A 71062-nucleotide genomic window follows, 5' to 3' on the forward strand; every position below is an offset into this window, starting at 1 on the left:
GATCAAGCCTGTCCAGGCTCTGCAGAGCCTCCCTACCCTCCAGCAGATGGACACTCCCACCCAACTTAAATGTTATCACAGAATCACAGAATCTTAGGGGTTGGAAGGGACCTTGAAAGATCATCTAGTCCAACTCCCCTGCCAGAGCAGGATCACCTAGAACACATCACACAGGAACATGTCCAGGCAGGTTTTGAATTTCTCCAGCAAAGGAGACTCCACAACCTCTCTGGGCAGCCTGTTTCAGGGCTCTGTCACTCTCACAGTAAAGAAGTTTTTTCTGATGTTTACATGGAACCTCCTATGTTCCAGTTTGCACCCATTGACTCTTGTCTTGTCACTGGACATCACTGAAAAAAGCCTGGCTCTGTCCTCCTGACACTCACCTTTAATGTATTTGTAAACATTGATGAGGTCGCCCCTCAGTCTCCTCTTCTCCAAGCTAAAGAGACCCAGCTCCCTCAGCCTTTCCTCATAAGGGAGATGTTCCACTCCCTGCATCATTTCTGTGGCTCTGCACTGGACTCTTTCAAGCAGTTTCCTGTCCTTCTTGAACTGAGGGGCCCAGAACTGGACACAACATTCCAGATGTGGCCTCACCAAGGCAGAATAGAGGGGGAGGAGGAGAACCTCCCTTGACCTACTAACCACACCCTTTCTAATGCACCCCAGGATGCCATTGGCCTTCTTGGCTACAAGGGCACATTGCTGGCTCATGGTCTTCCTCCTGTCAGAGTTATCTGAGGGTCAGACTTTTCTTATCTGTCAGACTTACCTTATCTGCAGACCTACTGAGGGTGCACTCTATCTCCTTCAAATCAGCAGATGCTTCTCTCAGACATGCTGCAGGTGGTCCCTGGTGCTAACATGGCTGCTCTGGGTCAGCTCTGCATGGGCTGTGGCACTGCCCCACCTTCTCTTTGCCTTGTGCCTCGATTTCCCTCCCAGTCTGGAGCAGAGCCACCTCCCCTGCAGGGGATTGCAGGTGCCCTCCCTCTGTTGCTGCAGCTCAGCTCCAGACAGTCCCACCTCACAGCCAAGCTGGGAGGCAGAGCAGCAGACTGCTTACATAAGCCAGGCATTTCAGTGCTTCACACGTGAGGGTGGATTTTCTTCCCCCTCCCAGGAGCCTAATAAGAAGCGTGTGCACTGTGAGGCTTTCAAAGGCAGCAGGCAGGACTGTGATGAGAGCTGACTTCAACACTGGCCTGAGTTCAAGCCAGTAACTGCACTCAGCGTTGCTTGACCCCAGCAACAAGGATATCTAGGACTGAAAACAACGCGGGCAGATGGAAGAAAAGCTTTGGAAGGATCACTGTGTGCTCCTCAATGAAGGTGAAGAAAATGAGCTGGTAAGGAGTAGGGGACTGTACTGGGTTTTGGTTTCTTTGTTCATCTCTTTTGCCACGTCCCCATTTTGGATATGCCTCTGGTTCTTCTTCACCCTCACTCCCCATTCAGGCACTGTCTCTTCAACATAACTTTGGTGAAAGAAAAACCCTGGGTCAGTCCTTGCTGACTGATTTTTGCAAAGTAAGGGCTAAGTGAAGAACATACTACTTCAGTCCACAGGCACAAAATACGGAAGAGACCACTTTGCCCACCAGAAGTCACTGGCGAGGGAGCAGTGTCCCTTTCCCCATTCTCTGTTTCGTTGTCTTTTCCATCTTCATTGTGAGGATCTCTACTAATGGGTACAATTTCTCTTGCTGGGTAATCATGTATCTGAAAGCAAGTCATAGGGAAAGTGCTTCAAATGAATTTTATCCTGGACAATTGTCTGAAGTAGTGACTAAATCATGTCTCCTGAAATGTCTTTGCTGCTTTCCAGGTCTAGGAAGACTGGGCAGATGACCAGTTTACTGGAGCTCTCATGGCAGGAATCTTGTTTCTCAGTCTTTTGCAGCAGCTTTTATGGAGCTACTCTGTCCTTACAGGGTTTTTTATTAATGTTAATTGAATCTACTTTCTGTCTTTGCCTGTGATTGATTATTGATTATGTGCAGCAGCCTGGAAGGTCTGCACTAAGTGAGCGTTTTGCAAACACAATGAACTGGAAACTCTTCCTCTACCTGCTATCATGGAGTGATTACACAGAGTCTGGTGAGGGTGGGAGCAAAGCTTTCTCCTCTGGCTTTCTGTGCCAAGTATACCTGGAATCCAGAAATTTCCAGTGCATGGAGTGGGAACAGAAGTAGATGCTTCTGCACAGGTGTAAAAAATAGTCCTGACACTCCTGCATTTGCTAGAGATCTGCATGTACTGTGTGCACTGGAAGCACAGCAGCATGTTCCCCCAAGACAGGAGTTTCTATCCTCTGTAAGCAGAGGCTGCCGGGCAGAGCTTCCCAACATCTCTGGTGCCACTGTTTGCCAAGCCTTGGGGACAGAGAAAGTACCTCCATCATGGGCATGCCAGTGCTCAGGGCACACACAGCTGGAAGAGACTCTGTGCTGTGGAGCATACTTGCACCTCTGGATCAGGATTTCTCGCAGGGTTACTACTAGAGGTGGGGCTTCAGCTTCCTTGGGTTGCCTTCAGTAAATTCCTGCTGGGATTTGTCTGCTGCTTATGTGAGCTCGTTTTAGACTAGGGAACTCAGGCCAGTTGCAGGAGCCTGGATCCAGCACAAAATGAAAAAAATCTGCTGTGGAAGACAGGTAAGGAGTCAGCTAGGGGTCATCTATGTCATGCTGATTGCGACAGGCAGTGTTCTCCAGGGGGTTACTACCTGGTGTGTGGATGTGGCTCCCAATGCCTGCCTCTGCTTGCATGAGAATCAATAGGGATGCCAACTCCCTCATAAGATGGAGGTCTGGGATAGATAGATGGAGGGACAGGCGGAGTGAGGCTGTTGCCACAAGCAGACTTTTATCTGGGAGCCTGTGCACCCCAGAGGAGCTGTACCCACTTCTAGGAGACACCTCTTACCCCATCCAGCCTGTGGAGAACGGCCATGTCTGTGCCCCAGCTGCTGCTGACACAGCCTGCCTTGTGCAAGTAGACCGTGTCAGGATGACCTGTGTTTTCCATCACACACTTTCCTGTGGCCCTGTCTGCTGGAGCAGCGTCGCTTCCAGGTGCTGCACTTCTTGGGAAACCTCTTGCTGCCGCGGGCCAGAGGGGCGAGGCGGGTTCCCTCAGCTCCGGCCTTCAGCGCCTCCACGTCTGTCCTCTGGAACAGGCTGTCTGTCTGTGTTCCAGATGAACACCCACGTGTTGTGTCCATGCAGGGACTGACTGCAGCACCTTCCTGGCCCGGGAGACCCAGGCTCCTGCCGGTGGCAGCCGGGCTGAGCTGCTGCAGCCCCTGGCCGCCAGCAGCCTGTCCTCGCCTCACGCCAGGAACCCCTCAGTGCTCCCGCTGGGTGACTCCCAGCCCTGCCCTTGCCCAGCCCTGGCACCACGGCTCTTCCCCAGCCTTCCCCACACCTTCGGCTGCACGTTCTTTCCTCTCCAGTCCCCGTGGGGTGATGGATGAGTTGTGGTCCCACAAATCTGTCATTCCAGCCACTCATGTAACAAGCTCCTTTTCTTGGCCTGCATTTCGCGCCTATCTGTGACCATCCTGCTATGAAAAGAGGCGAATGAAGTTCTCCTTGAATGTCCTTAGTTGTGGACACTGTGGTTTGTTCTCCCACCCTGAAAACACCATTTGTAGTTACATTTGTAGTATTATTCCTCCAAAGGAATAATATTTTGCATACAGCAGGACTGCACATCTAAAAACCACATAGATGGTTTGGAATGGATTTTGCTAACCTGGTGGAAGGGCTGAGTGATTGTCTTTATTTCATTTGAGCTGCATTGATTTCAGTTTAGTTTATGTTGATTATGATCAGAGTTCAGATAAATCAAGTTAATTGCTCTCTTAAACCTGAATAGGTGCTTTCTCCACTGCCTTTAAATGACTTGAAAATTATATTTGAAGTTGAACCAGTAACTTGTTTGTACAAGCCCTCTCCAAGGAGGTCTGCTTTGTTGCAGACTGTTCTGTAAAGCACCAGTAGTCCTGGAATTTCTCTGACATGCATTTCAGATGTGGGACTTTCTCATTTTTATTCATTTTTTGTAATTTAAAATACTGTTTCCTTCCCCTCCTCTCAAATGCATAAGCTGTGTCAATAAGTTACACTATCCCACCACATTGTGTACTTTAGTTGGCAAGCTATCCTGGAAAAACATTCCATGTAGTTACAAGCAGATGCACAAGACCATTCTATTTTACTTCCTCTGCCTACATCTGCAGGGTCACTTACTTCCTCTTCTGGGGCAGGTACATCACACGCTCACTGCCTGGTGGGTGGTTAGTTGTTTTTTGTGGTCTAAGTTAGTTACCTCACCTGGGTGATGGCACAGGGTTGGTTCTGCAGCTCCTTGCTCGGGCCTGTCGTGCAGCCCCCATGGCAGGGGGGCTGGCAGCAACTTGCTGCTGAGAGCAGGTGCTCCCCTGCCCTCATCATTGGCCCAGGGGTGAAGTCACAGGGATTGCCTGGAGCTGGGCTTTTTGGAGTGGGGAAGAGAGCTGAGAGGTGCCCTGTGTGGGGAAACTCCTGCAGCAGGAGTGGAGAAACCTGATGGAAAACAGTTCTTAGGGTGTTTTGGGTTGGTTTGCTTGTTTGTTTGTTTTGTTTGTTTGTTTTCAGCAATAGGTGCAACATAAATAAATTAAACTCTTTTTCTAGGTTTTCATTTCAGCCTTGGAACAGAATTCATTTCCCAAATAAATTTTTATACAACCTAGCCTAGCATGGGTGGTACAAAGTGAGTCCCATCGTGGGGGTTCCTGCCTGGGTGCCTGTGGGAAGCAGAAAGAGACCCTCACAGGGCTACTGAGGGGTGGGTGTAGGGCTGCAGGGCATCAGTGGCACCTACCGTGGCTGTTGTCTCAGTGCCTTGAGAGCTGCAGCTGTGCTGGAGGTGCATGATATGTCCAAAGGGTTGGCATCCCTGGCTGCTGTGAGCTGCCAGCTGTCAATGGAGTGTCTCCACCTTCCCTTATGCCCCACAGGGTGCTGAGAGGGCTGGGAAAGCACCAAGCACGTAGAGCAGGATCCAGTTACGTTGCAGCCATTAAAGTTATTGTTAGCACTATGGGCAGTATTAAAGTAAAACAAACGGTGAAAAAAATCCAAAGTTCTTCTCAAGCGGAAAAAATAAAGTTATGGACTTAATCTCCTTCAGGGACAATGGATCATCACTGAATAGATGAGTATTGGGCTACCAAGATGAAATGGTGAGCAGGGGAGATGAAAGATAACCTGGGAAATAAGTTGGAGGAAGACAGTGTACAGAGCAAAAAGATCCCTTCTGTATTTGTTTTCAAGATAAGGTGTAGGTGGTGGAATATAACACACTGGTATGTACAGGGTCTGGTACCTGAGAGGAGCTGGCAGGACTTGACATCTTGTTTTCTTTCCCTGAAGCAGATTCCCATGACTCTGCTGCAAGGTAGATTTCAGCAGCCAGCACTGTTTACACAGAGACGTCCCCCTTGGTGGGCAGGAAGGGTGTTCAGTGCTAGCACTGAGAAGAGACATCTGTTACCATGAAGGGTCAGCTGCAGCCTTGATGGTAAAAGCTCCACATTGGAGTTAATTGTTCATTAATCCTGGCAGAGTTGATGTGAGAACGCTCCTCTGCCAGGGGCAGCCCTCTTTTCAGCAGCTCTGCTGTATTCTTTACTAGGTTGTATCAATCAGCAAACTCTCATTTTCAAAACCACCTTTGAGTTGGTATGAGGAAACGCTTCAGTCACCAGCCTATCTTTTCAATAGGCTTAGGCGCCCCGATGAACAAACACCAAGGTCAAACTTGTTATCAAAGAAAGCTTTCTCTTTGTGGTACAGGAGATATTTGGCTACAAAACCCAAGGCTGGCGGAGGGTCCTGTGCATTGCTGGATACATCTTGTCCTGCGGAGCTTTGCTGCTGCTATTTTACTGGAAGCCAGAGTGGGACGTGTGGGCAAACTGCATCCGCTGCAGCTTGGAGGAAGCGGACATTGTCCTGCTCCGAACAACAGTAGGTGACCCTCCCAGCTCACTGGCATTTGCAGAATGTGTCTTTTTCACAGATGAGGCAGCCTGTCTGTTTTTGCAAGATGCAGTAGGTTATTAACACTTTCCACTTCTGGAAGTGGAGTGGCAGGGTCAAGTCAAGCTTCAGAGGATCAACCATTTTCAGAGTTTGAAATACTGCATAAAAGCCCATGTTGACACTAAAATCTGAAGGCTGTGCACCAAGCAGTCTTCAGGCATTGCTGCTGCCCATCCACAGGCTCCAGCAGCTGCCCTCTGCCCAGAACATGCTCCATGAAACAACTCTGTCTCTTCCCTTCTGTTATGGGCATTGGGTGCAGCCAATTAGCTTCAGGGGAGGGATCATCTCCAGAAGTTGTGGCTGTTAGTAGCCTTTCTGTTTTAAAGTGACTGTGGAATGTTGAGACAATGAGTTTTAGAGAGTTAGATTTTAGGTATCAGTTATATTCTAAGAATCCATTACTATTCTAGCAGAGCAAATGTGTAAGATACTAAATGCCCAACATGGCAATGATATTGTTAAAATAAATGCACTCAAACCACTATGTGAGTAATCTATTGCTTTTTGTAATTAGTTATATTGAACTAAACCAATTAAAAAACAATTGAGTGTGCATCTGCAGCAGTACAGCTGAGTTGCTTTTGGCTATGGATGTGTAACAAGTAACAGAGACTTGGAGATGTTTTGTAGAAAAAAATACCTAGTGCTGAGAACTCAGTGTCCCCGCCAGAAGTATATCAGAAGGCTTTTACTTCCAACTAGCTCTAATCTGATCCCATAGACTAAAAATCCATCCAGTAGCTGTTGAAGCACTTCTTCTGGTTTAGTTTCATCTTTGAAATTGCTTTGTGGCATGAACCAAAGCAAAAGTAGGTAACTGTGAGATTGCCTTCCAAGTGCTTTCTGATTAGTACTAAAACACTGATACCAAAATCCCTGTTACTGTGGGCTTACATTTGCTTTGACTGCAAGGATGCCACAATACTGTAGTTCTCTGGGAATCTCATATAGACTTCCCAGAGTCAGGAAACATTATCACAGAACTGTGCTCAATTTCTCTAGGATGAGTTTCAGAGATATACCTGGAAGAAAGTGACCTGGATTGATTTGTCCACACTGGCACTACCTGTTGATAGTAATTCAGATGGTCTTCTTGTAGCTGATAAAGACTCTGTCATAAACAGAGCTGTAATGAAACCACAATTAAAGGTAAGTAATCTATCAAGTGGAGAAGAAAGATGGCAAGGAAATGGTGAGTGAAAAGAGGAGTCAAGGCCCTTGGAAGCTCCCAAGGGTGCTCTGTCAGCATCATCCTGTAAATCTTGTTTACATGAGCTGAGCTCAAGTTTTCTCCTAAAAGATGGGGAAACATTTATGTAACAGTGAGGTGGTTTTCCCTTGAATGGCAAAATGAATTTTGGCTATTTGGTCTTGCAGATGAGATGTATCCAGGTGCAGAAAATCCGTTATATTTGGGACTGTTCTGTAAAAGCATTCAAGAAAGTTGGGTGAGTGTCAACAGCCTGTTACAAAACCCTTTGTGGTAGGAGACTCCCTTGTCTCAACGCTCTCCTGTTACCCTAGATCATTAGAAGACAGCAACACATGTCACACCATACACCAAAAGTTTGGAGCTGGCCTGACAAGGGAAGAACAGAAGATCAGGTACAAGCTACATATGACTAGATGTATGAGTTAATTATGACTGTGTGACCTGTTAATTCTTCCTTTCAGATTCGTGAGAGCTTTTTGCTACTCTCTTTAGTAGCAAGGCAGTGCAAACAGCGTGGGTGACATTTGGAAAGGTGCAAAATCATTATCCCTCATGCTTTGTTGATTTTTTTCTGTTCTAAGTGGTGACAGGGTAAGTCTGGGGAAACCAGAACTGGTTCCAGCTGGAGTTAAGGGCACAGGAAGACTGGCTTTCTTTGCCATAATCTCCTTGAAAGAGCTCCAGAAAGCTCACCACAGGCTTTACCAACAAACTGATATTCTCTTCAGCAAGGAAATAGTAAAATTCTGTTTCTGTGTAAAGATCTCTCAGATACAGCAGCTCCCTGCTCAGCCCACAGGACTAGATAAGTGTTAAGGTCATTTGGGTGCACAGTTTTCCACATGAAGTGTTATTTTACGTGACTAAGCTATAACATGGGGAACTCTACCTTCCTACAGGCAGTTGGTGTGTGGACCTAATGCCATTGAAGTTGAAATTCGTCCTGTTTGGAAGTTACTTTTTAAAGAGGTCAGTAAGTCAGACCAGCATTTGGTGGGAAAGGTGTAATATTTTTGAAGAATTCTCCTGGGCAGTCTGGAATGGGATGACTGGTGCTTCATAACTGTAATCTGTGGGGGAAGCTTGGTGAATCTACTTTTTCGCTATTAGCACTCATTCCAGGCAGAAGGTTGCAGGGAAGAATATTGAAGCTAAGAGGATGCTTGGTGCTGCATACCTATAACAGCTCTGTGATTCCCTCATGATGATTGCTTCCCTTCTGGGAGAGCAGTAGTGTGGAAGACTGATGTTCTCCTTCTCTGCTGTGGGTCCTTTTTCCTGACTGAACATCTCCTGTGAGCTGGGACATCTTACTTGTGGCTGAACAGTGATGTGCACCTGGAGAGCTCGTGCTTTTTGCAACTTACCACAGACACATCAGTAACTCTGTCCCTTCACATAGGCTCTTGATAATGATCTTCCATAGAATCTTATCGGTACAACTGAGGCACACTTGTTCCTCTTTAATAGCCTTGTTTTAGTACTCCAAAAGCAGTACAAAGCATTAGAGAAATTCTGCTACTGGGCTTGCTTGTGGCCTCAACAGCAGCATAAATGGTGAGCGTGCTCTAGAATGGATAGCAATATTTGCAAAATTCCTGTTTTATAGTTGTTTTGTTCATCTGGTAACTTAATTTTCTTCTGTGACATAGACACAAGACAATTTTTTTTCCCTGCATAAATAAGGACACACTGCAAGACTGTTCTGCCTCTACAGAGGACAAAACAAACTCATGTTGTGGATAAGAGAAGAGGCATTTATGGATGGTCACTTGCTAAGTTTACATACAGAAATGCTGGTCATACATTTTTGCCAATCTTTGAGCAGGGGTTTGCATACAAGATACTGTCATGCTATCTGTGTTCACTTCAGTGGACTAAGGATGCTACATGAATGTCTTTAAAATGCAAAAGAGCTATGAATGCTGGGACAAACCATGTCTGAACTTTAAGTGGAGTTTGTTTGAAACCCTACAAAATATGTTAAAAGCTCCAGGGCTCCTGAAATAGGTTGGATTTGATGTTACCAACCTTTCAGTGCCCTCTGGAGATAGTTTTGAAGAGAACTCCAGTGTAGCACTCTAAAAAAGTTTATATAATTTGAGTTTTGCACTTCCATCCAAGGCTGAAGCTTCATGCTTGAAATATTAATGGGGGTGCCTGGAGGCAGACTGGTCCTCATGAGCTTGTGGTATTTCAGTCCAGAAACATCTTCAGTGTCCGAAGGCTGGCACCCTGATCTGTCTCTTTGTCCTAGTGAATGTCAAAGAAAGTATTAAATTTTCATTGAGGGACCATATTCATCAGATGAATAATTCATTTCAGTTTCCATCTTTATGCAGAAAGCTCTTTTGGTGGCTATTTTAGTTATACCAGTTCTACAGAAAAGACTGTCACTCCTGCAGACAACCAAGTGGTGGGCAAATCACTGTAAACATTCATGTAATTCTTTTGTTGTTAGATACATACCACAGCAACCAAAATTATATTCTCAGACTTCTGTGGAGCTTGTGGCCTGTTTTAGCATAACACGTTGAAGCGAGTGATCACTGGTATTGTAAGGCTGCCATAGTGTAGAGTAGCTGAAAGTATGGAAGTATGAGGAAATCAAGATTTTATTTTAGTTGTAGTCTAAGACTGGTTACTGAAGGCCCCACAGCTCATTAATTCTTCTTTATAGTTTTTATTTTTCCAAATAAATATCATATTCACAGGCAGTTTCTTAAATCACAATGTATTAAAGATTGTTATGGTAATTCATTTTCTTCCTCCCTCCTGACATTTGGTTAGTGTCTCCTGTGCAGCAATTACTTAGAAGTAGCAATGTGAAGGTCACCTTTGTTAGCTGGCTACAGTGCAAAACCAACTGACTTGAAGCCCCTTAAGTCTGAGTTCAAGTTGCCAGCATAGTTGCTGGTGCATAGTAATTGGATAGCAACAGCTTTTAATAACAAACACCACAAACTAGATGTAAGCTGGTAAGTCAGAGCTGGAGGCTACTGACACTCTAAAATAGCCACGAAAGAATGCTGCCTTGGGATGGCAACACAGCTTGTTCAATCGTTTTTTGAGACTCCTGGAAGAAGTAATGAAATGTTCTCACCTCTTCCCACCTCCCACCTATCCTGATACGTGTCATGTTCATCCCCTGCTGTGTGTTACACTTGTGTTTGCAGATTTTAAACCCCTTCTATGTGTTCCAAGCCTTCACCCTCACTCTGTGGCTGAGCCAAGGCTATATTGAATACTCAATGGCCATCGTAATCCTGTCAATAATTTCTGTTGTATTAACCATCTACGACCTTAGACAGGTGAGTTTGCAGCACAAGCTGCCAGCTCCCCATCCTCCACTTTGCTGGCAATTTCTTCTATCATAGGCAAGAGGAGCTATTTATATGCTTTTTCTGATTATTTTGTGTATTCTGACGCATTACCACAGATTAATTGCTGTAAAACAGTTAAGAGGGTCATACCTGGGGATCTTGGACTTCCCAAGAGTTAAAGAAGACTGGAGTCTGATACCTGGGGTTTGTAAGACTTTCTGAAGGTGGACAATATCAATGAATCTGGTTCCTACAGTAGTTTCAGGAGGATTAACTCCTCTCAAGGTTTGCTAAATAACAGGTCATAACAGCAAAAAGAAAAGTGTTTTTTTTTCTTTATTATTTCTCAAATTTGTTCAACATTTCTGTCATGGATTGAGCTGCTTGGAAGAGTTTTAGAATTAATTCACTTGTTGACCGAAAGCACCTGTCTGTGATAAACCTGAAACTTTCAGTCACTCTAGCAAAGGTAAATAGATGGAATTGAGCTTTATGCAGTATCTGCCTGCCTCCTGCAACCAGGTGAAGTTCCTGGTGTCTCCCACCGGAATAAGAGAATACTCTTTCTGGAAGTTTGAAAACATTTCCTTAATTTCTGAACCCACTTCAATTCACAGGAACAGCAAAAATTGCATGAAGAAAGGACATAATAGGGAAAAAAGAGAAACGTTTTGGATGAAAGTACAGATGGGAAAGAGCAGGAGGAACAAGAGCCTGACAGGCAACATTTTGGTCTGGGATTAGCTGGGAACAGCTGGGGCTTTTGCCAGCAGAGGTGTGTTGGCTGCCCATCATGTTTTTGTATCTTATAACTAACATCTGCAGGATGACCAGCACTCCCCTGTTGAACAAGCGCTCACAGCTCTTTGAGCACGTTTGTACTGAAAGTGTTGGTGTCCATCCTGGTACTGCAGAACATGAAGAGCAGATACAGTCCATCAGCTTGCTTTGGCAAGGAAGGTTCTCCTGTGTGGCTGATGATGTTCTTTAAACTGGCTTGACGTCTTCACATGATCAATGTTAATGAAGAAATCTACACTTGGGGATTAGCTTTTTGCAATTGCAATTTCTAAGTCAAGATAAGAGATACTCTCTAATGTCCTTGCAATGACGGTTGACTTCATCATTGTCTCAGGATATGTAATTGTCTGAATTAGATTGCAAAAACTGGCAAGGCACAAACACGCAGCTAAACTAGAATTTCTGTTTTTCTTCTTGCAATGACAGCTTTGTAACACAGCTTGGGTACCCCGTTGATAGCCTCCTAGTAAGGATAAAACTGTTAAGCACAAAGAAACCCTCTTCTGAGGGACTGCAGATAACAGTGTTGCAGCAAAGGAGACTTTCTCTGGCATGAAGCAGGAATAGCCCCTTAACGGTCAAGGGAGATACAGTGGCATGAATCAGAAACAAACAGAAAATTAGGGCCATGTTCCCACAGCAGCTTGTTCTAGGTTAGCTGGACGAACTCTCACCCTGACTTCTAACAAGCGATGTGAAACCTGCCCTGGATAACTCAGCAGAGTTCAGTTTCTGTGCTGTTAGCTTGATCACTGAATTGTAACCTACTGCTGCACTTGAGTATTGAGTTTCAACACTGTAATTGCTTTCCCATCAACAGCAGTCTACCAAGCTGCACAACCTTGTTGAGGAGCATAACAAAGTCCAGGTTACAGTCTGCACAAAGAATGAAGGTGAGTCATCTGAATCTCATTTTCCTCACCAACCTGTATAATTAACTTCTGTGTTGAAATGTATCTGGAATTGCACAGCTCCTGTTGATTTCTACTGCTGAAATGTGAAGGGTGAGCTGCAGGGAGAGTAGGGCAGAGGGAGGTGAGGCAGGCAGGGCAGGGAGAAGTGTGGGCACAGCCTATGAGGTGCAGTAATGATGCATCTGTATCATTATCATCTGTACTTCCAGCATCTGTAATGATACAGGTGAACCTTGTAATTTGTGTTAAGAGTTGAGAACAGCTTGGAAAATTTAATTTCACAAACAAGCAACCAGATAACAACTCTGGCCTTCCACGACCTGCTTCCTTGCTCTGCTATAGGCTACTTTCAAAATCCTGTCAATATCTTATAAGCAATTTTCAAGGAGTCTAGATACATGGCTCCAACAAAGGTATGCACTTTCTTTCCTGTGACTCAGACCCTTGCCCATTAAATAGGGGTTATAGCTATTTTTGCCTCCTAAAGATGTTGAGATGGGCAATTGCTAGGGCGATTTTCTTGAGGTAGGTTTTCTTAGAGTGCTTTATGAACAGCAAGCTGAAGACACCCACTTGGAGAGAGATGTTTAGACAAGGGCTGATCTTCATGCTGTTGTTTTTCAGCCAGTATTATTTCTAAGAAGCACTGGCCTTAAATCATGTAGTGTAGCAGTTTAGTGATGTTGTGTTTGCCTTGGGACTTTTTTAAATTGCCCAGAACTCATGCAAAAATAAAGTTCGGGGTTGTTTTTTTTTTGTTTGTTTGTTTGTTTGTTTGTTTGTTTGTTTTTTACTGTTCTACAGGTTGCAAAGAGCTGGAGTCTTGTTACTTAGTCCCTGGAGACATGTTTCTTTTAGATGGAAAAAAATTCTCTCTCCCATGTGATGCTGTCCTGATTGATGGAAGCTGCATTGTGAATGAAGGGATGCTCACAGGTGCAGCCTTGGAGTTTGAAATGTGAAGCCTCTGTGTGGGTTCTCTGTCAGGGAGATGTCTTCATCTGTTCTGACAGCAAATTGTTTACTATTTATTAGCATAGTTTGCAGCAGGAGGTGAAAAAAAAGTGGCTTGAATAATTCACTGTTGTCTCGGGCTTTTGAACACTGCTATTGTGTAATATGCTTTTCTTATCCATATTCAAACCAAGTAGGATTAATATACTTTCAGGAATAGAAAGTGAAAGTACTCAGATACACTGAATAGATATTATTTGAGTTCTGGATTCTGACCTTGAAGTAGTTCTGTTTGAGCAGGTGAAGTACAAGCATGAGGTCAGTGTTACACCTGAGTATCGAGCCACTACAGGGGCAAAATCTCACCCCAGCCCTTGACACAAAATGTAGGAGAAACCACCTGATGTACTCTGAAACTAAAACTATAATGGCTGTCACCATGAATCCACCTGCTTAAGCATGAAAGTGAGCTAATTAGTCAGGCAAACTTGAGCACCTAAAGGCTGCTGTCACTTTCTAATATGATGAATTGGATAGACTGTTAAATCCCCTTTAAGTGAAGCTGCACACTGTTGTTCTTAGGTGAAAGCATTCCAGTTACTAAAACCCCTTTGCCCCACGTGGAGAGTCCAATGCCCTGGAAAACGCACAGCATGGAGGACTATCGGAGACACGTCCTCTTCTGTGGGACAGAAGTCATACAGATGAAGCCGACAGGCAGGGGCCCAGCGAGAGCCGTCGTGCTGCAAACTGGTATTTCTTTTGTCATTTGCTAATGAGCAGGGGGAAAGAAGCAGCAGCCCTGGAAGCTGGCAGGAGAGCTGGTTTCTTTTTGTAGCTCAAGTCCAGCACAGCTCTGGTGTCCCTGAGAAGTGCTTGTACAATGTTACCTGATTTTGAACAGCAGCTTGAACAGCAGCAGTGTGGTGTGAAGTCACTATGCCACAAATGTATGGCATATGTCTTCACACAGGGTTCAATACAGCTAAAGGTGACCTGGTGAGATCCATCCTGTACCCCAAGCCAGTGAACTTCAAACTCTACAGGGATGCCTTGAAGTTCATCTTAGGCCTCTCTGCCATTGGTGTGTTTGGACTCATCTACACTGTGTGTGTGTTCGTGTCCCACAAGGTACGCACCAGGGAACCCTCCACGTTGCAAGTGCCAGCTCTGAGCCCTTGGTCACTGAAGATCCTTGGAATATTGTTTGCCTCTGTGATTCAGTTTTCAGATGCCAGAGATGGGGGTGGGAGAGATGGACAGAACAAAGTAGAATGAATCTGTCATTCCCAGGGGCAGAGCTTGGGACACACTGCTGCTGGGCAGGAGGGTCGATCCCCCAGAGTAGTGGCAGAAGGGTGGGGAGGCTCGTCCTCCCGCCCCATTGCCCTTGTTGCTCTCACTGTTTGCAGAAGCCAGTGGCAGATGTGATGACTATGGCCCTCCTCCTCCTCACTGCGGCTGTGCCTCCTGCTATCCCTGCTGCCTTGACAACAGGCACTGTTTATGCCCAAAGGAGGCTGAAGAAAAAGAAGATTTTCTGCATCAGCCCACAGAGGATTAATATTTGCGGGCAGATCAACCTTGTTTGCTTTGACAAAGTAAGATGTTTCCTGGGGCACTGAGAGGTGCTGGGGGCTCCTAGGAATGTGGGGTTTTGTTTTCCCACTCCATCTACCCTGCTCTATCCCTAGGGAAGGATCCTCTACAGATGCCCATGCAGCAAGGTCACACTGCAGGCAGGAGGCTTTCCTTACTCTGCCTGGGAGGCAGGGCAGGACCTTTGGGGGAATGTGGGGGAATGGATGGGCAACAGCAGGATAATTAGATCTTTATTTTACTTTAGACAGGCACACTGACAGAAGATGGACTGGACCTGTGGGGCATCATCCCTTCTGAGGGAAGTCGGTAAGAAAGGATTTTGTTTCATGAGGACTAATCTCCAGTGTGAATGAACTGCCCAAATGGCTAGTTAGGAGGAGGCAGTTGCATAGGATATGGAGAGGCAGCATTTGCTGTGCTGTTTAGAGCACGGCCAGAGATGTCCGGGTGTGTCTGGGGAGGCAGAGTGCCATGGGTGGCCATGCTCAGCTCCTGCCCTCCGAAGAGAGCATCTGAGCACTGCAGGCATAGCCATAAAGGTCATTGCTAATTCAAGACAAAGAGTAGCAGCATGAGAGCTTTTAATTACCCTAAAGGGATTTGAAGAATGTGCACAAAGCTTTTCAATTATGTCATTCACAGCACCATTCAATAAATATTCTTAATCTAGTCAATAAACCTTTCATCATTAAATGTTAGGATAATGCTCCTCCTGTTGAAATTAAGTGTTGCCAACTGTGGTGCCTGTTGAATCTCACCTACCTTTTGTAAATACTGTGAAAAATCTGTGAGATCTCAGATCAGACCTGAAAAGCTCAGGTGTCCTTAGGGACTTCCTCAAACCCATGGCAGGCTCAGTTTTAATTCCAAGCACAAAGACCACAGAAATCTTCAACAAATAACCACAATATGAACATTAAACTTGACTATATCCACAATTATACTATTTAATTCCTATTACTATAATACAGTAACAGACTTCAGCTCTGCAGTTCCTGTTATACTAAACTCAAATTATTAATCTTTTGCAGTGGTCAGGACAAATCACACTCCCCATATCTACTCCCAGGTTTTCATTAGTAGTTGTTAATATATCAGATACTTCAGCACCACAGAGATAACCATGCTGTAATGAATGAAAGGATGAATTCATTAGGAGTGGAGAAAAATCATATTCCAAATACTTCCTCAAAGGACAGAGAGAAAATTACTATCTGATGCAAATTAATGAGAAGAAGTTAATAAGTGTCAACCAATACAATACTCTTCCAGTGGGACCAAATTACAGGCACACAGTATAATCTCTTCTTGGCCCTTCTCCAGTGCACCAGGGAGTCCACACTGATTAGGTGGATGTTGAGCAGGCTGGGAGTCCACCCAAAGGCAGACAGCTCGTGGTAGTGCCAGGGTGATTTCCACCCAAGTAGCCTTCCAGGTAGTGTCTGCTCACATAACCAGCAGAGCAAAACTTGATCCATATATCAGAATAAATTAATGTAATAAAAAGAGAAGTCTTCTGCAAGGTCTCAAAGTGTAAAGCTCTCTTTGCAGACATGTCCAATCTGCACCCAGCTGGGAGCCAGTGCTAGTGGCTGGCCAAAACGCAAGGAGGAGCTATTGCTGCCTGCACTGATCTCATTACCCTATTTGCATAATTACTTTCTTAAATATTCACATTTTAAAATACAAGCTTTGGTGTCAGCTAAGCTGAGTACTGCAAGGAAATGACTGTAAAGGAATTTAATTCAACTTACAAAATATCCTATTGTATGTTTAATAAGATATAAATGTTTGTTGATTTTATGTGATGTTTAGCAGTTTCACGGTGTCTCTTAAGTATTCATTAATAAGCCAATTATGACCAGGCTGAAAAAAAGGTAAAATATGCTAGAAACAGAACAGACTTTGATGGCCCAGAGGGACAAGAGGTCCTTGTTCCTTTATGTATTATTCCTTTTAACAGAGCTGGGAGCTGTCACGTTGCTCGCTTCCAGATTAATTTCACTGTGACTGTGTTAGTAACAGGGGATACTAGTGGTGATCAAAGGTAAATAAAACCTGTTTAAATTTCTCCTTAACATACTAGCCTAAATGACTGTGGGCTGTGTTGTGATCTGGCAGACACAGCTTGTCAGCCAGCCAGTTTCTTAGATTGGAATATGTGTGTGTGTGAGAAGAGAGGACTGAGAAATAACTTCCATGTTGAAATAACAGAGCTTTCACCAAGCCCAGCCTTGCATGTGTTGAGTCTGTGCTGCAGTGCCAAGCAGGGAACAAACCTCAATGCCGTCCACAGAAAGAAATTGGGGCATGAACCTTTGACATTGTGCACAATGTAACTCAACAGGAGTCAACCAACTTACCCATCTGGTAAACCAATGTGTGAGGGATAACAGACAAGCTGTCTGTGGCTATGCAGAGGTAAAATCTACAGCTGGAAGTGAAGGTCAAGCTCCTGGTGACTCTCCCACATTGCTCCCAAGGGTGCTGAGAGTGGGGTGATGACACTTATACAAGCCAGTGGATACACACAACCAGCTGAAGTAGATGTACCCTCTTCCACACTGCAGCTTCACAAATATTCTCCTAGGGTACATTGCCAAACCACTTTGAGATTCCTGCTGCAAGCTGTTTCCTCTCCAATAGTGTTTTCTCTGTTTTGTTTTATACCAAACAGCAATTGCCAAGCAGAACTCCTGTGCCAGTGCCCCCTTTATCATCTCGGTTACTTCACATCAAGTTGAACCTGTGCCAATCAATTATTTAGTACTTTTTGGCCTCCTGAACGCATCTGACTTGTTAATCAGAAGGATGGGTAGGACAGCATGTTGCTTGCATTACTGGGCTCAGCTCCACTGAACACAGCAGAGCAGCACCTGTATGCACCAGCTGAGCACTCGTTTCTCTGCATCACTCTTATAAACGGTCCCACTAACCTTCTGCTTTTAATCAGTTTCCAGAAAATCCATAAGTTCCCATCCAGCACTCCTTTGCCCTGGGGGCCTATGTGTGGAGCCATGGCCAGCTGTCATTCGTTGGTTGCTTTGGATAAGAAGATCCAGGGAGATCCGCTGGACTTCAAAATGTTTGAGGGCACACACTGGGTAATGTAACTCCCAGCCTCTGCACACATCCATAGCATAGACACCCCTAGCCCAGCCTGTGAGGTTTTACTCACGAGTCAAGCTCAATTACATGCCTGTAGAGGAAACTCCTTTGCAGTTCTGGTCGTAACAGCTGGAATTTGCTCCATTATTTCTACTAACCTCAGGACAGATTTGCAGCAGTGCAGCTGTTTTTTGATAGTCCTGCAATCCTTTTCCTTCGGGCTGCCTGCATTTGCTCTCTTAATTTGATTTGGAAACACTGGAGTGTAAGGAAGCGGGGAGGAGCCTGGCTGGTGTGGTGCCATTGGTCATGTGGTGCAGAGAGCACAAGGCAGGCAGGGAACATCCTGGCACGTTTTTGTGGCCTTGTTCTGAAGCCTGTTATGTCTGATTAGCAAAAGGACACCCCTGTGGAGAAACCAAGGCTGGAGCTTCAGCCTGAGTGAACAGCAAGTCTCAGAGAGAAGTGGGAGCATATAAGAGATTGAGTCCTGGGGCTCATCTGAAGGGTTTGAGAGTTTTTCGGGTGGAAGCTGAAGGGGAGGAGGCACAAAAAGGAAAGGGGCTACTCTTCTCCCTCATCTTCATCCTAGCCTAGAGGGGTTCTGGGTCTTTGCAGTTAGCTGCTTTGTCGTCTTTCTCCTTCAACCTTTTGTTTAAGAGAGATTAATCAGTAAATAAAACTGGTGAGAGCTCCTCCAGCAGCACTGTGGGAAAACACCGGGCTAGTGTCACTCCTGTGGAAGAGTTGGCAGCAGCAGAGCCACATGATGGCGGAAGGGGACTATGAGGGTGAATGGGCCTTGGCAGCGTGTAACAGAGCTGGAGAACTAAAAGCATTCTACACTGAAAATTGCCACCTGTTTCTGCACAGAACATCAATGAGAGGTTTTTAAAAGCAGGAGACTAGAAGAAAAAAACAGGTAGAAAAGGATAATTATTTATTTTTCCCTTCATCATTGATATGACATTAAATGTATATGAAACTGGAGTTTAGAGAAACCATGAACTTTGACACAGGTTTTTACTCTCATGAAGTCAAAAGATGCAGGGCCATATAGGTTTCTGCTATGGACAAGGCTCCAGAGAGGCTGTCAGTGACCATGGACAGGGAGATGTTAGATCGCAGCAAAACACTTCTGCAGCTGAGTTCCTGCAGTAAGGGGGAAACCATGTGCTGCTGCCCCTGCTTTAACAGGCTGGTGGGAAGCAAAGAGGAAAAAAAAAAAAAAGGTTTCAGAAAGAATGTTTTTACTTGTACAGGAGCTAGATGACTCTAGAACAGCTCAGCACGTGGCTGGTGCTCTCAACACCTGCATCGTTAGACCGGGTCCAAAGGCCAGCAGTGTAAGTCCATTTTTTTTCTAAGAATTAATATTCTGTGTTTTCAATCCGCAGCACGTGCAAACTCCTAACACATGCACTGTTCATTTACCTGGGCTGGAGGTTGCAAAATGTCTTTCAACTACACTTGGTACTCTGTTGCATCTTCCCTCAAAACACCCCAGAAACACAGGACCAGAAATCAAGTTTTGATTAATATGGAGATGCTGCTCTGAAGGGGCATCTAAAGCACTTCATGGGCCTTAAAAGCCTCTCATTTCCAACTCCACTCTTTGTGTTAATAAAAGGTACAGACTTCTCTGAGTCTGTAAAGCTGCTGGCAAACTGAAGCTACACAACCAGTTCAAGTGGAAGCTAATTCAGATAAATCACGTAAACAGAATAAAGCATGAGTTCAGCTGCAGGAGGAAGAAATGTGAGTAAGAACAAGGCATTACAGCTAGAAGCACAGGCATGGGTCCATGAGTCATGCTGGTAGTTATCATGCAACCCCACTAGCAGATTTATCAGCATCACCCCAAAGCATGGTGTTGTTTGCTTCACTCTTCCTCTTAAAAGCACACTTGTAAAGCACCAGGTTTCTACAGATGAAAAATTGTTACCTTTCCAGTCCAATGTTGAATCAGCCAGCATCCTCCCGGTGTCTGGAGTGTGATTTCTGCTAGCAATACTGGGAATACAGTGCTGTGGCAACGAGGAAATCAACCTTGTTTCTAGGTTTGCTCTGTTCCCATGGTTATGTCACTGTAAGACGTCAAATTTCAGTTCCTAGGACAGTAAATTTACAAAGATTATATTAATATATGGTTATTAAGAGAAAGGGTGGGACAAAGCTCAGAAAACCAGTTAAATATAAAGAAAAACATGGAGATTCCTGAAAAGTACACTGGGAAGACAGAGTTGTTGAGGCTGTGATTCCTAAACTTGTAATCAGCGATCTGATCCCATAGCCAGAAGGCAGCAGAAGTGAAATCATCTCCTACTAATAATAATTCACCTTGCCAAGAAAGGCTCAAATGAGCTAAAGTTCAGACTGGATTTGCTTTGTATAGTCAATGACTCTAACATTTCACTTTCCTGCCCTCTCCAGGCTCCTGTGGAAGGAATAGCAATCCTACATCAATTCCCATTTTCTTCTGGGCTGCAGAGGATGTCTGTTGTTTCACAAAAGATTGGAGAGGAACAGTATGACCTGTACATGAAAGGAGCACCAGAAATAGTGTCCAGCTTTTGTAGACAAGAAACAGGTATAGAATTGGGAAAGAGCAGCTTTATATGGTATAGAATTGGGAAAGAGCAACTTTATATGGTTCTTTATATGGCTCTAATCCCGAAGAGGTTTTCAGTGCTCACTCTTCCCACTGGCCACATTGCAACTGCATGTGTGTGACTTTGCCACAAGCAAGCCTTGGGCTTGTTAAATGTCACTAGTTAATAGAACAAAAAAACTTTCATTGCTTTTTTGTAGGTTAGAGATGCACAGCCTGAGGTTCAGCCCCTGTACAACCCTTAGCTGACTTGCATCAGCTGAACACACAGTGCACAAAAAATGTTGATGTATCAAATACCCAGAGCTGATGTAGGATCATGGTAATTGCATGTGCCAGAGCAAGTGTGTTGTGTAGCACAGTTTCTTAAATTTCCTGCTTATTGCCCTATAAATTCAGCATTGAGTTACTAACCCAGCTTGCAAAAGTTTTAAATATCAGTGATGGAAAACTTGCTGTGGACATGCAAATTACTGTTATTAAGGATAATTGATATTAACACTCAAGCCAAGACTTCTGTCCTCTCTCTGCAATTAAACTTAGAGCTTTTTAATTTTTGTATGTGAACATTATTATAGGATTATACTCAAATTTGTCTGCAAACTTGAAACTCAGGTCACATTCACTGGATACTTCAAAAGGATGCCAGGCAAACACAGTAGCAGTGGTCAGTGGCTCTATGTTTTGTTATTTCAGATGGAACTGACCTGAAAACAGTTTTTGAGGGACAACAGGAACATTTTGTTTAGAACTCCCTAAGAGCTAATGAAACAAACCTTCAAACAAGTTAATGTCAGTAGGAAAAATGTCTGTAAAAATATATTCCACTTCCTCAGGTTTCTAAATAGCTCCTCTTAACCAGTCTTGATTGTTTCTGTATTGATTACAGCTTAATGAATAATTAGGAACCACACCATAAAGCTGTGTTTGCAGTACGTAGTGAGTACAAAACACTACAAAGTTAAAAGGAACTCTTTGCTTTTAGAGTCATGAGAATGATCAGATAATTGAAAATTTAGGATTTGGGAGAATTCTCACATTAAGACATAAGCATAAAAACTATTTCCTCAAGCACTCAGCATTTACGCAGTAAAGTTTAAGTCAGAATTATCAAATTAGACAGTAGTTCTCTGCCTTGTAATTAATCTTATCTACCTGCACTTGTATAAACAGACGTGGATCACCTGAGTGAGCAGTCAGTTACACAGCCTTGATATAAAACATGAGAGTCCACAGTGCTGTAATTAAGATAATAAAGCAGTTTAAAGGACAAGCAATATGCCCTAGAAAAACAATCAGCAGGAAGGAAATATTCTAACGATGAAATTTTTTTTCCTGTAAACAGTTCCAGTGAATTTCTTAAAGGAGCTTAAGACATACACAAGCCAAGGCTTCAGAGTCATTGCACTGGCCCATAAAGTCCTAAACCTTGGGAAGGATGTAGACATGAGCAACCTAGAGAGGTGAGCTGTGCTGCTGAGCCTGTGGAGTCTCTCTGGGGCTGGTTTCCTATCTGCTTGTTACAACCTGCCCCAAATCTTCCCCTCCTCTCCTGCCAGAGGAAGCCTGTTGGAAAGCTGCACAATGTAACACCTTCCTCTGAGCAAATGCTAATTACTACTGTTAATTGCCTGCTTTAGTATCACCCTTGCAAGGCTCACTGAGCTGGGTTTCAGAATCTGTTATCAAAGGGCAACAAAAGCTGGTTATTGTGCTTCTAATATGGCAATGGATTGGGAATGCAATAGAAGTTCTGTATGCCATAATCTGTGGCTTGCAGCCAGCCAGTTCCAGCAAATCCCTGTCCCTCTCTGCACACATCTCTGCTGCATTGCTCTGTCCTGGAGCTGATCAGGATTTTGGCTTGTTGGTGCTTATTGGGCACTGCTTGTCTTGACCTCATAGCAGTTGTGTTTCCCTGCGAAACAAGCGTATTTCCCACCGAGTTTTTCTGGTGAACAGAAACTGCAGGGAGGGTCTTGCTCCATGTTCCATGCCTGGGAAACAGTGTGTGTGTTTCTGTCCTTCCTCCAAGAGAGGAGGCAGAGTCTGGGCTGGTGTTCCTGGGCCTCCTGGTGATGGAGAACCGCCTGAAGCAGGAGACAAAGCCTGTGCTGCAAGAGCTGGCTGCTGCCCACATCAGGAGCATCATGGTCACAGGTAAATCCTCCCAGGCCCCTCCTGTGGCTCTGTTGGCTCCCACAGGGCACACAGGAGAGAGGGTCGCTGCTCCAGCATCCTCCATTGCTCGTCCATGGTCTCTGCCTGGTCTGTCACTGTGCCATGGCAGATGTGAGGAGCCTGCCTCTCCACTGTCCTTGCAGGGGACAACTTGCAGACAGCTGTCACGGTGGCCAGGAACGCGGGTATGATCCACACAGGCAGCAGAGTCATCCTCATTGAAGCAAACGAACCGGAGGGCTCTGCTCCAGCTGCCATTGCCTGGCGACTGGCAGAAGACAGCAAAGCAAACACAGCTGCTGCCCCCGTAAGCACAGCCAGGGATGACTGCTTCTGGGTGCCAGGGACAATTAAGGAAGCTTTTAATGGCTAATTAATGTCTAATGCACAGGCTTCTTAGGCCTGGACTCCTTGCTAAGGATTTTGAAGTAGTTCTGAGGAATAGAAGAAACCTGAGGGCTAGTTTTGTATCCATCCCAGGACATATGGAAGCGTGGTATGGACCATGTGCCTGTTAGGGAGCAATAATTAATACACTGGCTCTTTGCTCAGGGAAACATGCAAAACAACTACACAAATAACTGGCAAGGCTTTTGCAGATGCAATGGCCACTTCAATCATGCTTGAAGTGGGCAGAATTAATGTAATTATATATACTTGTCTGTGTGACTTTTTGCTGGTGTCTAAACTAGCAGCCTGTAGCTAACAAGGATTAGTTATGTGTGGAAACACACCTAGAAAATCAAGTACAGCCGAGTGTGAAGTTTTAGAAAAGGATGCTACAGAAAGCTGTGTCCCTGATTGCCTGGTGGGAGGCTGATGAGGTGGAAGTGAAGTGGCACGTTATGGCCTCAGACTGAGAATAAATGCTGTCTTGTTCCTAGGATGTATGTGCTAATACTGAGGAAAAGATCACCTTGGAAGGAGAAACCTGCAACTACCATTTTGCAATGAATGGAAAGTCCTATCAGGTTATTGTAAAACACTTCTACAACTTGCTGCCAAAAGTAAGTTCAGAGTAAACAAACCAACAACTTGCTCTCCCTATTTTATTAACTAGCAGTGTTGTTCCAGTTGGGGAAAGGTTTCTCTGTTGGTAGCTGTGGCGTTGTCACTTCAAATTTTGACAACTCTGGCCACCCTCCAACCTTGCCTCAGGTTTAACCTAAACAGCTTGCTTTTGCCATCTTCTAAGACTTCAAATGACAGGGGTGGCTGTGGTGCTGCAAGCAGCTGCACAGTGGAGCTACTCCTCAGTCACCTTCTCAACTTCAGTTTAATTAAAAACATCAGCTCTAATCCCTTGTACCACTGCTATAGCTGGCAGCGCCTTCTGCTCAGAAGAAGCCTCAGAAACATGAAATACCCGTGTCTTGCAGCAGAAATCTTCAACTCCCATCCCCAAGTCCATAAAATAACTGACACTGTGTTAGATTTTCAGATTTTATACTCTCTGGCCAGATTTTCAGGTAGAAGAAACCTCAGGGTGAGCAGTGTTATTGCTGCTGTCATCAACCATCTGTTCTGCACTTGAGAAACTTTCAGTGCCTTGATGCTTTGCAGGCTGCTGCAGAGCACGTGGGGATCGCAGCTTCCAGCACCTCCTATGAAGAAGGCGAGGCAGAAACCAGAGCAGGATAAATCTGATGTTAGAGGAAACCTGAACCCTAAGGGTAGCAAAATCATGTTAGGGGTTGGGAGACAGGATTAGGGATTTTAATGAATATCAGGCACCCATCAGGGAGGCCTGATCCTGCCTTGGAATGGAACCAATGCCTGCCCGAGGCAGCCCATTGCTCTTTCTTGCAGATACTAGTGAATGCTACTGTCTTTGCTAGGATGTCTCCTGGTCAGAAGTCCACCCTCGTTGAGGAATTTCAGAAACTCAAGTAAGGTTCTCTTTTGTTTTCTTTTTGAACCAAAGCAATAACACATTTTCTTTGAAGTGTAATTGTCTCACCTAATGCTGCTCCAGGCCCATCTTTTTGACTCTTCCTTCACCTGTGATCCTTGTTCACATCCTTAATGGCCACCTTCTTCCCAGTTCCCCTTAGAGGACCTCTCTGCATCAGGAATACCTACACCCCTCACTCAGATTCAGCCACTGCTTCTTCCTGGTGCAGTCCAGAAGGCAGAATTAAATGAGGCTGAGATAAAAACACAGAGGCAGACCCCATGTATACAAATAGCCCCATGTCCCCAGCAACTCCTGCATGGCTGCTGGTGCTGTCCTGGCTGCAGCTTTAGCAAAGCTGAAAACAACCTGATGCAGTGGGGAGTTTGACCCCAAAGATCCTCCTTCAGGTCCCCCCAAGTAATGCCTCCTCTCTCAAACAGGACTCACACTAACTATGGATATTGCTTGCTAAGCATAAACAAGATGTGATACCTTTCTGAAAAAGGAACAGTTAATTATTGGTTATGAGGTGCTTCCTCTGGGGGTGAAGTTCCCTGCCCTCTCAGAGGGACCTTGGGTGTAGTGGTTTAGGAGCTGCTGTATGATTTCAGCAATTCCTGTGTCTTTGGCCACTGCCTTCTCCAGAGTCCTTGCTCTGATGTACCTGCAGTGCTAAGCCAATTCTCTACCATGTGCTCAACTACGTGCAAAGCTGAGATGTTTTCCTTCTTCTTCCTCCACCAGTTACTACGTGGGTATGTGTGGTGATGGTGCCAATGACTGTGGGGTATGTAGGACCTCATCTCCCCTTCTTGATACATTTACTCTCCTTCAGCCTAAGGGGTGCTGTGACAAGAGGCTGCCCAACAACACTTGTCACCAGCATTTCCCAGATTAGCCCCTGGGTACCCTTGGTCAGCATGTCACTATAAAATACTGTCTACACATGTTTTTTTTATATTAATATACACAGTAGCAGAGGATTACTGTTTTGTTTTTTTCCTCCCCAGAAACAGGGACAAAAGACTTTTTCTCACACATTTCCTACACAATTGTAAATACAAGGGTTCCAGTCCTAAGAGTAATTATTACATAACCTATTATAGTATTATAATACATTGTATATTATAACCTATTTAGTAAATTATAAGCAAACCTGAAGTATTATAATAAATACATGATAAGAATATAATTTTATAACAATGCATTAACTTTCTTTGTAAAAGTTGTCCATAGCCTACACCTGAGCACTAAACCAGAGTTCACATGGCCAGGGATCTCTTAAGACAGCAATAAAAGAAATATGAACAGGAGATTGAAAAGAATAGAAGGAGGATTAACTGGTCATTTAAACAGCTTAGAAGTCTGTTTAATAGGAGAGGTATGGACGAACTCCAGTGTGGGAAACAGCATGCAGGCTAGTTCAAGGGATTATAAAGAAGCATAATGAGATTAAATGAACAAAAGAAATATTTAAGCTTCAGGGAAGGGAAGATATCTGGAAAATGAGATCAACTAGGTGACAGAATAGAGGAATATTGATTATGAAAGACACTCAAAGCAAAACCTGTAAAGAACCAGTAAACATACTGTGCAGGTGGGAGGGTTGGATGGATGTCTCTCCATCCTCTGCCTCCCTTGGATTTCAGGCTTTGAAAATGGCTCATGCGGGGATATCGCTGTCAGAGCAGGAGGCCTCCGTAGCCTCACCTTTCACCTCCCAGATCCCCAACATCCAGTGTGTGCCCGAGCTGATCAGGTGAGTTTGCTGGGTGCTGCCCTGGTGCAGTCACGGGGTGCTGCTGCCTGCTTTGAGCTCAGAGTCTCAGGTCACGAGTGGGAGTGCACTGCTCTCGAAGATGCTGATAAACCAAACCCAGTTCCTCAGCAGCTATAAAAAATGTAAATAAGGGGTTTTGAACTGGTTTTGATACTAAGATTCCAGTGCTGAGAGGATTTTTGTGGTTTTTAGGAGGGTGTTGTCCATAATGGCTGATGTTTTTAGAACAGGAACAGAGTAGAGTCATGTGAAAGGGCAAGTGTAACAGTGACCACAGAATTTGCTTGCCATTACTTTAGAAAATATGTGTCCATATGCTGCACATGGTCATGGAGCAGCCAGTAATACTGCCATTTAGCCAAATGTGTGTGAAGACAACTACTGCTTTATGCAGAAATGCATTTGAATCCCAGAACTGTTGAGGAAATTGGTAATGAAAAAGCAACAGAACCTTAATCCAGGTATTAAAATTGTAGCTGCAGAATAAAATCAGAGAAACAAAACACTGCAGATGAAGGGTGGTTAAGTGGCTCTGCAGTATCTTGAGGCCAAAAATATTTGCCTATGGAAGTTGAACTGTTTTTTATTCCTCTTAGAGATCCCGAAAGCAGAAACCATCTGTAGCACTAAATCCACAGTACTGTAGCTGTAAGTGTGGTGGGTTTTTTAACTTTGTTTTGTGTTTTGAGTAGGGAAGGTCGAGCTGCTTTGGTTTCTTCCTTTGCTGTGGTTAAATACCTGGCCCTTTATGGCCTGATTCAGTTTGTTGGTACTGCTCTGCTGTTTTGGGTAAGTGTTTCGTGCCTTTCATTAGTACACTGTGCTCACCCTGGGTTTTTATCTTTAGAGGTATTACTGAGCAGGAAACGAAAGTCATACAGGGCTTCAAGGAATAACAAAAATGTGAAAAGCTGGGTAATTACCAGCAGGGGGTAGATTGGTTTTAGGGACCCCCAGAATCGAGGGAAAAGCCCAGTGCTAAAACTTCATCTTTTCCAAAAGAAAGAAGGGGATTCAGAGGGGGATGAGTCCTGCCTTGCTGGGTGGGAGGACTTGCTCTATAATACAGACTTTGGGATAGCAACTGTGTCCCTCAGCTGGGAAATAAAGCTTGAAAAAATGAGTGTCTCAGGCAGATGAAGGAGGGTAGTTAAGGAAGAATTACCATTACATTTCACCTGTGTGCAATGAATTCTCTAAAGTCTTAATCTATGCAAAAAACCACAACAACAAAACAGGGAAGGAAATTAATGTATGGATTTATTCAAGACCAAGTCTCTTGCCTCAGTTCATGCATATCTCTGTGCTCAGTCCCACAGCAGGTGAGGGGCTTCAAGGCCTGGCCCAGCCTTAGTGGCAAACAGGGAATGCTGGTGGTTCACCACAAGCGGATGGCTTCCCCAGCCACTAGTGTGGGTGCACCAACTTCGTCACTACTGAGAAGAGAAAGTGAAACTCAGGCAGTCGTTGCTGTGGCTGTGGGCTGGGAGTGCATGATCTGATCTGTGTAGTCCAGAGGGCATTTGCATCTGCTGGAAGAAGGGTGGAAAAACATTCAAATGCCATATTCAAATGTTGGGTCACCTACAAGTGCTATGAATTAGCAAGGGTTTCAGTGGGACCCATTTGATAGCTGGTCATCCTGGCTTGCTGGTCCTCACAGGGTTACATCATGGCCATGAGGCTGGTGTTGCTGGCATGACATTGCTCTGAAATAACACTGGATGCTGCAGTTGGTGCTGTCAAAGTTGTCATTGGTTCTCAGTTGGTGCTGTCTTTGTATTCCAGCAACTGCAAATCTTTGGGAATTACCAGTATTTGATACAAGATGTCATCATTACCCTTCTGGTTTGCCTGACAAGTAAGAAGCTTGGGGAAGCTGTGTCTGTTTGAGTGCCTGAGTTGACTTCATTTCCTAGTAAAAATTACAATGAGGAGACAAGTTCTGCTGTCAGTAACATCACAACCATTAACGCTAGAACAATGCCCAGTGCCCAGAGTGTGGGATTATAGTCCTTTGCAAACATGGCTGCAGAAGTCTGTACATAACAGATAGGGTTTGGATGTGAGAATCAACTGGAAGAGAAGCAGTTACTGGAGCTCAGACAGGCAAACATCAACTCCTGATCTCCTGTGTGCTACCTGCATGAAAACAGTATAGCTCTGATTCTACTAGAGGTACCCACCTGTAATTGAGGATGATATTCCCCATCTTCTCTTTGTGTTCTCCTGAGGGGGGGATTCGGAAGAGGCTCAGGTGGAAAATAGTGGAGATCAAAGCCCTTTCTTACTTACTATGGCCAGGCTTTGCAGCATTCACCTCTGATGGGCAGATGGGAGGTCTGAGTGTGGCTCAGCTTGTCCAGGAAACTCAGAGGCATACTGGTGAGCTGGGTTACCATGGACTGCAAATCCCTCTGGTTTCTCTCCAGTGAGCTTGACTGAACCTTATCCAAAGCTGGCACCTTATCGCCCTCCTGGCCAGCTCATCTCTCCTCCCTTGCTGCTCTCTATCATCCTCAACGTGTGCTTTACCATCATCATGCAAACCTGTGGCTTCCTCCTGGTGAAGCAGCAGCCCTGGTATGTAGCACTGGACGACCAGAGGTAAGTCCCTCTTTTGGTCTCTGATTCCCAGCTTGCAGGTCTCAGTGCTGCTGTCTGCAGGGACACTCCAGCCTTGCTGTGGCCTGCAGCCAGGCACATGTAGGACCTGACCAGGACAATCCCCCACCCCTTCCCCACCTGTGGGTATACTCAGTAGAGTGTTGCCAAGACAAAATTAAGTGGCTGCAGATGTCAGACAGAAATATGAAGGGCCAGCCTGAGGGCTAACACATGTGTGTTTTTCAAATGGCTCTTCTGGAGCTTGCTGTCTGTCTAGAAATGTGGGGAGAGGTGGTGGTGCCCATGTCACCAGGCTGAAGTGAATGGGAGACCATCCCCAAGGCCTCAGGGCACCACTAGCCTCTCTCCATCCCCTTTGTTGTCCCCTCCTGGTGTGTGGCCACACAGCTTTTCCAGAAATAGCCCTGGAGCTAGGTTTTGCTGGAATCCAGCCTGGCCCAACAAATGGTCGTGAGTTCAGAAGCTGGCTTGTTTCCATGTTTGTGACAGGTAGAAAGTCTTTCTCCATATTCCAGAGCAAATTTATACTATGCATTACATACATATAATATATATTTATAACCAGTTTATCATGAACACGTAGGGCAGGAGGCCCAGAGAAGTGTTTCAGTGGGATCCTCCTGAGTGCCAGGGCTCAGCCTGCCACTGCATGGATGCACCCTGGGGCGAGCATGCCAGAGTGGTGTGCAGCAAGTGGGGCACCCATTTTCATAGCTGTGTCTCTCAAACACTGCTATCCTTGCACACCTGAGAGATGAGATTTTGATGCAGACCAAAAGATTAAGCTGATATTTTTGTTTGTTTGTTTTGCTTTGTTTGGTTGGGTTTTTAATGTATGGTTTTCGCTCCTGTGGGTGATACCTAGTTATTTCAGCAGGCTGGGTTGGAAAGAAGAGGGAATTGCTGTTTACAGCTCACTGTTGCTGGAGAGATCAGGAACAAAGTGCTGGTGTTGCCTTACAGACATTGCTCTCCAGGGAACCAGACTGTGTCACCCGGCAGCCCAGGGGGAAACGGTACCAGCAGTGGTGCCCAGAGCACTGTCCTCAGCTATGAAGACACTACCCTGTGGCCGCTGTCTTCTATCAACTGCATCATTGTGGCCTTCGTCTTTTCCAAGGGAAAGCCCTTCCGGAAGCCCATCTACACCAACTGTAAGTAGAATCATAGAATGCCAGGTTGGAAGGGACCTCAAGGATTATCTGGTCCAACCTTCCTAGGTAATACTATAGTTTATATGAGATAGCTCAGCACCCTGTCAAGCTGAGACTTAAAACTTCCAATGTGGGGGAATCTACCACATCCCTAGGGAGACTATTCCAATGTTTGACTGTCCCCATGGCGAAAAATTTACCTCCTGTGTTCAACTGGAATCTCTCCAGGAGAAACTTGTGCCCATTACCTCTTGTCTTTTCCATGTGACTCCTTGTAAATACAGTCATTATATTCCTGGTAGCCACCCTTTAAGTACTGGAACATAAAGTCTTCCCTAAGCCTTCTTTTCTCAAGGCTGAACAAACCCAATTCTCTCAGCCTCTCCTCATATGGCAGGTTCTCCAGTCCTCTGATCATCCTTGTGGCCCTTCTCTGGACCCTCCCCAGCCTGTCAGCGGAGCTGGAGTAAGATGTACTCCACAGACTCCTGTTCCTGCCCCAAAATAACTCTGGTGGGAGAGGCTGCTAGGAAAGAGATGCTGTGGATTTTCCTGCACCAGTTACTGGCATGTAAAATAATTTTTTTAGTGTATGTGAGCTCCTACTTCTCTATTTTAAAAAAGCTCCAAGAGCACTGCTTATGTTAGCTTCTTCCTTGAGATAAGAGGAAGCGAAGCTGAAAAAGGAGACTGCATCTTCATTTGGAAAATATGTGCTTTCCAGAAGATAATGTGCTGGATTTAGTGCAGAGTGGTGCATAATTGTGAACACAGAGAGCATATGAGGATCAGATGTATTTGTTTCAAAATACACACATCAGAAAAGTTCCTCTCAGATTCACCATCTTACCTTGCCCAATGTTTGTGCATAGAGATGAGAGAGAAAAGCCTGTGGCAAAATATTGTTTAAATCCTCTCATAATAACATTTATTTTTTTGAATCTCTCAGAGATGATTTAGCCCTTCTAGCCATCGGTTGACAGGTAGCTCCTCTGCAACTGCAGCTCTTAGCTCATGAATGTTAGCAGAGTTGATTTTGTTAGGTATTTTGAGAAAAGGCACATCCCAAACCTTCACAGAGCACTGATCACCTGCAGAAGACAAGAGGCCAGAAAGAAGCTGCCCTGCAAGCAGCTGGACTGAGTAGGGACAGAGGACTCTGAGCTGAGAAATCTGCACATGAATATCTGTGTTTTATTCCTGTTTTGGGACAATCCCGAGGAGGATGCAGAGGGCAATTCCCTTGTTTTTGCCACCCACTCAGCCCTGTCCCCACTCCTCCTCCCTGGCAGTGAGAAGGTTGCCAGGAGGCTGCAGGGAGCTCTTAACCCAACTTGCCAGCTAGTTTTAAGATGTTTGGCCTGATAATTGCCAGGAGTTTGGCACCTTTGGACATCTGAGCCGTTTGCCATCACTCTGTGGTCTCCTGTTCCTTTGGAATATGATGAAAAGCCAAACTCTTCCTCTGGAAGGCACAGGTACAGCCCACCTTTGCATCAGCAGCACCTGACCCTCCCTCTGTTGTCTGCAGCCCAGGCATATGGCTAGGTACATGGAGGAATGAGTGCAGGGGAAGGGATGCTGGTGTGGCTTATAGCACTGCCCTTTTGAGGCAGTTTTCTGTAGTTGTATAAGAATCAGAATCTGCCAAATCACTTCTGCAAGAAAAAACAGTGTAGGTGGTGAGCTTTGCAACAGGCTGCTGGGGAATAGCTCCTCTAGCTCCTCTAGTTTCAATTCCACAGCTCTTCTTTTGGGAGACAAAAAAAAGGCAGGCATTTATATACATATATATACATATATATATGAAACTGGTGGCAGTTTTATAGAATTAGCATTTGGAACTCCTGTCACCATATTTGCAGAACTTGGTCACCAGCCTCCCTCCCTCCCAAGGTCACAAATGTTCTTCTTTCTCCAGATGTATTTTCAGTCCTCTTGGCCCTCCAGCTTGCAATCTGCCTCTTCCTCTTCTTGGCCGACATTGACGCTGTGTACAGTGACATGCAGGTAAGCACAAACAGCGTGTGAACGTCCTTTTCATGCCATAGGTTTTGCTGGCCCTTTACTTAAATGTACTGAGCAGAATCTACAGATATGGCCATCTTAGGAATAAATTCACTGATCTGATGCTAATGGGGCAGCTCTTTCAAACTTCTCTGACATCCTTCAGACAAGGGCTTGATTAATGTGGTAGTCCTTCTCTTCTCTAAAGACTGGGTGGCAACAGGGAGAAGAAAAAGTGTTTATAGCTTGATGAGCTTTTCTTCCTGACAGAAAAGCACAATAGGGTGGATTGTGGTTTTTCTTGTTGGCTGGAAAAGTGAGAGGGCAGAGATTGCTGCTGCCTGCCCCCCCCGAGCACCATGAGCTCACGTGGAGCCATGGCTGCCTCAGCCAACCCCTGGGCACTTGGCCAGGGCACAGCATGGGCAGCTGCCTCCAGCTGTGCTGCCCAACACTGGGAATGGCTGAGCCCTGCAGCTCGTCCCCAGGCACGCTGCACAAGATGGATTCAGGGGGAGGATTGCCATTAGGGCAGAGGGAGAGCTGCTGCATGTTGTGCATCAGCTGCAGCTCCCCAGAAGTATTTGAGCACCAGATCCTGCCCCAGGCACCTGATCCATGGGTTTCAGCAATAGCAGAAGTAGCTGAGAGGAGTTAGGCAGCTCTGTGCTGCGGGGAATCTGGCATCAAACCTTCCAAGATCTCTGTGACAAGGAATTACTGTCAAGTCCTACTGCCTCCTCCATGCTTGCCACTGGGAAAATGTTAGTCAGCCTCTCAAATCATTAGGAACAGATGCAAATTTTGGCAAGGCATTTAAGCCTAATTGCTGTTCATGTCTTTTCCAACAGTTTCTTTGCACTCCTATGATCTGGAGAGTTTATGTCTTATTGATGATCTTGGTCACCTTTTGCATATCTTTTTTTACAGAGGTGAGTGCATTTATTTACCTCTTGTTCCCTGAGGTGAACAGGAGCAGTGTCTGGTCAGGTTTTTCTGACCCATTTGCAGCCACACTGTCCTCCTGCAGAAGCACAAACCTTCAGACCTTTCCCCCCCCCCACCTTAAGTCTCAGAGTGTGTCAGTCAAATCCAGTTTCTACAGCCCCAGAGGTGATTTAGACCACATCTCTTAAGCCTTCAGAGAGGGAGCAAACTGAAGTGCAGCTACCTAGGCTCACAGGGGAGCAAACCACACCAGGGTCAGGCTCCTGGTAGTGATTTGAAAACAGCCATTTCCCTCTTGCCCTACAATTGACAAAGACAGAGACTGTGCTGCCTTGTGCCTTGATTATTGCAGTTATGATTAAGCGCTAAAGCCTTTTATGGGTCAAGGCTGGTAGTATCCAGCAGCAGGTATCATGCTCAGTCATCCAACAGCCCCAGGAGGGAAAACATGCCCCTTGATTACGCTCTTCAGCTAAACTGAGATCAGCACTGCCCTGACAAGACTGAGCAGAGCCTTCCGGTGCATGAGGAAGGTGGCATCTGGCAGCCTTCTTACCAACGGGGAGGGCAGGCAGCCGTGGGGCTCGGGGGGTTGCACATGTAGCACGGGGTGGCTCTTGTCCCAGAGTGGTGTCCCTTCCCCATGAAGGGCAGCAGCACTGATCCTGCACCGTGTCACTCCACAGGATGTCATCCTGCAGAACAAGCAGCTCTGGCTGCTGATTAAAGCCTGGTCTGGGTACCAGTCAAAGAGCCAGTACCGAAAGTGGCAGAGGATTGTGCAGAGGGACCCTGACTGGCCTCCAGTGAACACAAAGGACTTTGCAGCTAAAAGCACAGACGAGATTTACATTAACCCCACCTATGAGCACAGTGACAGGGACTAGGCAAGACCTTGCTGGCAGCTTCCCTGTCCACTGAACAGCCCAGGTTTTCATCCTTCTGTGTGCACCAGATTCAGATGTTTGAAATCCCTGCATAAACCCACCCATTCAGGGACAGGCTGGGCCTGTGCTGGCTGTGCCCCAAAACACAGCCAAGGATTATTCTCTCTGCTGGTAATTAACAGCCTTGACTCTACTCCATGTCAACAGCAGGTCTTGGCCTTGCTAACATCTCCTACAAGGACTCAAAAATACGGAATATGGCAAAGCAATGGCTTCTGCTGCTTTATGTCACACTTTGACTTGATGTTTTAGCCACTCTTTGTCAAATTCTGCCAATGGACCCACTGGGCTTGATGGAAAGACAGTCCAAAACAAGTGACCAAATCTTGACTGCACAGAGAAACACGTGTACAATTGCAAAATCCTGAGTTAAATGACATGCTGCAGCTTCCAAGAACTAGCATTTCCCAGATGAAGTAATTCCAGATTCCTTGTGTCCCAGAATGAATTACAGATATGAGTGGGTTCATAGGCTGCTCTTATCTGGCTCTCCCTTGCCAGTTCTTGCAGACATAATGCTCTGAGCACAGGAGAGTTTAAAGCTCACAGATTGCTGTAAGACCAGGCTGGGAGGGTTGGTGAGGATATGCCTCACATAAGCTTGCAAAATCAGAAGACAGCCCAGCTGCCACACACAACCCCCTACCCAGTTCATCCTCTGCCACTGCCAAGTCCTGGCCCAGGTTTGGTGTCACGTGGCAGAGAGCAGAGCTAAGCCCTGGCTTCTTGCATTAACTGGGTCATGCCAAGAAGCAGAGGTTAAAGTGCCCTGCTGCAATGGCTGCTGGACAGGTACAAGAAGCTGACCCTCTCCCTAACTGCTGTTTCATTTTCAAGTTGTTTAACCACCTAATTAGTTTGGCCATGAAAGAACATTTCCAGGAAGCAATAAAGGACTTTCAGGTTCAGTTTTATTAGAATATGATTTTCCATGTTATAAAATAATTTTATTTAAATATAGTAAGAGAAAACTACAAACACTACAAAATACAACCAGAAGTCTTGGCTTTGTTATTTCAAACATTGAAACAACAGATGTTTAAAAAAAGCTTCTGACCCCATTAGTATATGTTAAGAGCAGATAAAAATAGCAAGCCTCTTACAGACAGCTCTTTTGCTGTCCTCTCTTCTTACAGTCCAGGCACTTGTGGAGTATGAGAGCAACACAGGATTTAGTTTCTATAACATGATTTCAGACACACAAGACAGATACTCCTGGTAAAGAATAATAAACCACTCTTTTATAAAACTATTTCTTTCTTTGACAAGCTACACGTCAGTTCTGTAACAAGGAAATAGTGGGTCTCTCTAGCCTTGGAGAAGGGCACAGGTGCTGCACAGCAAATTCTACAAATATATGCTGGGGCTACAAACTGCTTAAATTTAACTTCTGGTCATTGTAGAGCCAAAGACCACAGCAGGGGAGGAGGTGGGGGGCAAAAGTTCCTGGCTGCTCTTGCAATCCATGGTGCTTTAGTGCTTTGGCAACCCAAGGGGTAAAATCACTGAATGGTTTGGGTCAGAAGGGATCTTAAAGATCCTCTGGTAAGTGTGATCAGGTCCAATACCAAAAAATACCGCACTTACAAGGATGAAAAGGGAAAATTCAGTGGCACAGTGGTCCTAACCTGGAACAAACAGGTGCCACTGAAAAAGCCAGCCGGGTTTTTTTGTCAGGATCACCCTCCCTACACACACACAAAACCCAGGCATCTGCTTGTTCCCAAAGGGAGTCAGAGGAGCTAGGGAAAGGGACACCTTTGCAGACAGGAAAAAACTGAGCAAAACACCATCATGCCAAAACCAGAGCACTCATTTACAACACTGAGGGACAGAGCATGTAAGACCTGCCTTTCTTTCCTACCTCCTGCCCTCGCAGAAGCAGCTCAGTTTAGGCACCACAGGCCATACCTTCTTGTCTGTCCTTTCACAGGCTTGGGAACCTGTGGCTTTCCACTTGCACAAGCCCTCAGCATTACTTTTAACATTACTTCTGGTTAAAAGAAAGAAAAATTTTAAAAAAGGGAAAAAAATTTACAAATGTTAAGGCTAAAATAAGTTATTCACAGAAAGAGCTCACAGAATGTAGCTCGTGAGAACAAAATATGTATCAAAAGCCCATGCCAGCCAGCAACAGGGCAGCAGGGGCATGAAGATAAGAGAATTTGCCTGTGGGTACTCCCAGACTAATACAATAAATCATCATAGGCAATTAAATAAAAGCAAACAACCTAGTGCTGCTCTCAGCAAAGGCGACAGAGTTATTAGCAGGCATGGTGGCAGCTGTGGCCACAAACTGTCATGGGTCCCTCCAGGCTGGGGGCTCCCTGCCCTACCCTGCCCAAGCAGCATCAGTCGTCTCTTTCTCTGGATCTGCTTCCGAGCCAGGCCAGAAGGGAGATGGCACCAGCAGCAATTGTCACAACGCCAACAGTGGCAACAGCATCAATGGCTTGGTTGACCTGCAAAAGGGAAGTAAAACACAGGCTGGAAACTTGATTAACTTTTTTTTAAGCCCCAGGCAGCCTCATGAAGAGGAGGCAGAGATAATCAAGGCAATTAAATAAATGAGAGACACCTGCCCCATAAGCAGCAGGGTAACACCCAGGCTTTTGGCCTTAGGCTGTGGCATTCAGTAAGAAGGCACTGCCAGGGTGTAGACAGACCACAGTGAACTTCCTGGGTCAGGATCTCCAGGTAAGGCCAGAGGGGGTTTGGATCCCATGCTTAGGGCTTTACTGTCCCCACGCAGTTTGCAGGCTGTGCCCTGGCCCAGGGGCTCACACGGAGCAGCAAGGAGGTGTGCTGTGAGGCATGCAGGGGCTTGCCCCGCGTTACTTACCTGGCCAGAGACTGCCTTGCCATAGCGGAGCTTTGTCACGAAGTGCTCGCAGTTGTTTCTGAGCACATCATAGGCAACCTCCTGGTCGATGGAGCACTTAGCGCGCCAGATAATCTCCCCCACCGGGAGGGGACGGTACTTGTTGTCGTACTTGTTGTTGATGCGGTAGGCGTCATTTCCCACCAGGTCCTTCAGGAGCTGCTTCCTCACCCAGGCCTTTCCGTTGAACACTGACCTTGCACTGCTTAGCATGTCTGCAGGGCCTTCATCTGGGGAAGGCAGGGACGGGGTGAGCCAGGCAGGCCCTGTCTGACCCCTCCAAGACCTCAGAGGTGTTTCTGGCTGGCTCCTGGAAAGGTCATCTACACACACAGGATCCACTGGCCCATGGAGGGAGATGAGACTCCTGGGTCACCCCAAAGTCCCTGCCGGGCTGTTACCAGCCTTACCTACGGGTGTCACGCTGATGACGTACCCATCCCCCAGGTAGAGGGCCCAGTGCTGGTAAGCTGGCCGGAAGATCTCGATCAGGTCACCAGGCTTGGGGACACCAGGGTGGCAGTTGAAAGCTTCCATCTCCAGTGCCCGAGGTCAGGAGATGCCCCTCTTGCAAGGCACAGCGAAGAGGGGAGGTCTGGGATGTGCACAGGGTAACTGCTGGGGGATGGCAGGCAGGGAGATAGTTAGGGCCTGGTTCTGGCACACCCCTACCGCGTGTGGAGCATCCTCGGGTGGCACCTGAGCCCTGCCGCGGCGGTCCCGCTGTCCGCAGGGCCCTGTCCGGGGTGGCCGGTCCCTCCCGCGAGGGACGGGGTAAGCGCTGAGCTCGCCGGGCGCTGCAGCCGAAGGGTGGAGCCGTAAGGGGGGGCGACCCAGCGCCTGCCCCGGCTTCCCCCGCCCCGGGCCGGCCGCCGCTCCCCTCACCGCAAGGCTCCTCCGGTCCGCTCCCCGGCCTGCTCCGCTGGGGCTCTGCGTGTGCCTGTACCGGGTGTCCGCTCCCCGGGGGAGACGCTGGAGTGCCGAGCCCGTCCCCCGGCCCTGTGGCACCGCCGGGAGCTCGGCACGCCCGCCGCCGGCACCCCTGAACGCCGGAGGGGGCCACCTCCCGCTGGCAGACACCTGCTCCCACCCCCGGAGCTCCCCCGCATCCCCCCACCTTCCGCCATACCCCGCTCACCCCCAGGGCCAGTTCCGCTGCCGCCGCTCCGAGGGATGGATGGGACGGTCAGCGGCGGAAGCTGCGCCGGGTCCTGGCTCCTCCCGGCCGCTATAAAGGGCGAGCAACGGGGCGGGTGGAGCTCGCTCGGGTCGCCTGTCGCCTTCCTGCTTGCTGCCTTCCTCCTAAGCAACCGCTCCGCTCCTCCAGTGGAGGCTCCGCTCCAGAGGGTGTTCCCAAATCCGCCCTTCGGGTGGAAATACGCGTCCTGCTGCCGGGGAAGAGGAGCCGCCGTCGCCTCCTTGCCCCGAGCCTCTGCCGCGGGGGTGGGCTGCGGGGTGCGGAGCGGGGGTCCTGCCAGCATCCCTCACCGAGAAACCTTTCGAGAGGGAAAGGGGGTGCTGCCGGTGCACCTCTTTGCTGGTGAAGAGAAGCAAATGAGGTGGGCCTCAGAGTAAATCCTAAAGGGCCATTTTAGGACAAAGAGATTTCTAGGGTGCCTTTTCATGTCGTCGCCCAGGAATTTTTTTCAGGACATCAGAAGCGCCTAATAATGTGTCCAGCACGCGTTCTCTGAGCTGAGGCTGAGCACAGAGGAGCAGGTGCCACTGTCCCTTTGGCTCTTACCGGCACAGTATGCCAAACAGGAAGGTTTGCTAGCAACAGAACTGTCCTTGGGGGGAGCTGAAATAGGCAGTGTTTTTAAAGCCGAGCATTTCAAAAGTCAGGTGAGCAAGGCAGCTGATTAAAAGATCAGAGCAGTGGGAGATTTGTCACCTTTCTGGCTTTTATTGACATGAAACAATTCAGTGGATCAGTGAATTGCAGTTCTGTGTTCTGTATCACCTCCTTCAAGTCTGAAGTATTTGTGAAGCTTTGTAGCAGAAAGCCAACGCAATTCTTGTGGTATTGGGGAAAAAAAAGAATAAAAAATAAATATATCTATAGAAACACAGAAACCTGCTTTACCTGGGGACAGCTGGGCCCTGTTTTTTGGGAGAACTGGGGCTGGGGTCCCACTGACTGGAAGGGGAGGTGAGTGTGGTTAGCACTGTTCTCCAGGCAGGAATCACACTGCTGGCAACTGCGAGGGCACAATGGGAAGCTGCTGCTGAACTGGCAGGAAAGATGCTTTTATAATCGTGATGCAATTCCAGCATAAGGTTGACAGTTGATTTGTGCACAAGTAGGTCCCTTGCGCTGATACATTTTCATTATGTAATGAGGCTTGAAAGCCCCTTTCCATTCACATGCTCTCCAAAATAGCTGTTCTGGGCGTGTATGGACAGCTGGTGTGTTCTTGAATGGACCACAATAAAATGCCTTTTATCTATCTAACTGTTCATGGAGGTTACAAATACTTTTCTGGCTAACAGCACACATGAGTTGATGGATAGAAGGGAATGAGGAAAGGGTAAGTAAATAATAGCCAGCACTATTGGCAGAAACAACAGGAAGCCCTCACTGTAATCAAAAGTGAGATTTCAAAGACCAGGAAAAGCATCAGCAAAAACTTAATAGTGCATTCTTTAAATCTAAAAGTTTCACTCATAGCACTGGAAATTTGTTCAGGGCTTGTAGATGGCCCAGGTAGTGCCTCAGTCCCCTGAGCCTTGTGAGTGGTTGTAGGAGAACAAAAGAAGGGATAGGTCCACCCAAGTAGTGGTTCTGACACTCCTATCAACTTGTGGAGTGGAGGCTGCCTGGGGTCTACTGGTAAATGTTTCAAACACTCACAGAAACTTTTTGGACTCTGCCCTGAAATGGAACTTGTTGGAAAGGAGTGGCCCTCACTAGTATAAAAGGGGGGCAATTGATGACAAAGGGAAGATTACTGAGGAATATCAGAAAATGATAATGGCCTTTATAACAGCCTTGAAGAGTTACAGGACTGAGTTAAGAAGACTGTACCTTACATACCTTAATAACCATTAATTTCCTGAAGAGGAACCTCGAAAGATAACATAGGAAACATTATGCCACAAGGCAAGAAGTCAGAAAAACTTGTGGTAACTGGGGAGAATGTTAAGACAGCAGGTGGGAGGTTGTGACCACTGACGCAATTCAGGACACCTGCAAGGAGCATGTGTGCTTGTTTATATAGTGAGCAGAGACAACCTAACCAACAGTAAATTATGTGGTAATTAAGAACCAATGAGCATGACATCAAATCATCTTATGCTATGCGTGAATTTGTGTATAAATCTGGGAAATAAAATCCCTAAGGGCTAACTTTGTGGATTGACCACATAGTACCCCTTTCTGCAATGACTGCTCTCCACACCAAACCCCCCCATTGGCTGGCCCAATGCTGGGTCCAGAACTGGTGATCTCTCTACCTTTCTTCTCCTATTCCCTTTCTTTCTCTTTCCCTTTTCCTTCCTAAAATCATTGAGTAACACAAGGAATACTACCATTTTTGGCATATAGGTACCACATTTTTTGTAATCAAAAGTATCAGCCTTTATGAGTTGTTCCTTCTATAGTTTTACTTAAAACCAATGTTCAAATACAGACCTTGAGTGTCATTTCACCTTAATCCAACCAAGGGGATTTATGAATCAGAGTCACCTTCTTCTATCTGTGGGGTGTAACAGTGGTCTGCCATGGGGTGGGTGTCTTGCCATGGGATGTGTCATTAGGCCTTGTCATGAACACCTTCAGTTTTCTGCTGTAGGGGGGTCCTTAGCATAGTCTGGGATGGAGTTGATGCAGATCTCTACTCACAGTGATCTGAGTGTGGCAGCTTCACAGCTTGCAAAGACCCCAAGGAGAGTTTCTGACAGGATTTCATTATTCAAAAAGTTTTTGTGAAGTTGTGCTCTTGCTTAGTCCCACAGAGGCTGGTGATAACCCTCTTTCTTGTCCATTCCAAACTGACAGCAAGGAGGCAGATCTCCTCCAGCACTCCCAAGGGAGACAATGAGGGGTCAGCCTTTTTACTGCACCTTTCACCAAGTGAGCTCAGTGTCATATATATTTCCCTCTCCAGTTGAACATGCCTCACTGGAAAAAGAGTAAGAACTCTGTCTAGCTCTGTCAGCTAATCCCCTCCCCATGGAAGGATTTGGGTAAGGTGATCTCATGAAGACCTGCCTGGGATGCTATAATTAATTCTGATTGCATCAGTCTATGATTTGCATATCTATCAGAGATGTGTATGTGATAGTGTGCAGCACACTTGTGCTGGAAAATTCTGTCTGGATGTTGTGTTTTTCAAACAACCTGTGAAAAGAACACAGTCTCTTATATGAGCAAGGACATATTTCATTTTGGTTTCACAACGTTGGATCAGAAACACATTTTACATGAACAATTTCAAAGCTTTTCAGTGAGTGCAATGATTTATTTATTATTATTTCTTCTCAAAGTATTAGAAACACTATTAAAATACCAGAGCAGAAAGTAATACAAATACATTGGAAAAACATTCTAACTGTAGTTAAGCATTTTGGGATTCATTTTGGTCAAATGCAGCATTCACAATGTAGCCATAATCTTGCTCATGTGTTCTCTCATCCAATACATGCCTGTACCTTTTCAAAGAAGTATCCCTTGATATTGTAACTTCATCTGTCTTTCTCTTCCTTCTGTACAATGGGGAAAAAACAAAAAACAACCACCATTTTAAATTCCTATTCTTAGCTGTAATGAGAGGTCAAATAATGATGCAAGTATGCATGAACTCAGATTTTGGAGAAGCCCAAGTGCTGGCATAGTGATGCATATGCCCTGTGTAAAGGAAATGGTGTATGTTCATTTCTGTAGAAGAAGCTAAGTTTTCCTTCACATTCGTCAAATGAATGCTGTGGTTCCTCTCTGGTCCCACAGATATGTGACTGATAGGAGTTCAGAGGTTTACAGGTGCTAAAGGGGGTGTATGTGTCTTCACTCTGCTGAATGTAGCAAAGCTGGGAAAAGCCTTACCTGTACAGGTACACCATAGAGGAGATGAGAATGACAATAACAACCACGCCTGCCACAACTCCAATGACGATGGCAACTGTATGGTTCTCAGAATTCTCTGTGGAAGGTTCTTCAACTGAAAAATAAATAAGAGCCCTGTCAGTGAAAGCTAATCATATAGTTTACAATGAGGAGAATTTTTTTTCTCAATCCTTTCTCTATCTCCTTGGTTTATACAGTGTTCTCTGATGAATGTGGCTTTCTGAAGCAGTGTCGGACTCAGGTCCTATATGCCCTACAGAGCCCTGCTATCATGCCTTCTAGCAGGTCTCCACCGGGGAATCTGATTCCCTTCTTTCTGCTTGGATGAGCATAGTTTTCACTCACTGGGTTAGTAATTTACAGCATGGAAATAAAAAGCAAGCTCAGTGTTCTCCATGATGACACACCCATTTTTGAAAATTATCTGTGTAATGCAGTGAAATTCTCAATAGTTTTATTACCTATCCTTTCAGCCTCACATCTTGGTCCTGTGTATAGTTCTGTACATTCACAGGAGAAGTGGAGGGATGTGCTGTTGCTGTTTTCAGAGCAAACACCATCATTCATGCAAGGATCTGGCATACATGGTCCACCTAGCATAAAGGAAGAAGAAACAGTTCAGACTCCCAAATAATCCAACCCTGAAAGAACTATTCCTGCTTAGATGACACTGACTCCTAATGCTGGAAATCCTCTGTATTTTAATTCATGTGACTTGTATGTGGCAATAGGAATAAGGGAAAGAAATTCTGTTGCTACAATGAAACATGATAGCAAGATCCCTGGTATACTTTTCTTCTGTATACATTACAGAATCACAGAATCTTAGGGGTCGGAAGGGACCTCAAAAGATCATCTAGTCCAATCCCCCTGCCAGAGCAGGATCACCTAGAGCACATCACACAGGAACGTGTCCAGGCGGGTTTTGAATGTCTCCAGTGAAGGAGACTCCACAACCTCTCTGGGCAGCCTGTTCCAGGGCTCTGTCACTTTCACAGTAAAGAAGTTTTTTTCTGACGATTCTGTTGCAACTATCCCCAACCCAGTGATGTCCTATAAGCAGTAAGTCAAGACTTCTTAGCATTAGAGACAGTGTGATAGTGGTTGACTCACTTCTATAGCAGCCCCGACTGTAGTTTGAAATGCCACAGATTTCATCAGATCCACATGCTATGTTAGAGCAGAAGACAGTGGAGCTTTCTGTGCACTGGCATCTCTGAGAGCAGTCATCAGTGGTGAAGGTTTCTCCAATCTGGAAGACAGCAGATAAATGTTGAAAAATATAAAAATCAGCCAGAATAACCATGAATGAAGCATTAGGGCCCCATGCTACTCCCTCTGCTGCCTTCCTGATGAGTAACAACAGGGCAGATTTTTTTTTAGCAGTTTGTAGAAAAAACAGAAAGCAAGTAATGTACTAATGCAACTCCTTAAAACTCAAGGATGGCCCAAAAAAGAAGGCAAGAGAAGAGTTTGGGATATGAGATCCTAGTCCCAGTGGGGTAAAGGTCAGAGTACAATCACATATTTTCTCCAAGTGCCTGCCTTGAGTATTCTGGCAGGCAGAATTTCAGAGGCAGACCAAGTGATCTTCTCTCTTCTCTCTTCCCTTTCTCCAGATATCAGAATTTGATTTTAATTTAAACCAACAGCTCTTTATTTCTAATGCAAAATAACAGGCTGATGAGAATGAGGAAATTGTCAAAATAATTAGCAGAAGAAAATCTTGTTTGGGGCTGTGGAAGCTGTCTGACCCACAGAAAGACTGTACCTCATAATATTTGTCAAGGTATGTGCAGCCACATTGTTTGTAAGGCACACAGGCAGAGCCACTGAGAACATAGCCAGGGACACATTCACAGCCTTCAACACAAGGTGATTCACACTCAGAGGGGCTGGTCAAGTCACTGCAGGATGCTGGGCACGCAGACATGCATGAGCTGTACTTGCTGTTGGCAGGACATGATAAACCTGTAAAAGTAAGGAGAGTTTGGCTGTTGTTCATTGCTACACAATGCCCTTGGAGATCCAGAGGACATTAGGATTTTGAAGGAGGCAATATGATGCACAGACACCACACATATACAGAGCTGTTTCCCCAGGAATACCAAGTCCTCTAAGCATGGGTGATGCAGAGGAAGTATGGTTTGATTAATCTCCCAACTTAAAAAAAAAAAATAAAAATCTGGAGAAAAAGGTAAAAAGGTTTGAAATTATTATAGGTTTTATTTCTGCACTTTTTAGTCTAAAAGATCTGGATTTTTCTTCTGAATCTTTTTTATCTTGAAATTTCACAGGCAAAAAAGATGAGTATATTTTGTAGATTTTAAAAGAGATTGACATGAAATGTTTATCATTTGGATTTGTGGCTTATGATGGTCTCCAGAATGGGAACTTTTCTGCCCAGTTGGGAGTGGGGACATTTTTTTTCTCTCACAAATCTTCTGATGACAGGGGAGCTGACAGATCTGCTTTCCTAAGTAGCTTTCTAAGCTGGGGTCTAAATGCAAAAATGAGCACAGGACACAGAAGAGAGGCCAGAAGAGCAAGTGTGATGCTAGACTGAGCAGTGATTGAAGTGTGAATCAGCATGCTTTTGCTCCTTGAGAAGCTCTAATATATGGTGTGTCTAGGAAAAGCCTCAGAACTCAGATTTTGAGAGTACTTTAGGCAGAAACTATCTGGTTCTTCCCGTGCTTACCACAAGCTGTCTGTTGCCTCCAGCCTTCCATAGTGACTCCCTGCTGCTGACAAGCCAGCACGTACTCCTCCAGACTGTGACACAAGGTATCATCCTCATTTCCTGATACACACATATCAAACAGGCAGCTCCTGTGTGCACATGAGAAAGTGTTATTTTTTTTCAGCAGCTTTTCTGCCTGACTTTGAGTTACTTCTGTTTTCCTGTACCTGGCTGACGGGAGAACAGAAGAATTAAAAAAAAAACCCAGCCACATGACTGGGAAGATCAGGTCATTTGTTATGCAGCTACTGATAACATGTGACAGAGAATTCTGTTTTACCCGTGTTTGTTTGTCAGAGCTACCTTCTCAGCTTTGCTCATTATCTAAATATCCACAGCTTGATTTTCAGAGGCATTGAGATCTGAAATGAATTGAGATCTGCAGGTGTGTAGCACCTCAGAAAAATCAAGCAACCACTAAGAAGGCAGAACAGGCTACCCTACCAAATTGAGGAGAATAGGGGGCTTGTGTTAAGAATCAGGATATATATTGAAGTCAGTGGTCCAGTTTATTTGGCCTAAGATACCTTCACATTCTTTTCACAGCTAAGAGAGACTTTGAGGTGGGCATTATCTATATTTAAACATTAGGTACAAATATTTGACTAAAGAAAATGGCAGCTGCTTGGGAATTTTGTGGCTGATGACAAATAAAGAATGAATATGGGTACGAATCAACAGGTTTCATACAGCTCAAAATTAGATGTGTAGGAATTGTTTATGCAGGAGGTTAGAATACCTTTGAAAAACAGCAGGGGAAATTTTTTTGAAGATACCAGGCTAGTTAGTTCCAACTAATTTGTGTTTTCCACTTCTCCATGAGAAATTCAAGAAGTGTCAATGACAGCTTCAGCATTTGTGGCTATAGCATGAAGGCTAGATTTTATGAAGCTAGAATTGATAAATGGAAACTAATAGAGCCAGGTACCAAATTCTCACTGAATGTGGAAGACAGACCTTCACAATTATTTAAAAATAAATAAGGGGCTTTATATATATGAATAATTTAATCACTGGGCCAAGTTCTCCAAAGACACTTATTATTCTCAATTCCTATCAATATCCTGGTGACTGAAGATGTAAAGTTCTTGTCAGAAACGAACACAAACATTATTTTGCAAATGGGGAGAACAACTGTCTGCAAATAGACACTCACGTGAAATAGAAATCTGGTGAGACCACAGAATGACACTTTACAAAAGGACCATTTGAGTCAGTCATGATTTGACATCTAGAAGTCATGATTTCTTGCTCCAGCTGATTTTTATCGCAGCCCTGGAAAAGCCCTGGATCCAGTTCCTCCTCAGACTCATTTTCTGAATTGTCATCTCGTCTGGAAACAAAGTTATTGTGAAACCATCAGTTCCCTGTATGTCCAGCAGTCATGGTACTACTCTCTAAGTAACAGCACAAGAGTACTTCTGCCTTGTGGTGTAAGCCTGAGCTTATTTCTCACTCATGATTTATCCTGAATGCGAAGGAGACAGACACATCAAATCAAAGATGTACTAGAACACTTTCTAACATCTCAGAGATTTATGGGTGTTTAAATCAAAATGGATGGCTGCAATTATCTCTTTGGAAATTCTGCATGACATAGGCTTTGTTCAATGCCTCCTTCATCCAATCTATTCAGTAAAACTCAAACATTAGTCAGAAGGATGCAGCTGGAATAGGCCACTATTTCTTGGACATATGCTCACTTTGACTGAACAACCACCTGTGTGCCTGAAGTGCCAGAGCTCTCCTGCAGGCAGAGACTCCAGAGCCCCTCTATGCTCAGCACTAGCCCACATAATGCTTCTACAAGTCTGGCAGACAAGTTTTTGCAGTTAATACAATTTACTTGCCAAGAAAGTTCTGTGTTAGTGGCTAAGCAACCTTCAATGGTCTTTCAAAGCAAATTTAGGAAAGGAATAGGAAAGGAAAAAGAAAAGGAAAAGGGAAGGAAACTTCTTTCCCTACATGTTTTGATAATGGACTCATTAGCACAGAATTTGCCTGACCACAAATATCACGCTCATTTATACTCAAAATAATGTTCTTACTTTTTGGGTACTGGCAGAAAACACTGGATAGCCATAAAAGTAAGAAAATCAGATTCTTCCAGAACCTCTCTGGGAGGAACTGTGAATTCATCTTGATGGGTTTCAAAGCTACCATCAGATTCCAGAGGAAGGCTGACACTAAACCAGGATTTGCCCTCCCTCAGGCTCATCCAGCACAACATGATGTTTATTCTTATGTGGGGGGAGAGAAAACGGACTGTTCCCCACAGGCTGTGACTCCAAAAAGGGGTACTGAACTGGAGTAATGCAGGGATAGTTCAGGCTTCTCTTGGCTAGACAGAAGGACATCAATAGTTCACCTGAGTGATGAGCAGGAAAAGTTTCTACACACAGACCAAGGAAAGAAGACCAGAAATAAGACAATGTAGTTCTTTCTGGATATTAACTAAGGCTTAATTCACTTCCAGTGGCTGTACTTGCCACAGATATTAAGTAGAAAATTAAGTACCTGAAACGAGAGGTTGTTCTTTTCACAGGAATTTTCCAGCTCTCACCAAATACATTCACGTACTTCACTGACCTTCCATCTGGCTTTGTGAAGTCATTTCTGTATCTCCCATCAAAGTTGCCACACAAGCCCTCCACTCTGTTTCTGTAGGTGTTGGCCAGCTTTATATCTAGGGACGTTCAGAAGGAAAAGTAAAAGAAATCAGAAATCTTTGCTTCTGGTTGTAGGCAAGAGATGGAAAGCAGTGCCAAGTACCACACTTCCTGATTCAGGTTGGAGTTGGTCATGTGACACAGGCCTCATACATAGGATATGAACACAGCCCTGGACATGTATGTTCATACATGAATTCACAGGACTGTTTCTGTGCTCTGCAACATGAACCATGAAAAAATATATATTTCTTGCAGCCAATAAGGCAATATACACATAATGTTGCCACCTGAGTGCTTTTAGTGCATGCTACTTTGCCACAAAATGAATGCACCATCCACGTTTTGTCCTTTGTCCTTCACTTATAGTGCACTTGCTTGTTGAGAAACAGAATTCCTGTAAAATAGATCTTTTATTTCTGCAGTTGGAATTCTATGGTTTGGAATGATGGTTGTGCGTAGAGATGGGCTGGCACTTTCAACATACACTCAGAAATAACATGGCTTTATTCTGTTGTAAATCAGGGTTAACTCTGCTTTGAACAGAGGAGGTAACGTGTGTTCAATTTACATGAGTGAGTTGTGTATATATGATAAAAGAGTCCTGCTGAGAAACACTAAAGAAAGGGATTATTTGGAATAGGCTTGAGAGGAAATATGTAGGAGGATGCACTCACAGCTGTATAGCTTGAAGACCTCAGCCCTATGACTGGGTTAAGCTGATGAAGGGGCAGACCCAAATTTCATCCCAACATCCCAGCAATTTCAAGTGATTTCTTTTTATCACTTGGACCTTATTTAACATGAACAAAAGTAGAACAGTCTGACTCTACCTCATTTCTCCTAAGTTCAGGTGGATCCAGATAAAGATACAACAATTTTATGTTTTTTCTGGTTCCTGGGAAATGCTTTTTGTTTTAGCTTTCTGGAAGTTTATATCGAAAAGGATGATAGGCTCAAAGAGTGAAAGTTGCTAATTTTGTCTCAGGTTTAGACCTCCTTTGGAACGAGAACATGTTTTGAGACAGTATATAAATATTCCTGTACAGTATCTTAATATCTCTTACCTGCATTTTGATTGCCATCAAAGCTCAAGTATAAGCCAAAGTCTGTCTCCAGGTAAATTCTTGTTGTCCTCTGATATATACGAAAACCTTCATGAGGATTAACAGGGGGTCTCACGTTCACACCATCCAACTAACAGGGAAATAATAAGTTAAAATTCATAATACATAGGCCAAATTAAAACCTGGCTTCACTACAGGTCAGTGCTACACTCCTCTGGTTTTATGGTAAATACATCAGATAATTTTACCAAGTAAAAAACGTCAGTATTCAATTTTTTTAAAGTTAGCAAAATCATGTATTGAGGAAAATGATCTGGATACAGTATTTTCATATGACCCAAGCAGATTTCTATTATTGAGCTAAAAATGTATATATGAGCTATCTATACTTTTATGCATTAATAAAGAGGAAGGAAATAAAGTTTTCCTTGCATAATTCCCAATTTTTCCTTTCACTGATAAGAATTAGTATGGCATTATTGTAAGTTTTGGCATATTGGGGTATTTATTTCTAAATCTATATTTCTTAATTTGTTTTTGAATTAATATATAGATTTTTGAATTTATATATAAATTCTTAATTTATATTTGAAGTAGAATTGTATCCTTGGTAGCTATAGACAAAAAAGCCTCAACACAACTGAAAACCACATTTGTGGTTGCCCCATAGCACTGATGTAATAATATAGTTACCTTTAACTGTATTATTTCTATATTAATTAGTATTTAACTATGTTACTATAACTATATTAATATTTAAATATATTATAGTTCTTATATATGATGTTTTACTCCCAGGGAGAGCTTTTCTCTGTGCTCTGCAGTCAGGGAGAGACTTACCAACAACTGCTTGTTCTGCCTGAATCTCACTGTGTGATTGTAAACATTGACAAGAATCTCCCTCAGGTAAGTGATGCGTCGGCTCCGACGGAAAGGGTAGTTCATGCCTTCGATCCTGAACTGTGTCAGAACATCAGGTAGGTCAGGGATGGTCTGAACCAGAATATAAGTGTACCTCCCTTGAAAGTGGTGCACTAGCCCATCGAAGGTGGTGTAGTGTGGATCACCCATGATCCGGCACCTCCCAAAACCTAAAAGGGAAGAGTTTCATTAGTCTCCAGTCTGAACGTGCATGTGTCAGATCCCAAGCATGGACCATTTGAACATAAGTTAGATCAAAATAATTGCTGCTAGCATGCAGGTCTCTTAAAATAAAGATGAGTGCACAGGCACCATCCTAGTTAATGGGCACTTGAATGGAGAGATGGTCAGAGAAGCTCATTCCTCTGCTGAGAACTAGTGTGAGCCAACTAGACTGAAGCAGAACATTAAGGTTTATTTGCTTTATAGAGACTAAGCTGCCCACATTGGTCCTCTGCAGAGGAATGACTCTGCCACACAGTACAGCTTGCAGTGAGCTCTTAGAGATGTTGGTTTCACAATCCTCAGCAATGTGTTTCTACAAAATTACTGGAACATGAAAAGGAATGTCTAATTTGGCTGACTCACTGATGTCACACTGATTGCTTCTGAAGTTACTAAATTGACCGTTGGGTTCACCACACCTGACAATCAGATGCGACTATTGTCTAAGTATTCTCCTTGACCCTGGAGTGCAAAGCAAACTGTTATCCCAGGACCAAGACTCTCCTGAAGACTGCTGGGTTGCCTCTGCTGTGGTATTTTGCCAAAATGGAGCAGGTGGAAGCTGTATTTGCATTATGCTCTTGTACTGATCATCAATACTGTTGGACCTATGTCATGCTGTTCTTCAAAATTGCTGTGTAGAGTCACTAGGCAACAAGCTATCTCCTAAACAAGACAATTCACTCAGAGAATATGGGATTGACTTTCTTTCCCTGTGAAAAAGACTGGAAGTGCCTCGGAAGATGGAATGAACACCCACATCCTCCCTCCTTCTTCAGCCCTCATGGAACACCTGGTGAAGGCTTCTCATACATACCTGTTGGGTTGCACTTGTGTTTTCCATTTTTGATCACACAGGTTTCTTTAGAATCACAGCTATAGCTCTTGCACTGGATGACACCATTCTTCTGACATTGGCATCTTTTGGTGCAGTGTGGGGTTATCCAAGTCTCCCCAGCCTGGAAACAAGTCATGTTAATAATATGTTACCAAGGTGCTCAGCTTTGCTGAAGCTTTTAGTAATCAGGAAAAAGGTATCTAAGAGGCAGACCCAGAAGATTGTTTTTCTCTTTCTCTCTCTCTCATTCAGATGAACAGGGGAACAATTTTCTACAAGTTTTGCAGGCAGAGATTTGCTTCACAGACAAACTACTTACACTGTAGTAATTGTTGTCATCATCCCTGCAGCCACAATTGCTCAAGGGTACACACTTGCCATTGCTGAGCACATAACTATCATCACACTCACAGCCCTCTGTGCACTCTTCTGTCTTCTCACAAAGGGAAGAGGCAAAAATGTCATTGCATGTTGATGGACAGGCGGAGACACAGCCTGTGTAATGGCTGTAGGTTGGACAGGGCAAGGCTGAGTGGGAGAAGAGGAAAGAAACAGTGTTATTAAATACATTTAGAAGGTGTACTGCAAACATGTGCCTGCCTGAAAACTACGACTTAGCCTATAAAATGGTAGTAAAGAATTGCTTTTTAATAGTGGATTTTGATCATCAACCAGTCTTTATTTTTATATTTTATTAAAAAAAAACCCTAACAAAACCAAAAGAGAGAACCTGCTCTGGAGCTGCTGACTGAGTTCTACTCCGGTTGTGTCTGAACTGGTGGCACCTGGCTCTAGGTCATTGAGATTCAGTATTTTAGTTCAGCTGCAAATGCTTCTTTGGGCACTGCTAAAAACGAGAATCTTTAGGGCATATTCCATATAATGTTCAACCCTCCAGCAATGAAAAACAGGTGTATATTTAGCTTAACCACTGAGATAAACACAAGGAAGAACAACTGAAGATTCATCTAGTTGTATACCCTGTTTCTGCCAATGACTAGAGATGAATAAAGGGACAGTTTAAGGAACAGGGTAGCAGGACAAAGAATTTGTTTGTCCAGTATTTTCCTCCACTTGTGGCAAGGAGGCAACTAGGAAATTCTGATGAACCTATTCAACATTCATCTGTCTTGTTTTTTAACCACTTAATTGCTTTTTAACCAGTTAATTGTTTTGTCCTCCACAACATTACCTGATAATTAATTCCACAATGTAATACTTAATTTTGAAAAAAAATGATAAAAACTAACTCAGTATGTAAGCGTTACTCATCTTTACATCATTTGTTTATAGTTTTGTTGAATGGGTGGAGTGAGGCACATATACTGGAAAACTACCTGAGAACATGATCCTTAATAAGCTACTTTTAGCCAAATTACCAGTTTTCATTCAAAACACAGTGAGTGGCATTGAGCCCTGTTTCCTAACACACTATCCCACTTTGTTTTAGTCTTTTGGTTATATTGATTCTCCATTGTAGGCTCATTGCAATATCTTATGGCACTCATTTGGCTATTAAAGACATTTTAACTCCACATTACTGTCCATTACCTGTCCTGAGTTATCTCTGGGTTTAGCTCAACATGAACACAGTCCAGTGCCACAATGGAGTTATAAAATAATATTAATAGAATTGAATTTTATGAGAAATTGGTTTTAATTTTCTTTTACATAACTTGTTCACCTAATACTTCTAATTTCTTTTTGTGCTATCAGCCATACAAGTTTCAGTTTTTTCACTTGCTGTGCACTTACGACAGAATGTGCTGTTCCTCCATTTAATGGTGATTCCATAGTTTCTGCAGGTGTCCACGTAGGCTTGAACTATGTCACAGAGAGCAGACTTCATGCCATCATATTGGCACATGTCATAGATGCAGATCTGTATGAAGTCTTCAGGCTTGACTAGATTATGACATGCTTTAAATTTGTCGGATTTTAGGACATTGCACTGGCTTTCAATGACTGGTTTGTTCTCAGCAGCGCAAGGAGGAGCATCATCTTCTCTTGAGTCTGATAAACAACTGCATGAAAGCACAGACACAGTGGCATGCAAATTTCAAAGTGTATATAAATGGAGACTGAAATGGAAAAGTTTTTTTTCTACTGAAATGTATTAAACAAATAATGCTTGAGACTACAGTCTTCTTTCTGTCTGTGAGTGAAAGAAGTAGAACTTCTTTCAGAAGTAGACCTGCCTGGCAATTGTCATGCTGTGTCTGACCCTTGTTACACTCACTGAACTTGAGTCAGACTAGAGAATTTAATTCTTAGCTTGACCTTGGACCTGTCTTGTCACTGCAAACTTGTGTGGTGATCTTGACTCTTGGTTGAGCCTGGCTTCCACCTTCAGCCTGTCCTGCTTGCCTGGCTAAGCTAGTGTGGCATGAGACCTGGCTGGTGAGGCCAGAGTTCTCTTGCCTGTATTATCACACTTGGCTCCTTATCCTTTGGGAAGCAGCTGGCCCTCACTGTTCCCCAACACCATTGTCCTGCTCTAGGTATTTTCAGTGAAAAATAAAGGCTATGCCATGCTGTGGGCTGCCCCAAAGCCTAGTTCCCCAAGTGTGCATGTAGATCAATAGGATCTGTGGTTTCCCTCTGGCCTGTGTGGTGGTTCCCTGTGGTGATGGCTTTTTTTTTTTGAGCTTCAAATCAAAACGTCCCACATACACTGCTTGTGTGCTACAAAGAATGAAGAAAGGTATGAAAAGAAGCTACATTTACCCTGCATCACTGTCTTCCTCCACTTTCCAGCTATTTCCAAACTGTGTGACATTGACAAGAGTACCATTGGGCAAGGACAGATCATCTTCATGATTGTCATTGAAGTTACCACACATGCCATGTACCTGCAAATGAACAAGAACCGTATTTTAAGCACAATCTGTTCTATATCAGCTTCCCCAATATCTTCTTATTCATTGTCTATGAAATTATGTGACCAAATCACCATCAAAAACCAATCTTACACCAGACATTTCAGACATACTATCTACTGTCTGACCTCACGCATGGAGAAATAAAATATAAACTGCAGTAAATCTATGGTTCCCTAAGGCTTCAAGGCACTTAATTCTGTAAGCTGGATGCATTTTCCTAGTCAGGTCATTTTCCCTAACTACCCCCTTGGAACACAAGGAAATTGTTGTGAAGAGAAAAAAATATAAAAGGGAAAAAATGAAATATGTTTCAATACAGCTACAAAGAAAGATGCAATAGAAAAACACAGGAATAAAAGAATTTAAGAAAATAAATTAAATTAAAAGTAAGTGCACAAAGCAGCACTTTTGAAGCAGTGTCAAATGCTCACATATGAAATCTTACCTTTGAGTAATAAGACTGTGGGAGGGTGATTTCCAGATGGTGATTGCCATCATATTTCACTATCACACCAAAGTCAGTTTCCAGTACCATGAATCTGCCAACGTTTCCAATGGACACCCCTCGCAATCGGCTCTCCACTGGAGTGTAGACCCTCTCATTGTTCAGCTGGAGAGACATGTCATTTGTCAGTATGGACATTCTTCCATTAAAACTTTTCTGCTCATAATCTATATTCCTTGCAGTGCTGAAGTTTCCTCTATGACAGTTTTAGCTCCTTTACACTTCCACCATTGCCTTTTATCTGAGGAGAGCTGGGCAGGAGTCTGTGCCTCTATGAGGAAGCTGGGAAGATGCCTGGAAGTGAGCAAGCTCTTACCCACCCATGGGGTGGATTTCCTGCTGCTCTTGTTAGCTAGCTATAGGTGATAGGGTTGACAAACTGAAGTGGGGAACCCCTTCTTTAGTTCAGTCAACAGTTCTCCAATCTGAAGGCTCCAGCCTCCATCTCCAAGATACTGCCAATAGAACAGTAAGCCCAAACCAGAAGGCTTGGAAATTAGAGGGAAATGGTATGATATACAGTTACTGGAGGTGCCCAAAAGTATTACACATATATGTACATAGTCCTTAGGAAACATGAAGAGCCTTGCTTCTACAGCTACTCTAGGGAGCTAATTTTGAGATCTTTCTTGCCAGAATAATGAGCACTACCACCTACCAGGATTCCTTGGCTTTTCTGAAGGGTGATTCGTACATCATGCAGGTCTATATAGACTTCTTTCAGGTATGTGGCCCCTCTTAGCCCTCTGTCTTCATTTTTGCCAAGGATGGTTATAGGAATGACACCGTTGGTATTGATAACCTCAACCAAGGTGTAGGTGCAGGTACCCACAAAAGTGTACATCAATCCATCAAAAGTGAAATAATGGGGATCTCCCATTACTTGACATGTTACTTGGCCTGAAAGTGAAAAAAAGATCTAAGAACTTTGGACCGGACTTCACCATGGACTCAATTTACCAAAGATGTTTGCATTAGAACAGAAACCTAATCCTGATCATTATTATGTGGGCAAACCCTCACAGAGGTATCTCAGGTTCATGCCAATTACATTTATTTGGAAATAAGAAATTTCCAGAAAGTGTCTCCTATATTTAATTTACACATTATGTATGAACTGGCAACTTGGCAGCAAACAAACCTCTTTATAACATTTCTATATGCTATAGTAGCTATGACTTATGGTAGTTGAGATAAACAGAGAGCTTTTCTACTTACCTATATAAAAATACATAATTATATGTATAAAATTAGATGTAAATATAAAAGTAAATAAATTTGCATCTATATATAGAGATACTTAATGGACTTGCCATCACCCAGACTTTCAGAAATACAGTTCTCAATTATTCCCAAATTTAGAGGTTGCAGCACTGGTGACACAACTTGGGATTTGGATTTGTACTATGAAGATGAAAGGAACCTAAGTGACCATGCAAGCTTTTGAGCAGCATCAGTTTTTGCTAATATCCACTACAACAGAAGGGGATCTGTGCTTGCAAGACAGATCATCATGTCATTTTATCTCTTAGCACTGGCAGCAGGCAGCTGGCACTTCTTTTCCATCACATATAAAAAGGTATTTATAATGAAGCTAGAAGGAGAAAAAGGATCTAATTATGGAATTGACTTTAAGAACCATTTTCAGGCAGGATTTACCATTGGAATGACAGCCCAGCACACCATCCTTAACACTGCATTCCTCTCGGACTCCACACTCCCAGGATGTGCATACAATGGTATTATTAGCCTTGCAGGTGCAGCGTTCAGTGCAGGGGTAACTGGGGAACCAGCTTTCATCCAGCTGAGTGGAAAAAAAGAGTGTAGAATTATATACTATAAGATAAATTGCAAGATAATACCGTAACAGACAATCAAGTCAATAATATTTGAATTTGGGCAATTGTAGCCACACAGATCAAGAAGGCTGGCAAAGTGAGTCTATTTTGTCATTATTAATAGTGTAAATAATAATTGTTAGTGTTAGTTGTTAGTCTTACTAACATTTTTTTGTCTTGGTGATAAAGAATGAGATTTAAAAATTTTTTAAATTTTTCTTTAAATGTCTGCAGTAACTTGCCTCGTGATACTGTTTTTTCTCATCAACACAGCCACATCTGCTTTCTGGCACACATTTGTCTCCACTCAAAACATAGCCTTCCTTACAGAAGCAACCTTCCACTGGTAAGGAACTGCAGGAATCAACTGCTGAGATGTTCAAACAGGTAGAGGGACACCTAGTACCACAGCTCTGGTAGATGCTGCCTCCAGGACAGGACATTGCTAGAGAGAGAAAGAAAAAAATAAAATCACTCAAAAGGGCAAAATCATGTTAAAAGTTTTCCTGACACTTTCACAGTTTGCTCATGAAAATACACAAAATTTCTGCTAAAAAGCCTGACCCTGGAGAGTGCTACATACAAAGGATTTTCTTGCAGTGTGGCTTTTGGTAGGTGAGCATAGGACAAGTGGGCCACCCCGTGCTTCACCTCACCGAGGAAGTAAAACTTGGCAGGCTCACTTTGAGGGGTAGGTCTGATGTGATCATACAGGACTAATGGTGCTGGGTTCAGTAAATCTTTTTTTCTGCAGGTTTAAAGACAAAGTTGCTCATTAAGGGAACAGAAGAATCTCTTCACGTACTAGCAGATATGGCCCCATTACTGTAGTTACTGTTTGAACATCTGTCATATATTTAAAAATAGAGCTAAAAACCAGACTGTCTTCCACCGAGACTCCTTGAGGAAAATGTATTGTCACAACTCTCCTGCTCATGAAAGAATTGTGCTTCTGTCACTCAAAGCATGCTCCCCAGGGAAGACATTACATTTTATAGAAGACCTGAAGTATTTGGCCATTTCTGTCATCTAAAAAACCCCTAAATACTGATTCTGGATAGATGCGGTGATAAATCACCACATAAGATTCTCATTTACTTCTGTCCCTATGGCAGGATTTCTTAGTCCTGTCAGGCAATTACAGCCAACATTTCCAGTCACCTAGCCAGAACACCTGTCCTTTGTCAGGCTCTTAATTGAATTTTTACTTTGTGTAACTGATGGGGGGACCACTTGAAAGTCAATCCTCTTAATGTGACGTGAGTCCTCTCTACCACTACTACCAGCGAACCTGCCCCGCCTGGGGTGGGAAGTGGGAAGCGGGAAGCGGGAAGCCAGGCGTGAGCGTGGCTCCCTCACACCCCGCGGGACCTGCTGGGCTGAGGAGGGGGATCTCGCTTCCCTGCCGAGTGTCTGTGTGGGTGCGAGGGAAGAAGCTCGCCACAGGGGAGCTGAGCGTCAGGCAGGCCTGCTCTGGGGGCTCCGCAGTCCATCAGCGGGCCCTGCTGCCTCGCCCGGGGTCTCAACTGACCCACCGGACTGAACTTGTTGTGCAGGAAGCCTTTCCACACCTGGCGCCAGCACTTCCCAGCGCCGGGAGCCTGTCTCTTCTCGGCATGGAAAACGTCCAGAGAGGCAGCGCCAGGGCTGGGCATCCCGTCCCCTCAGAGGGCCGGGCCCTGACAGGGAGCCCTGTCCTCAATAGCTTTGTGCCTTCGACTACACAGTCATTTACAAGGGGACAACCTGTTGACTGCCTAGCGGACCAGTATTAAAAAATAATTCAGATGAATTTACAGATTAACTATTGCAGTGAGCTAGGCTGTGCCTTCACAGAAATGGATGTAGCCAGGTTTCTCTGCAAACTCCTAAGCACAAACTACTTGCTGTACATGGCCATTAGGAAATACACTGTTTTTCCCTCCAATATTTTCCCCCAGGTCTCAATATTTCATCACAAACCTTACAATGTTTGTTAGAGAGTCTCTAATTGCATTCAAACAAAAAGTCAAACTAAAGACTTAATACCTATGAAGGAATATTTGAAATTGTGATCCAAATGTTCTTAAAAGATTTCAAACCCAGAAAGATATTAAAAAGTATTCAAAACATCATCTGTGTTTTCTGTATTGTGATCTGGCAGCACTGATGCTTTGGGACATGGTTTATTCATGGACGGTTGGACTTGATGATCTTAGAGGTTCATTATATGAAATTTTGCATAGGGAAATTCTGAAGAGAATTAATCAGGATGTTGGGCAAGAAAAATTTATTTCTTTGGTTTACAGAGAGATACTCGTAAACTTGCCAGAAACAGCTCTTTTTCAAGTTCTCTAATTAAACTAGTTTTTTAACTAAAATCCATTGATAAGCATTTGTGTGTGGAGGGCTACCAGCTCCACTTACACCGGTGATGGCAGATTTTCAGTGGAGCCAAACAACAGTTATTTCCCCAACGCAGAAGCTGACATAAGATACAGTTTAACATAAATTTTTTTTCCCAATAAACTCATAGTAAATTATTAAAATTTTAAGGATTTTAAGGCCTACTTATATCCCAATGTTCATGAAAATTAGTGTTTTATGCAAATACTGGAATCACAAAAGGTAAACTATACTCAAAACATTACATAAAATGAAATAAAACCCATGAAAAGTGTCGAGGGGTATATGCATACTTTTGAAGTTTAAACCCAGGATATTTATAAGTCACAACACTCACGGCAGAGAGTAGCATTCCTCCACTCTATGCATATTCCAGCGTTGATGCATGACTCGGCATAGGCCTGCAGTCCATAGCACAAGGATGTTGCCTGTCCACCAGTGAAACACATGTCATAAACACAGTTTTCAAAGAAATTCTCTGGAGGCACTTTGGTATGACAAGCCTTGAAGATTCCTGTGTAAATCAAGAAAGATGTATAGAAGCATAGGAAAAAAACAACCTGGGAATGATAAGATCACCACCACCATCTACCTTCTATCACAGCAAATGCATTGTGAGTGCTCCAGGACAACTTTGTTAAGTAAGTTAAACCAACACTTGAAACAGCATGCACAATGAGACTAGGCCCTCTGGACCAGGCTTTCTACTTTTTGCATGATTGATACAACAAAAGAGTTACTGGCTAGGCAAGCCAGAAAACTGCAAGATTCTTGAATTCTACAATTCTACAATTCTAGAAAGCTGCAACAGCTCTCCAATACAGGAAACAACTACAAAATTTCAAATGAAGTATCTGTAATACATCCAATGACAGTGCCCTCTGAGCTATTCCTTTTAGCGAGCAGGGCAGTTATTGCTCCCTGCACCCACTCTGAGAGAATTTCCGTGGGCACATTCTGAATGGTGGACTTGTCTTGACCAAGCACATGTTTCCAATGTGAGCTTAGAACAATGGACTATAGCAAGGAGACATGAGAAGCTCTGAAGTGCTCCAGTTAACAGAGAGGTACCATCACACTACCTGCTGGGTCTGTGATCATGCCACATGTCGTGTTCTTCTTTGCTTCACTCTCCAGCACAGGATCACATTGCTCTTCTGTCCCATTTGAGCATCTGGGGAAAACAAGCAAAATTAAATGTGTTTTGCATTCCTTACTATCATATTTTCAGTGGAAGACTGACACACGACAAACCCTGCACAACAGGGTGTATTTTATCAGTCACAAGAATTTATCCAGTTTCTTTGAAAAGCTGATGTCACCCCTGTCACTGAATGCACTCCATTTTAATGCCTTCTGGGCTATTCAAAGGCTTATTCTTAGCTGAAAAAAAGACCTATAGGATCCAATAAGTTATGGTTTCCAACCAGGGAGCTGAAATGAAGTCCCATCTCTCCTCACAATCAGTGGACAGTTTCTGCTTTGGAAAACAAGACTTACAGGACACAAGCCCTCTTCTCATTCCCTGTGTAACGTAAAGGGGCAGCTCCCTACTTCTAATGGGCAGCTGAAAGATGTAAAATGGTACTGGATGACAAAGCCAGCAAGTGGATAGATGTTTGATTAGCAAATACCATGTGATTAAATCAATATACATACATGGTGTTATTCTCAGGTACAAGCCAGCTTTGCCCAAGATCAGTGGAACCACTTGCAATGTCACCATTGGGCTTTATGTTGTCATCATTTGGATCACCATTATAATTACCTGTGAGGGTAAAAAGAGATTTATGAGGCACTTGAAGTTCACTCCTGTAGAACAAACCTAGGCTTCAGACTGTAAAAGACTATATAAACAACATCAGCATGTAGTGGGCAAAATAAGAAGAGCTCAATTGTGTTTTAGACTTCGACCACTGACCAGAGTGGCTGTTCAGAGACTCGTGGATGTGAAGCAAGAAGTCAGTAAATTCTTTAATCCATCACTCTACAGGTAGGTTCCAAGGAAATGACTTGGAGTTTTTTAGCTAAGCAATTAATCCTTGTGATCCAGTTCCATAAGAACATTCCTCACATCCAACAAAAAACAAACACATCAGACTGCAAATAACAGAAAAATGTATTTGTAGAATTCTTGACTAGATGTATGGAAATCATTACTCTTCCTAAATCTAAAGTGCAGAACTGACATGATGTTTTTTCAGTTGGCTAAAAATATTATTTGTAGCTATGCCTCACAACATTCCAAATGGATAACGTGTTCCAGGAATTTTGTAAGTAACTATCCTTAGAAACTGAAAAATTCTAGCAAATTTTCTTCACTGCTGTAAATTTGAGTCAATTTGACAGGGACTAATTGTGTGTAGACTAAGTATGACATGCTGAGAAAAAAAGTTTAAGTAATCACCAGCCTCCACAACTCACTAAAAAGTGACTAAGCCCATGACTTACCACAGAGGCCACAGAGGAGACCATGGTAACTAGAGGGCACAGAGACTTCTGCATAGTGATTTCCATCATATCTCACCCACAGTCCAAAGTCAGTTTCCAAGAGAATATATCCACCACTGCTTTGAATACTGATCTTCTTTTCAATAAATACAGGCAGGTTCATTCTGATGCCATTCACCTGTACGGAAAGTTGTAAAAGTTGGGGTATGGCTGCTGGAACTCTTACCACTACCAGCACCAAAAATAGATTAGTTAAAAGTATGATCTTGTGCAAAAGGGAACTGGAAGCAATTAAAGAACACTTCATTTGAGACAATTCATTGGACATCTCATTAAAAAGAGGTACATTTAAATAATAAAAAAAGAAAGTGTGCTATGAACCCCACATTCAGAATAAGTATTTGATTATTCACATGCCAGTTTAAAAATATTATATGTATTTTAAACAAATATTTTCTCACATTCAATTTCTTGTTTTTCAGCAAAGAAATCTGGTTGCCATAGACTTCCACTTGCACTGACTTCACATAAGAGACTTTGGTGTTGCCTCCTCTGTGCTCATTCGTTGTGGACACATCAAAGTATGGAAGCCTCTCAGAGACATTGCACACTTTGGAGAGGGTGTAAGTACAATTTCCCATGAAATTGTGAACTCTGTGGTCAAAAGTGTTATAATGGGGATCCCCAGAGGCACTGCAGGTAGCACGGCCTGGAAAGAAAGAAAGAAATTGTGGTACCAGACTTCTGCAGTTGCTTTGTTCACACTTGTTTTGTTTTACTTTGTAATTGCTGCTCAGAGGTAGCAGTGGTGGCATCAGTCAAGAACATTCTAAAGCCCAGCCCAGCCTCTCGTCTTTGGTCCCATAAAGAATCTGTACTCTTATATATAAGAAATCTGTACTAGAGTTTGAGGAAGAAATATAAGCAGAAAGCTTTAATTTTAAAAAAAGCTTTGCTATTAAGACATAATTATATAAAGCAGAGCAGTGACTTTTTAGTGTCCATGTCTGAAAGGCTATTTCTGACTAAACAGGAAGAATCTGCTAAAAATCTTTGTAGGGCTGGTTAGCCAGAACAGATCACTGTACTACCAGCTGTTTGGGGTTTTGTACTCCAACCAGTTAGGGAACTCCTGTTGAACACTGCATACAAAAGATGTCCTTCACACACTTCTAAAAAATATCAAAGTTATTTAACCAGTGCTAATATGTACAAATGGAGGTACACAGTGTGTGTGCATTTGTGTGTGTGAGATAGGCAAGGTTTTGAGTGCTAATAAAAAATTCCCATTTTCATTAAAAAAAAAAAAAATCTTCCCATCAAATCTTAGCAGAGCTGAGCTTGCAGGTATTTTATGGTGTTTATCAGCAACAATGAATTATGAAAAGAGGTCCTTACTACTTCTCTGCTTTTCAATGGCATCCTACAAAAATAGCTATACTTATGGTTTTGTCTGCTTGTCAACCTTAACTGCTTACAAACAAATAAAACTCCAGGAATTACATACATAACAATTATCCAAAATATCCAGAAGACATCCAAACTGAGTAGGTGAGGTAACACTCTCATGTACTTAACAAGCTGACACATGTAGTAGACTTAGTCTTAAAATTGAAGGAAAGAAGCAGTAAAAACTTCTCTAAACTGACATTTTATTGTATTTCCTAAAGTACTAATATAGCAATAACCACAATGACTCAGACTTTTCCAGGACCATATAATTGGATTATATCCAAAATAAAACCAGAATTGGGAACCTAAATTAAATTTAAAAAAACTACAAACAATAACACCTGTATAAGAAGAGAAAACTTACCATAGAAAAGGGTAGCTTAAATATTTACAGACATGGCAAGAAAAGGTATGTGAGATAACTATGAGGCAGCTTATCTACTGTTACCAAACAGCCCAACACTCTAGCAAAAGAGACCCAGGGTAGAACTTCAATAGTGACACTTCAGAAAGAGTCCCAGCGCGGAAGGACTGTCACACCAGTGGGACTGGGTGAGCAAGTAAAAGCTCTGACAGTATAAAAACTCTCTCACCTGGTTTGAGGGACCTGCATTAAGAAAACTGAGCAGTTACGACAGGTAGTAAGAGATGGGGATGGGAAATAACAGTACCTGAGCTCGGTGTGGGTCTTGGTGTTGATGGCGTGGGTGGAGGCTGTGTTGGTGGACCTAGTGCAAGAGAGAGTTAGAGGAGATACGTGCCAAAATTGGAGTTTTGCTGGCAGCTGGTCTGTGTTTCCCTAACACCCAGTACCATGACTAGAGAGACCCAGGGTGGGGATCACACAGTGACTCCGCAGCAGATATTTCTGCTCTGAAATGCTCTTCCACCAGCAGAGGTGGAGGATAGAATGAAACATGTATGCCTCTTGACTACAGACTCTCCATTCCATGGTCAGAGGCTTTGGAAAAAGTGAAATGAAGAGTTTCCACAAGCAGCAGAAGTTGGGGATGGAGCACGAGAGTAGGCAGCCTGTCCACCCTACCTAAACACCCCAACAGCATGACAAGGGATGCCCAGGGCAGCAATAGCGGAGTGTGATCTCAGAAAGAGCCCTGTCATTCAAGGGCTGTGTCATCAGCATCTCTGGGAGACAAAAGCAGATTTGGCCTGTCAGCACCTATGCTCCACTTCTTGGCTGTGGGCCAGGAAGTACATGGACTACACAGTGACAGAGGTCAGTGCCAGGGCTCCAGTCTCCCAGAGGAAAGCCTGATTGGGCACAGGCTGCTTCACTGGCCTACAGGGCCCTGAAAAACCAACCTGTGCTCCTGCCTATAGCACAGCCTGCCACCTCAACTGGTGACATGTCTCAAGCTGCCCTTCCCCAAGCAAACCTTTACCTGCACAGGATCCCTTTTCAATGGACAGATCATCCAATGCCACTTCACTGCGGGAATCTTCACCCCATTCTCCCTCCAGGTCAATCTAACGGAAGGGAAGGTCCTCAGCATTAGCCCCAGCTGCATGTGTGAAATGCCATTATAAAGTCTTGTTCATCTCAGAGGATAGTGAGAGCCTGTGCCCTTACCTGCAAGTTTCCTGTGCTCTGCACTGTGACCTCTCCCAGGTTCCACCTATCCCCGTGGTTCCCAGTGTTTTTCCAGATTGGCACTAGCTCATTGTCCTTCACCAGGTTCACTCGCAGGGCCATTGTTTCAGAGGTTCCGTACATGTGATACCAGAAGCGGAAGCAGTGTGGTCCTTCTGAACTGCACACTGGGCTGACCAAATGAGCTGAAGCACCAGGAAAGGCATTGATTCCTCCTTGCAGATAGATGTAGTAGCCGTCTGAAACAAAATGTGAGCCACACTGTCACACGCATATCAAACCTAGGCAAAGCAGCTGAGGACAACTCAAGGACAGTTGTGGGAGCACCCCGTGCTGCATTTCAAGGCAGATAAAAGAAGGGGAGAGTAAACAGAGGTCCTTTGCCAGCCATGACATGAGTCCAGCCCTGAGTCCACCTAGGAATGGGGCTCTCTGGGCCATAGCAGCTGAATGGCTTGGACGGGGCAATGACATCACCTCCAAAGCATTGACACAATTCTGACATGGCTCTGTAGCTTTGGGCCCCATTCATCACTGGGTTCTGGAGAAGCCAGTGTCTCCTAAGAGAGAAACCCATTCCTGTTTGCCTGAGACAGCCTGGTCATCAAGCTTTGCATTATTTTCACCCTTGCACAGCAGGTCCTCGCCTGTCCTGAGGGTACCATAGGCTGATTCAAAGGGCTGGAAATCTTCCTAAAGGCAAGGTATGGCTCTTGGGGAAACTGCCACAAATGACACTGGATCAAGGCCAGAAATCACGTGGCCTGTATTTGCTGTTAGAAGAGGTTTGTTGCCACCTTCCCAGGGACACCCTTCTACCTGAAGGACTGCTGTGTACTGACTGCTGTTCTTACCTCCTGTTGTGTGGTCAGAGGAGGGGCCAGTATTCAGTGTGGGTGTTGGACCCTTGTTTCTTATCCAGTCAATGCTGCTGTAATCTGCTGTGACCCACTCACAGAAGTCATCATCGAATGTGCAGGCAAAATTGCAGTCTGTGGGGGAAGCTGGATATGATGCAGAAAGGAAAGCAAAGTTTCTAGAGAGTGTAGGGTCACCTTTTCTCCCAGCCCCACAGATAAATCCCAGGCATGCTTGCAGGTAGGTGAGGATGGCCAAAAATGTGGAAGTAGGCATGAACTGATTGTCTAGCACAGCCAGTAAGAAACATGGATTACAGAAAACAAACAGTGCATGTGCTTATTGCAGGTGCTGGTGGCAGTGTTGTATGTGAAGGTGCCCTCAGGTGTCTGGCAAGGAGAAAGATGTTGTAGGAGTTGCACAGTAAAAAAGCAGTGGAGAAGATGGGTTTCATTATGAGGATTAGTGCCCATATGAGGATGTTGTATACTTCCAAAACATGCCCACACGATGATAAAAGGAGCAAAGTACACAAAATCCATGGCATCTTTGACACAGTCACTTTACCCAAGGGCTAGCAACCCAGAGATGTCAGATAACACACCTAGAAACCTTCACCACAGCTGTGAAATTCCTGGAATATGGGAAACAAAGGAGGTGACAGAACACTTACCACAGACAGTGCCAGCACTCCAGTCTCCCAGAGCAATGCCTGCCTCAGCACAGGCTGTGGCATAGGCCTCCAGGTCACTGCAGAACTGCTCTGTGCTGCCACTCGTGGCACACTGGTCATAGACACAGCTCTCAAAGTACATCTTGGGTGGCAGAACTGCGTGGCATGGCCGGAAGGGCCCACTGAGTTGCGTGAGGATTGCACAGGTCTTGTTAGCTGCCTCTTCCTCAGAGGGGGAGCAGGAGGCAGGCGGGCTGATGGCTGGGTCACACCTACAGAGCAGACAAGACAGGCCTGAGCTCACAGCAGCCACACCCTTTCCTGACCTCCTCCCCAGCCAAAACCTGGCACACAGGACATCCCACTGCTGGATGGAGCAGAGAGGTGAGATGCAAGGTTGCTATGTCTGCTGCTGTGGAGCCACTACATGCTCTCACACACCTTCAATCCCACAACTGCCTGCCTCCTCTCCCTCAACCCATGCCTGCCATTGCCAACCGCCCATCCTCCTGCTCCTCACAGCTCCCCTCTCCCGTGCTCCCTTTTGCCCATCCTCTACGTGACAGAACAGGGACTCACGGCCACTCATCGTCTGGCTGCATCCAGCTGGCTCCAAAATCATTGAAGTTGGGCACAACAACTCCATCGGGTCGCATGAAGTCGTCCTGCTGACTCCCAGTGTACGTCCCGCACAGCCCACACAGCTTGCCCTTCAGCTTCTCTGACACCGTCACTAGAAGCTCCTGGTCCCCATTGAACTGCAGATGCAGGCCCAGGTTGGTGGAAACTCGCACGTAGGAGCTATTCAGGGAAACGGTCACACCAGGTGCAGGAGAAGCAGGCAGGGAGACGGGAGCACCATTAATCTGAAGAAAGGGGGAGAGAGGGAGACAGACACATGAAGAGATGGCCTCCACTGAGAGGTTCTGTGATTCAGAAGCATGCAATGGCAGGAGAAGCCCTGAGCAGGCCTGTGAGAACAGCAGCTGCTCTACACATAGCACACTGAAACTCAGGAAAAGAAGCTGAAAACTTGTTGCTGTGCAAACAGCTGGAGCTGTGCTGCTCAGAGCCTCACTGCTCTTCTGTAAGCATGCCCACAGGCACAGGGAATAAGAAGCTGTTCTTGGTGGCAGAGTGGTATTTAATGGTGCCAAAGGCATCTGTTGTTCTCAGGTGTAAAATGGAGGGGCTTACGTAGACTGCCTTGCTCTTGCGCAGTGCAATGTGGAGGCCTTCCATGGACAGTGCCACCGAGTTCAGAGCTGTCCAGCTCTGGCTGCCGCGGTGCTCGTTGCGGGTGGTGATGCTGAACCCAATGGAGGAGTTGTCACAGCCCGTCACCACCGTGTAGTTACAGGAGCCCTGGAAGTGGTAAAGCTTCCCATCGAAGGTGCTGTAATGTGGGTCGCCATAGATGTGGCAGAGAGCAATGCTGGCTGGGTAACAGCCTCTCTGGCCGTTCTGGATCTTGCAGACCTCGTCCATACCACAGGACAATGCGGAGCAAACCATCTGGCCGTTGGCTTCACAGCGGCACTGGCGAGTGCAGTTCTCGTTCACAAAGGACTCGCCTTGCTGCAGGCAATGAAGCACCAAGGGTCAGCACATTGGGCAGGAAAGCAGAGGCGAGGGAGTGCCCTGTGAGGGCCCAAGCTAGGGCAGGGTTTTCACTCACGCTGTAGTAGTTGCCCTCAAAGAGGCAGCCACACTGGGCCTCAGGCACACAGGTGTCTCCGCTGAGGAGGAAGCCAGAGGTACATGCACAGCCCTCGACACAGGGCTTGGAGCAGTTCTGCGGGGCGTGTCGGTCAACGCAGGTGGCAGGACAGCCGGTCATGCAGGGGTCGTAGTAGCTGTTGGTGGGGCACAGCAGGGCTGCAACGGGAAGGGGACAATTAGGACCAGTAAGCCTATAAGGAAGGACAGCCTCCTGGGAAGGTCCTGCTATTGCCAGGAACTTCCTTTGGCCAGAGGTTCTGGGCAGGGGCAGAGGCATGTTTCCCTCCTGGCCACTGCAAGGCAGGTACTCACGGCAGAAGGTGGCATTCCTCCACGGAAGAAGAGTGATGCCAGCTGCCTGGCACGCATCAGCGTAAGCCTCCAGAGTAGCACAGAGGAACTCCTGGCCACCATTCAGGGCACACAGGTCATAGAAGCAGCTGTCGAAGTAGCTCTGGGGGTTGATCACGGCGTGGCACTTCTCAAAAGCACCAGGACGGGCAGTCAGCATGCCACAGAACTGGTCGGATCGGTAGAGCTTCTCCTCTTCTGCACTGCAGGGTGGGGAGGGGACGGGGACCCCACAAGAGGGGTCGTTGTCTGGGACCTGCCAGCTCTCCCCCAGCGCATTAGTGTTTGCAGCTTGCTGCCCGTTGGGCATCATGTAATCGTCCTCTCTGCGGTTGTTGAAGTTCCCGCACATGCCACAGGTCATGTTGAAGTAGGTGGTGGGCACCTTCACCTCCACCGAGTGGTCAGTGTCGTAGGACACTCTGAGGTTGAAGTCTGTCTCCAGGATGATGTAGCGGCCGCTCCTGCTCACGGTGATGGCACCTCCTGCTGCGCTCACTGGCAAGGTCTGGCGCACATTGTTCACCTAGGGTAGACACACGGCAATGGACCCTGGACTCACACCCACAGGCCTGAGTGGCTTGCAGAGCCATGTCTGTGCTCTGCACTCAGCAGAGGCCTCTCTTCAACACGGGCCACATTTCTCCCTTTGCCTCTTCCTCCTCCAACCCCTCCAGAAAGGAAAACCCAAGTAACCCAGAAGCTTGAGGGGAACCCACCCGGGACAGGGACCAGAGAGATGTCTGCGTTGTGCCAGAGCCTGCCAAAAGAAGCCAGCCCTGCCCTGCAGCCACGCCACGCTTGTGACAGCCCCCCTGCTTACCAGCACTTGGCTCTTCTCCTTCTTGACAATGGCAATGTGCACTCCATACACCTCAACCAGGACTTTGCGCACATAGGACACTCTGGTGTTCCCACGGTGCTCGTTCTTGGCCTCCACATTGAAGTAGGGCAGGGAAGTGGTGTTGGAGCACACTTTGGCCAGGGTGTAGGTGCAGGTGCCCATGAAGCTGTGTGTCACTTTGTCAAAGGTGATGTAGTGAGGGTCACTGTGGATGTGGCAGATGCCGTAGGATTGTTCGAGGCACTCTGGTTTCCCATTCTGCACTCCACAGTACTGGCCTGCAGGGCAGGAGGCACTGGAGCACTGGACTTTGCTTCCCCGTGCAGGACACTTGCACTTGGAGGAGCAGGTGTTGTCTGTCCAGAACTCTGAGCCCACGGGGTAGTGCTGCCCATTGTGCCAGCACCCACACTGGTGGCTGGGCACACATCGGTCATTGTAGAGCAGGTACCCGCTGTCACACACACAGCTCTCCACACACGGCAGGCTGCAGCTGGCAGGAGCCATTGGGTCAACACAGGTGGCAGGGCAGGCTGCAGCACAGGGCTCATAGTGAGTGTTGGCTGGACAGGCGATGGCTGCAGAGACAGAAAACATGGTTATTACTTGGGGAACAGAACACTTCTTTGTGCTATAATAACTTCCTTGGCCCCTGGCAGCCTAACCACTCTGTGGTTCTACATTTTCTCCTTTGAAAAATGTAGGGTCTCTTATCCCTAGTGTCTGTTTGGTTCCATGGCAATTCTACGCCACAGCTGATCAAACAAAGCAGAAGAGTGTGCCTCTGATTCTGACAACTCCCTGTAAATTCCCACGGCACACAGTGACAATATTTCTTATTTCCCACTCTTGCATTCCTCTTCTGTGCTTTCCTGAGAGTGGCCATCCATGGTACTGTGCGTGGACTTACGGCAGAAGGTTGCGTTCCTCCACACGGGGATCTTGACGCCAAGGGCCTGGCAGGCGTCCGCGTAGGACTGCAAGCTCTTGCACAGGGCCTCGCGGTCCAGTCCCAGCTCACACAGGTCATAAAGGCAGGTCTCAAAGTAGCCGCTGGGGCTCAGCACAGCGTGGCACGTCTGAAACGGGCCGCTGGTGTCATTGAGGAGCCCGCAGAAGCGGTTGCTGGCAATGACTTGCTTGTCCGTCTCATTGCAGGCCGGGGTAGGGCGTGTTCCGGGTGAGCAGCTGTGGAAAGACCAGGAGAAGGGCCCCTGAGTCATCTGTGGGCTTCTTGTGGTGCCTCCCCATCCCCTTGCCCAACACTTCCCCAGGCCTGCTGGTGGGCCACACACACCTGCTGTCGTTGTACACCTGCCAGCTGTTGCCCAGGCTGGTGGAGTCTGGCTCCAGCCCGCCTTCCGGGTTCAGGAAGTCATCTGCTGCCATGCCGTTGTAGTTCCCACACATGCCACAAACTTTCTGCCCGAAGGTGCTTGGAAGCGTCACCTCCACCCGATGGTTCCCATCAAACTTCACCTTCAGGCCAAAGTCTGTTGTGATCACTGTGTAGAATCCGCTGGATGAGACCTGCACGCCTGCCGATGGGGTGCAGGGCAAGACCTCTGCCACTCCGTTGACCTGCAAGGACAGAAACCAAGACAAGGTTGGAGCAACACCTTTGGCTCTGCTCTCTTCTTGCACAGCCCCACGGCCTCTGGCCTTTGTGCTCACCGTGACCGCTCCACCTTTCCCCAGCCTTATCCGCTGGCCAGCCACATCGACGTCCACGTATCGGACATAGGACACGCGAGTGTTGCCTCCCCTGTGCTCGTTGGCCGCTTCCACGTTGAAGTAGGGCAGCGAGCTGTTGCTCTCGCACAGCTTGGAGAGGGTGTAGGTGCAGGTGCCCATGAAGTGGTGTAGCTGCTTGTCAAAGGTGTGGTAGTGAGGGTCTCCTTCCACCACGCATGTCCCTGACAGTGGAAAAACCAGAGGAAATGTTCAGTTAAGCACCTCCTGCTGCCTTTGCTTCCCAGCCTACCCTGCACAATGAACATCAGCCCCATGATTGGTCTCCTCTACTCACCTGATCCTGGCATGGGTGCTGGCGTGGTTTCCTGTCCTGAAGGTGTGGTGGTAGGGATGCCTGGTGTTGGAGTCGCATTGCCTAGAAGAGAGACAATGTTACAAGAAAATCAACCCTCCCTGATCATCGCCTATTCTAGACAGATACTGCATTCAGTGCCACAAGAAGCACAATGTTCCTCAAGCTGCCTCTCCCTAAGCCATGTGCCTTATCCAGTCTGTGCTGCTGTCATCTGCATGGACACACTTACAGAAGTCGTCACATGCACAGGCAAACTGAAGTTTGTGGTGGGAGCTGGGTATGGTGCAGAAAGGGAAGCAGAGCATTTAGAGTGAGTGCGGGTGGGGCCACCTTTTTCTCCTGTCCCACAGGGCACACCTGCAAGCCATGCTAAGCATGGCCAACCAAGTGGAAGTAGGCAGTTTGTTAGTGTATCTGAGAGTAACCTGAGGACAGACAGGTTGAGGAAAAGGTGATTTTTTGGGTTATCATCCCCACATTGGTTATCCCATATTGTACATTAATCAAGGCTTATATCTTTCTCCCTGTCTCCCTTCTGTTCCCTCTTCTTCTCTCCACTTCTGTGGGTCGTACCTTGCTAAGACTCCCACAAGGTCAGGGGCTCTGTCTTGGGATGGAAGCTACCACAGATTTTCTAGAACCTTAAGACCTTTCTAGAAGTTGCACATCACATGGAGTGAAGGCCAGCAGACAGTGAATCCTTGTCCTCTCTTGCCTGGCAAGTGCCTTGCTACCCACCAACATCTCTTAGGCAGTGTCTGTCATCATACCACAGGAAAGAAGCTGATACAGCACCTTGGCCAGGCCACTCCTGAGCTAAGGACAAACCTACACTGGCCTGAACATACTGGGCAGGCCACC

At 45.2% G+C, this 71062-nt stretch overlaps 2 protein-coding genes across 5 annotated transcripts; one reads left to right on the top strand and one right to left on the bottom strand.

Moving 5' to 3' along the window:
* Window positions 1-1180: 1180 nt before the first annotated feature.
* Window positions 1181-35011, top strand: ATP13A5 (ATPase 13A5). The gene is made up of 30 exons (XM_051626492.1): window positions 1181-1352; window positions 5850-6023; window positions 7104-7250; window positions 7479-7549; window positions 7626-7706; window positions 8214-8283; window positions 10491-10625; window positions 12259-12331; window positions 13157-13288; window positions 13889-14059; window positions 14280-14437; window positions 14719-14907; window positions 15153-15214; window positions 17862-18012; window positions 19279-19362; window positions 20450-20606; window positions 21973-22090; window positions 22663-22787; window positions 22952-23115; window positions 23693-23815; window positions 24618-24697; window positions 25450-25492; window positions 26355-26464; window positions 27178-27274; window positions 28274-28346; window positions 28918-29092; window positions 30077-30267; window positions 32189-32277; window positions 33126-33206; window positions 33909-35011. The coding sequence occupies exons 1-30, from the start codon at window positions 1290-1292 to the stop codon at window positions 34107-34109; spliced, it is 3588 nt and encodes a 1195-aa protein (XP_051482452.1). The 5' UTR covers window positions 1181-1289; the 3' UTR covers window positions 34110-35011.
* Window positions 35012-35062: 51 nt separating this feature from the next.
* Window positions 35063-38366, bottom strand: PLAAT1 (phospholipase A and acyltransferase 1). Of its 4 annotated transcripts, none has more exons than XM_051626488.1 (4): window positions 38189-38366; window positions 37461-37665; window positions 37012-37280; window positions 35063-36631 (listed from the first exon to the last, which is right to left on the bottom strand). In XM_051626488.1, exons 2-4 carry the CDS (start codon window positions 37585-37587, stop codon window positions 36521-36523), a joined length of 507 nt encoding a protein of 168 aa, XP_051482448.1. In that variant the 5' UTR covers window positions 37588-37665; window positions 38189-38366; the 3' UTR covers window positions 35063-36520. The 4 variants fall into 4 exon arrangements, with proteins under 4 accessions (XP_051482448.1, XP_051482447.1, XP_051482451.1 ...); XM_051626487.1 differs by having other exon boundaries at window positions 37461-37668; XM_051626491.1 differs by having other exon boundaries at window positions 38180-38366.
* Window positions 38367-71062: the final 32696 nt, after the last annotated feature.

The sequence above is a fragment of the Apus apus genome, chromosome 8, assembly GCF_020740795.1.
Source record: "Apus apus isolate bApuApu2 chromosome 8, bApuApu2.pri.cur, whole genome shotgun sequence".
In the NCBI taxonomy this organism is placed as follows: domain Eukaryota; kingdom Metazoa; phylum Chordata; class Aves; order Apodiformes; family Apodidae; genus Apus; species Apus apus.

Coding starts and splice junctions, on each gene's coding strand:
- ATP13A5 (XM_051626492.1), top strand. CDS start 1,290: ATGGAAGAAAAGCTTTGGAAGGATCACTGTGTGCTCCTCAATGAAGGT. Junction 25,493..26,354: donor ATGGTGCCAATGACTGTGGG/GTATGTAGGACC, acceptor CTTGGATTTCAG/GCTTTGAAAATGGCTCATGC. Junction 30,268..32,188: donor GAAGCCCATCTACACCAACT/GTAAGTAGAATC, acceptor TTCTTTCTCCAG/ATGTATTTTCAGTCCTCTTG.
- PLAAT1 (XM_051626488.1), bottom strand. CDS start 37,587: ATGGAAGCTTTCAACTGCCACCCTGGTGTCCCCAAGCCTGGTGACCTG. Junction 37,281..37,460: donor CATCAGCGTGACACCCGTAG/GTAAGGCTGGTA, acceptor TGCCTTCCCCAG/ATGAAGGCCCTGCAGACATG. Junction 36,632..37,011: donor GCAAGGCAGTCTCTGGCCAG/GTAAGTAACGCG, acceptor TCCCTTTTGCAG/GTCAACCAAGCCATTGATGC.